This window comes from Pongo abelii, chromosome 18 (assembly GCF_028885655.2).
Source record: "Pongo abelii isolate AG06213 chromosome 18, NHGRI_mPonAbe1-v2.0_pri, whole genome shotgun sequence".
NCBI classification, from domain to species: domain Eukaryota; kingdom Metazoa; phylum Chordata; class Mammalia; order Primates; family Hominidae; genus Pongo; species Pongo abelii.
This window is the reverse complement of record NC_072003.2, coordinates 65,168,800-65,240,888: the sequence shown is the minus strand read 5'-3', so window position 1 is coordinate 65,240,888 and position 72,089 is coordinate 65,168,800. Positions and strand designations below refer to the sequence as shown.

Here is a 72,089-nt window from a genome sequence, read left to right as displayed (position 1 = left end):
TTTAACCATTAAGTGCCTACTATGTGCTTGTTACTGAGCTGGCCCTATCATATAGCACTAAGTATTACCATCCATGCCCTAAGAGAACTTGCCTTTTGTGAGTTTGTGAGTGTCCTCTTATAGACACAAGCCTGCAGCTGCAGGTGCACAGAGAAGGGAGACATGGACTTTGCCTGGAGAGATGGAAGACACTCCATGGGGAGGTGGTACAAAGTGATCTTAAAGGGTGAGTAGAAGTTTTCTAGAAAACAAAAAAGGGGAAGGACATTTCTCAATGAAGGAATAACAAAAGCAAAGGCTCAAAGGGGCAAGCAGGGAGGAAGAGGTGGGGCTCAAGGCAAAGAAATCTCATAGAGAATCCTGCTCTTTGCTGCTGTGTAAGTTTTTTTGGCCATTTGTTAGCATGACAGCATTTTTAACTGTGTGTTCCAGGCCTGGTTTCTCCCTGTGTCTAAAATCATGTGTGGGTGGTTCTGATGCTTGCTGCGTCCCATGGGGACAAAACACAATATGGAGAAAGGAGGAGATCTTGTTTAGAATTGGGCAAGCTCACTCCTCACTGGGATTCCTCCTTCTTTCTCTCCCAAAGGATACTGGTCTTCAAACTCCAGGACATCTCAAAGAATGTCCGAAACATCAATGACCATAGCTCTGTCCTAGACTGACCCATGACTTGTACACCATCTATCCCTGTGCAACACTTTTAGTTGTATTCTGGGGCTTTGGGTATCACTGTCTTTCTGCAAAACTGGTCCAGAAATTCCAGGAAAAGATTTCTAAATATGGGTGTGTCTAAAATGGTCCTAGCCTGAGTGGGCTTGCCTAGGACAGGCAGGAGCTTTCAGGAGCTCCATCCACTCATCCTAGCAAATGGTATAAACAAAGAGACCCACAGCTGGAACCCAGGTACTTTCCTCCTGGTTGAGGTCGAGGCTCTGCCTTCCTCCAGGAATGGGATCTGAAGGGATAATGGCCTTTCTGTCACTGTCCACCATCCATGCATTGGCCCTAGACCCATGGTCACAGGATTCAGGTTTTGCCCACCATGCTCTCCACCATTGGCCCCTCTTGAACCATGACAGCAACCAATATTCATTTATTTCTGAATTCAACAAATGTTTATGAAAATTCCTGTTATGTTGCAGACTATCTTTTGGCATCGGGGACACAGTTGTTGCCCTTGCCTTCATGAGGCTTATTCATATTCCATTCTCTCCTGGTTTCTCCCTCAAGTACACACACTGCTTTCTTCTGTCTCTCTGCAAACTTCCCATGGTGTCTGGCCAGGCTGGTGGATCTTTTTTCTCATTTGTCTTAGAAAGTACTTGCTATGTGCCAGATATATCATTTCCTTTAGTTTTCACCCTAAGCCTGCAGGAAAGGAATTACTATTTGACTTTATGGGAAATGAAGTGTTTGAGAGGTGACATAACCTCTGTAAAGCCAGAGAGTGTCAGGGTAAGTACTTGAACCCTAGAATTATACTCTAAGCCCCCGGTCCAGTCTACCCAACATGCCCAACTGACTTCTGGCCATCCCTGCTCTGGTCTAGTACTGCTGTCAAAGAAATGACTGTGAGCTAGTGTGCTCTGCTGGGTCATTTCTCTCAGGTTTGGGAGCATTTCTCTCAGGTTTGTTGCAAAATTGTTTTTAGTGATCCTGTAATTACCTTCACCCTTGGAAAGAGAATAATGCCAAGATGAGACAGATTTTTCCAGGGCATGGGTTCCTCCTTGGACCCGGCCCCAGCTACGCAGTATGTCGTGTCTGGTTAGGACACACCAGGCCAGCTTCAGATCAAAGCCCAGCCCTGCGGGAACACTGGCTTCTCCTAGTGGCCTGCTTTGTTTATGGGCACAGTGCCTGGCACCAGGTCATTCTATAATAAATATCTGTTGAAGGGTGAATAAAAATGAATGAATAAACTATTCAAATTTTTGTTTTATCACTTTTTACATGGAGGGGTCTTGGGCAAATAACTTTATTTCCTTGAGTCTCAGATTTGTCAGCTACAAAGTGACATATGTACTACACAAAGTTGTTGTGAAGATTAAATGAAATGTGAAAGTACCCAGTTTGGTTCCTAGTATAATGTAGGTACTAGGTGCAGCTTCCCAAAGTCAGGTTCTTGTAGATCTGGACAAAGTCCTTTAGATTAGTTCTGTGCTCATCGATTCACAGGTGTCTGATCCTCTTTGTTTAGCTGTGCTGAAAATGGAGAAATGCAGATGCAACCAGGTGTTCCTGCCATCCCAGCAACTCTGGAAACATGTGCCTTGTCTGTTCTCAGTCTTTCCATCCACAAAATGGAGACATGGGCCTTTTATCTAGAGAGCTCCACAGGCAGCATGGTAACCCATGGCACCACTCAAGACCCTGGGAAGAATGAGCAAAGTTTGTTTTCAGTGTGCTGGGCAGGAGGAAGATGGAAGTGAGAAGGGATTAATTGTATTACCTGTTTATCTCTAAGATTTGACCTATGAATGTTTCTGTTCAAACAATGGTGCTTAGCAATGCTCAGCTAGGCATAAAACTCCATCTGCTACTTGGGTTTTCAGTGGACAGAGCCTGGTGGGGAGGGGAAAATCACCTTTCAGCCTCAAAAATGTGCTTTGCTTTTTTGCTACCTTGAGTGGTTCACCTTGCAGAAACACCAGTGGTGGCTCAAGGACCAACTAATTTGTCTTCTGTTTTTTAATGGAAGAGTAGTGAGGCATTTCTTGCAAAACATTTCTGGATAGAAACTTGAGTAGGGACAGAGTGGATCCTAAAGATGATAACAATTTTTAAAAATCATTGCTGTGTTGGAGGAAAGGTAGCTGATTTGCTTTGGGGCTGCTGCACTAAGGTGAAATATGAAAAGGAACAAATTTTTAAAGTAGGATCAACTCAAAGCATCTAAGTAGCAAAGATTTAGCGCTGATCTACACTGGGAAAGATATTCTGGAAGGAGTGGAAGTGGCAATGGGAAAGTAAAGGATAGTTGAGATGGAATCATCCTTCAAGAGCTCAAGGTCAAGTGAGAGAGACCCATCATGGACAAAACAGAAATACCAGTTGATATGAAATGACCAAAACTGATCTGCACAAGAGGAAGGACAAGAAGTCAAATGGGCTCCTTGGGGAGGCGGGAGAGGTACTTCCTAGGGGCAGCATGGGTTTTAATAGAGAAAAAAGATATAAACATTTGTAGGGGCATGAAAAGCTTGTTTTGGCATGAAAGGCACTATTCAGAGAGGGCTCTGGTCATGGGGACTGGTGGGCTTACAGTCAGACTTGCTCAGGGGTCAGCAGGGTAGAAAGTCCCAGACTCCAGTTTTCTGCTTTGTCAACTAGTAGCTGGGTCATCTGGGGCTAGTTGCTCTCCCTTTCAGGACATCAGTGTCCTACTTAAAACCTGAATCTCACATCTAATTAAAGACCTGCAGTGCTAAAGTGAATGTGAAGACTGGCCCTGGCTCAACAAATGCTCTTCTCCCTCTTTCTTCTGAAATGTCTGAAAATCAATTCCACCTGGCCAAAGGCCAATGAATAAGATGAGAAACTTTCCAGAGCACTCCAGATAGCCACTGGGTATGACTGGCCAGTGTTACCTGCCTCCTTCCCCCAGAGGGATGCCTGGGAGTCTTCAGGAAAGGATGACAGCATGAGATGCTGTGGCCACAGCATCCTGTGCATGCAGCATCCCGCCATACTGGAAAATGGGCTAAATAGGTCTTGTCTTCCTGTAACCTTTGAACTGAGATCTGACACCCTGCTGTGGAGTGAGGGACGTGCTGAAACTGCTTCTATTGTAAAAATGTTTTTGTAAATGACAAACAAGCTTCTGCAGAAATATAGAGTGGTAGGCAGAATAATGCCCCCCAAAGATGTCCACGTCTTAAACTCTGGAACTTGCAAATCCCTTACCTTTCATGGCAAAAGGAAGATAAAAATTGTGGATGGAATTAAGGCTGCTAATCAGCTGTCCTTAAGAAAGGGAGGTCATCCTGAATTATTTGGGGGGGCCCAGTGTAATCTCACGGTCCTTCAAAGGGGAAGAGACCACAGACACTGGGTAGTAAAGCAGCATGAGAAAGACTTGGCCTGACCTTGCTGCTGTGAAGATGGAGGAAGGGGTCATGAGCAGAGGAATGGAACATGGGTGGCCTCTAGAAGCTGGAAAAGACAAGGAAACAAATTCTCCCTTACAGCCTCCAGAAAAAAATCCAGCCCTTCTGACACCTTGATTTTAGCCCAGTGAGACCCATGTTGAGCTTCTAACCTATTGAACTGTAAGATGATACATTTGTGTTATTTGAAGCTACCAAGTTTAGCGTAATTTGGTATAGTAGTAATAGAAAACCAATATCCCTACCCTTTACCCCTAATTCTCCTTGAATTCCAATAGGCCCTGTGGTTCATGCACTGACTCATTCACTCATGCCTACGTATATTTATTCATGTATTTTGTACCATAGGTTCCTAATTTTAAAATAGAAATTAATAATAGTAAAACAAAATTTAATAGGATTGAATTAAACAGAACAAATAAAGGCCTTAGTGTATTGACAGGCAATGTACAAGCCCATAAGTGTTCACTGTTTCTATTTTTAGTTTTTGGGTTATTTAGGCAGCAAACATCTTCCTGGCACTAGGCTTGTGCCAGCTCCATTTGAGCTCAGGCATGGTTCTTGGATAGGAGAAGGAGAGGCAAGAAATGAAAGATGCTTTCTCCCAAACCCCACTCAGTACCTTCTGCTTATGTCTCATTGGCCACCCCTCTCTGCAAGGCAGGCTGGTAGACGTCATTGTTCAGCTGGGCTCATGGCAGCCTCCAAATTAAGTCAGGGTTCTGCTTCTAGGGAGAAAGGGGGCTGGTATTTTAGTAAGGAGTCACCCAGAGTTGGATAAGGCTTTGGAACCAAAAGAATGGAAGTTAGAGAGAAAGGGAAAGAACAATTTAGGAAGTACCATTATGTACCCTATTTGTATATTGTTCCATTTACCTTCACGGCCACCATATGAGGTCAGTAGTCTTGTTCCCATTTCACTTTGGTAAAACAGGGACCCAAGATCACACTTGGGTAGAATAGGAGGCAGAGGTGAAATTGAACCACCGGACACTGGATGATGAGTCCATGCCCCATCCTTCCACCGCTGCCTCATCTTGAATGTGTGGGGGCACTGCAGACCAACCCAGCAGATAGAAAATCTCACTTCTCCCTGTTTTTCTACTCTCCAGCTTGATCGTAAGAAGTTGTGTTTAACCCAGCAGGACGTAGACTGTTTTCCTCTGGCTTCTTCACCTCTTCCCTTTCAGAGCTGTGGGAACAATATTGCCCTCAGACCTCACACTATCCTGGTACCTGGGCAAGTACACCCAACAGGAAGCATCTTGTGCAGAGCAAGAGAAAACACAGCAGGCTCTGCTGGAGCAAGTCTTTCAAAAGAAAAGCCCTCTCCATTTTTGGTTCTTAAGAAACCACATGCCTTGCTAACCTTTACTTTGCAGCTTCTCGGGGATACGGGGGAGCTACCCCCGGTGCTGCCTGGCATGACCCTATTTGCTTTTGCCAGAGCTTTCTTGCATCACTGATGCCCATTGAGCTTTTCTGTTCACACTTCAAGACAACCTTTTGCTTCCCGAATGCTCCCTGGACAGCTGACCCCATCTTGCTTGAGCAAATTGTCATGGAAAAACCCTTCAGGTGGCTGAGACACAGGCAAGAGGATCCCCACTGGTGAGTCCACCTGTCTGAGCCAAGATCTGTCATCAGTTGACCTAACTGGAATTGAGGCACATTAATAATTAGACAAACAATGGGCCAGCAAGTAAAATGGGGCCTTTAGCTATCATTGAGAAATAGCCAAATAAAAGCTGGTTCAGTGATTAGGCTCCGTATCTGAGGCAAAATCTCTTACAGACAGTTGATACCCAAGGGTGACTGATGACAGAGAAAAGCCATTGTGTGTATCTCTGGGATCACATAAGGAGGCACAGGCAAGAACTTTATAATGCCTTTTTCCTAACTCGCTGCAGAAATGCAATTTGGGGCTGAACTGCAAGAACTTTAACCAAAGCACTGGTGATGCACCTCTGACTTTGCAACCATAAGAATCTTTCATCCAAACAGCTGTTTTACTAAACATGCACATCAGAAATTTTACTCACAAGTAAACCTGGCATCCTAAACCATCCTCTCCAATCAGGCTGTGTTCACAACCACAGGATGGCCATGATGATTAGCTGAAATGGCTGTGTGTAGTATGCACTGCAGAAATGCAAAATTTCTCATGCCCTGATGTCCTTGCCCTATCAACATTTTCTATATGAGAAGAGTTAGGTGGTCTGCAGTGTTTCCTGACACTTTCTCTGCACGTTTATTTTCCATGTAGCTGGAGTAGAACCCAAAAGAAGAGAATGGACAAAACAAAGTTGACTTGATTAAGTATTTACTATGAGTCAGGCATTGTGCAAAGGGCTTTGTAATCACGGTCTCATTACTTCCTTAAAGCAATGCCATTATATCAAATTTACAGATTAAAAAACTAAGGCTTATGGAGATTAACAGCCAGCAGCTCATACATTTAGAACTAGGACTCAACCCAGATCTGCTTAACTATGAAGGAAATCCATGTCATTTTTACTAAATCAGTGAGAAACCTCTAATAATCCACATGTTCACCTGTATAAATCTTGAAAAATGGATGTTTCTTGTTATGCCTTGGAGGCAATACAGAAACCATGCCTTACAAACTCTCTGATAAATATTAAGTTATGTTTGATTAAAATTTTTTTTAAAAAAACCTGTTGCCATGTTTCAATGTTGAAAACTATGCAATATCTGGTGCCTTCCAGTTAAATAGAACATTCAATTAATCAGGACATCAAGTTCCTGAGCATTCCAGATAAAAAAGTTTTCTTTACAAATCTGTAATAAATACAATACAGAGAAGAACTCACAGACTATGTTTTGAGAAACTCTTTGGAAGTAGTGGAACTATACCAAATAATGGATGACAATTGACTTCTTTGCTCTTTTCTGTCCAATTTCCATCACCTGTCTGGGAGATTGGGAGTGGAATGAAGGAGGATCACAGCCTCTGCTTCATTTTTGCCCTTTATGTGTCTGCTACCTTGATGGGTGGGAGAGGAGGTGGCCCAAGATCCACAAGTCATGGTGGTAACACAATGTGCTCCAGCCCTCTGGTACCTTTCACTCTTACACTCGTTGTCCTGCCTGGCAAAGAGAAGACTTGAGTTAATTGGCCCATGACCTTCTCTTGGTTGTATCTATTATCTACTGCGGATCCCTCCTTTCTCAAGAGGGGACAGTGAAGGAACCAAATGTGCATGAATTATTTCATTTCCTCAACACAAATCCCACGGAGTAGGAGTCATTTCACCCAAGTTATAGATAAAGACACTGGGGCTCCAGAAATTTAAGTGAGGCATCAATAGCAATATAGCTAGTGAGCAGCAGAGAGGAGCTTTAAATCCAGGCATTTCATGCTCCAACAGAAAATGGAGTCTCATAACTGCCTACAGGAGGCTATAATAGGTAGCACTGGTGTGGACCTCCCTTGAAAGAACTGCCCTGGTGAGCAGGGGAGCGATGTCCTTGCTCCACCTATGATCTATGACCTCTGCATCTCTAATAGAAGGAGGCTGTTATTATATCATTCAGAACAGAACTTTATGTATTTAAAAAAAAGTGTTATTTCCCTCAAACTTGATAAATAAGGCAAAGAGGATTGAGTGATTGAATGTTAACAAAATAAACCCCTCAGAAATAAATGAACATTTCATATTGCGCTTCATTTCAGTTTCATGAGCTCCAAAACAGCACTTCAAGTGATTAATGTTTTCTTTATTAACCGTAACTAAGCCTGAGCAAAGCCTTTCTCTTTTCTCTAACACGTTTTTGCAGGAGATTGAGGGTAGTTCATTTCTAAAAGTAACCCTTTGGAACCTGCTGTAGGTGGCTGAAGGTAGCAGGGGCAGTATAGATTTTGCTGTCAGGCAGACCTGGGCTCCAATCTTGGTCCTGTGACTTTCTGCATGGCCTTGAAAGAATGAGCCTTAGTTCGACGTTAGAAAATGGGGATATAAATACTAACCTCATAGAACTATGGTAGTCTGCGACATTGGTGGCCCCAATGAGCTGTGTGTCCTGGTATTCATGTGCTTTGAAACTGGGCTGTGTCTATGGCTTGCTTTAGTTAATAGGATGTGGTGGAACTTCTAAGAGTGCTGAAGTGCAAGTCCTTCTAAAGCCCTAATTCTCAATGGAGAATGATTTTTCCCCACAAGGGGACATTTGGCAATGTTGAGAGACACATTTTTAATATCACAATTGGGGAAGTACTACTGGCATCCAGTGAATGAAGGCCAGGAATATTGCTAAATATTCTACAGTGCACAACCTGGGTATCTACCCCCTCCTCCCTCCAAGAAATAAGTATGCAGCCCAAAATTTCAACATCATGGAGGTAAGAAACCCTGTTCTAAATATTAGGCTGGGTCCTGGTCCTAATTCTCCATGTAGGAAAACAGTTAGTTTGCAGGAGAGATGTGTGAAGGGGCTGCCTGTAGGTGACAAGGTCACGTTGAGAGAAAGAGGCCCTGAAACTCCTTGGAGAGAACAACAGAAGCCCAGCCATCCCACTGTCCCAGCTAAGCCCAGCCCACAGCTGTCTCACCAGATGAATGCAGCCAGTAAGTGATCAGCAGCAAGACCTGCAGAAGAACTGTTCAGCTAAGCCCAGCCCAGTTTTCAGAAACGTGAACTGAATTTAAATGTTTGTTGTTGTTGTTGTCTTAAACCAACTTTGGAGTGGTTCATTACACATCAGTAGATAACTAAAAGAACGTACATTAAAGAAACTGTGAGATCTCAATAAACATTAGATTTCTTCTGCAGGGAATGCTGTGGTGTATCACTGAGATGCACTCTTCAGGACTGAGGCTCTCATCCCACCAGCAGCCGATAATATTAGCAGCTGACATTTCACAGCTGAGTGCCTTGCTAAGGTTTGCTTTTAGCTGAAGAGAGTTGCTTCACCTATACTCACAGTCCTTTCCCTGGGGCAGCCACCTCCAATGACTGGTCCATGTAGTTGAGAAGAAAGGCCCTTGCCTCAAAACAGGACAATAATAAAGAGCCATCACAGTTCTAGAGTTCCCCAGGGCCATTGGTGAGTTGGCAACTGTTAAACACCTCTCTCTTTCAGCTCCAGAGTTCTTTACCACCTCCGGGTCTTCATCTTGAGGGAACTGCCCCAAGAATCTCCTGTATGCAAATCTTATTTCCCGGGGAACCTGACTTGGAATGCTTTCTTCCTCCTTGTCTTCCATCTAGAAGTTTTGGTCTTAGGACCCTCAAGACACAAGGTAGTTTGGCCAAGAGCTCTGTCCTTGGATGCTCAATCAAGCTGCAGTCTCTTCTCCATCCCTAGCTTTCAGTCTTTGTCAGGTACCAGTTGCCTGGACAATAAAGAAAGAAGTAATAAGTCTTGCCCTAAGCTCAAAGAGAGATTCAGAAGTTTAACTGTATCTCTGGGAAACTTTTAAATAGAAAAGAAACACAAGGAAACATATTAATCTTTACCAGAAATGCAAGAAGAGTGAATTAAGTCCACCTTGAGATACCATTTTGCACTGACTAAATTAGCAGAACAAAGTAAAAATATATTCAAATACACATTACTGGTGACATTATGGTGAATATTGGGCCCTCTTAATCTGCTGATTTAAATATAAATTTCTTAACATTAGGAGAAAGCAACATGGCAACACAGTTGAAGCCACAAATGTGTTCTTGCCCTTTGGCTCATTGATGGTGTTATGAGAATCTATCTGAATAAATTTGTATAAGAGAAGATTCAGGATTCGAATTATGATATCTTAAATTCCACCAGGCTGAAAACCATGTATGTACTGCCCATAAATATGTAGTGGATAACAAAAAGCTGGAGCATAGAACTGGAAGATTGAGAGCTACGTATTGCATTAGAAAAGCAGCTGGAATTGAACATTTCTACCATAGTCTCCATTGTCCTCGGTTTCACATTCTCTGGTTTCAGTTACCCATGGTCAACCTTGGTCTGGAAATATTAGGAAAATTCCAGAAATGAACAATTCATAAGTTTTAATTTGCACACCATTCTGAGTCGTGTGATGAGAACCACATGGGACCACACGAGAACCGTGCTGTCCTGCTCTGTCCTGCCTAGGATGTGCATCAGTCCTTTGTCCAGTATATCCACACTATGGACACCACTGTCCAGCCTATCCATGCTATAGATGCCACCCACATGTGGCACATAGGAGCTGTTGAGGTAATCAGGCCAACAGCCACCATATCACTTTTACTTAATATTGGCCCCAAAGTGCAAGAGTAGTGATGTTGGCATATTGTTATACATATTCGCTTTTATTATGAGTTAGTGTTAATCTCTTACTGTGCCTAATTTCTAAATTACACTTTTTCCTAGGCCATGTATGTATAGAAAAAAAACATCATGTAGATGTGGTTCAGTACTACCTGTGGTTTCAAGCATCTACTGGGGGTCTTAGAATGTGTGCCCTTCTGCTAAGGGGGACTATTCTTTCTCGATGCTTCTGAAAGCTTGGTCTTCTAACAACATTCAGATAGCCTGGGGCATTATTAACAAGTGTAATCCTGACCCTGACCTCAAATCTCAAGAAATAGTTTATGTGAGTTGGGCCTGGGAACCTGCATTTTAGATACATTCTCCAGGTGTCCCTGTGCTCCCAAGTGTGACTGCCCTATATTGAAACTGTTGCTTTACGCCTTTCTGAGGGGCATAGAATTAGTAGGGATATTATCTTTTCAAATTTGCTGTAGTTATTTTGTTATAATGTTTTCACAACTGTTAGGAGGAAAAAAAGTGTAATTTTCCTTGAGCATTCCGAAGAAAAGTCATTTTAATTATAGACATCTTAATAGTCCCCCATTAAGGTGCAGAGCTTAACCTCATCTACGTGGGTAGGTTAAGTATCAAGAGAGAAAAGTCTTGCACTAAGTAAAGGACACTCTTATCATTATTAATCTTCCTGGTAATAGATATTTATGATACATTTAAGGATCTTTTGTTATTAACCATTCCAAAGCCCCATTGGTTCTGTTTCGAGCACTCTTCTGGCTCCTGCCTTGCGGAGGCTGGGATGCCTAGTATACGGCTGGAGCTCTGTCATTGGTTTAGGGAGAGTTTTTCTGAAGGCTAAAGCAAAGACATTAAATCCCAAAGCTTAAAAATATTGTCCTCTTAATCTGGAGAGAGGAACACACATGTGAGACAAATGCCCACTTCAGGGTGGAACTGGGAAGACAGATGGAAACATTAGATTTTGAGTAGCCCACGGCACCCTCTCCTTGCCTGGTGGAGCCATTAGCACAACTAAAATAGCTGTAATAAAAGTAATGCATATCTCTGTCTTAAGAATTTATTCCAATGATTATTTAACCATGTGCTAGCCTAGTAGACTTCCTGGTCTTTAAAGAAAAAAAATCTTCTGGCTTTAGCAAAAACATCTTTAACTCCAAATTCTGTATCAGAGGAATATTTGAAAGGGAGACTTTTCAAAGGTGAGCTCTTGATGCCAATTTGTGTTCACCTGATAACCAGCCCAATTACTGATTGGAAGAAGCAAGAGAGAGGATTAGAATGCAGGTATGTGTGCATATTTGTGCATGTGTGCATGCGTACACACACAGACACACATGCACACCCAAAAGCCTCAAATAGGCAAATAATTCATATAGTGAAGAAATATTACAGGGTTGTAGAAGGCACATATTGATGCTAATGAAGCCAAATGACAGAGGTAGAAATTCCTCTTTTATTCCTTGTCATGACTGAAGAAGATGAAACAAAAATCTGTCCTTGGTTTCATGTGAGCTGGGACCAGGTCATGGGGGAATTGAATGCCTATAGTGGCTTTGACTTAAAATGAAATTGTACAAACCTTGGAGACCAGAGAAGTCTTAAACATTTTGGTTTTCTCAATGAAAGAAATATATAAAGATTATGAAAGGACATTCCAAGTAAGATTGATTCCTAAAATCGAGATTTCACCAAGTGGTTTAAGGTTAAAAAGAAATGGAAAAAGGTACTCAACTCAATCTCAGGTTTTTTTCTTTAAATCTTGCCCTGTTTTATTAGTGTTTAAGTAGTACCTCTAAGTATTGGCGGTTAAGATAATTATAACTAAATTTCATAACTGAAAATTACACTTTTAAATTAAACCACGTAGTTGATTAAAAAACTCATGCTTATTTCTGAATATCTGGTAAAATGTGTGTTTTGCAATTTAGACTATGCATCTCATAAGTAACACCTTGCTACTTATCTGAAAAATCAGAAACTGGAACACCAAAATCAAGTGAGGACAATCATGCTACAGTAGTGTTGAACTTTTCAGGTCATTTACATATATGCCTATGCATGTAGGCATGTCTGTCTTTTCCTCCTTATTCTAAGAGAAATCAAGATTCTTTATAAATATGGATTCCTATGGTATAGTGTTTCACAAACATGCAATCTGACTGAATATTAATAATATCTGTTAAACCTAGAGGGCTATAAATATCATTCATTGAATTTGGTTCTGCATTTAGCTATATGTTTGAAACATTTTCCTACTAAAAGCAAATACAGAAGCAGCAACATTACATGGTCCAGGATATATATTAATATGTGGTAGGAGTATGTGTGTGTGTGTGTGTGTCTGTGTGTATCTCAGAGGTAGTAGATAGACTGTTCTTTTATAGAGATGAGCAAACATTTCTGTAAAGGGCCAGATAGTGGATATGCTCAGCTTGGTGGGGCATAAGGTGGTCTCTGTTGCATCTACCCAACTCTGCCATTATGGCATGAAAGCAACCCTAGACAATATATTAAAGACTGGGTGTGGCTGTGTTCCAATAAAACTTTATTTACAAACACAGGTGGTGGGCCAGAGTTGGTCCTTAGTTTGCCAATCTTAGTTTAGAGTAGATTACTTAGTTTAGAGAGTAAATCAGGTAGTGTATCATTAGAATTATTTTTTCACACTCAGCATTTTGCCTATGGAGATGTGAGACCAAAAAGGTAAAATGACTTGCCCCAAGACACACAGCAAAGCCAGGGCCAGAGTCCATGTTTCCATGATGTCCCTTGATCCGCTTAACACAGAATAGAAGCCAAAGTGATGGCTCACTCCTCAGGAAGAGGGAAGGGCACCACAAGAGAGAATGAAGACCGTCTCCTCCTGACAGTATTCAGGGTGTGCCTGTGTTTTGCCCATGGTTTCTTGTTTGGTTGGTTTTTAATGGCAGAAGAACCACCAAGCAGGGAGGCTCTTGGATCTGCCACTCCACTTAGCTCTGTAGCCTTGAAGCAAATTATTTCTCTACCCTGGGCTTCATTTTCTTTAATCTGTAAAATGAGGCCTTTAACTTGATAATCTGAATTCCATTTTGTTCTCACATTTTATGATTTTTTTAGTGTATTTCTTCCAGTTTAGCATTTTCCCTATCAATTCACATTGATTCACTGGTGGGCTAAAACTTAGCCAGGTCTTGGGTACAGAGAGGCCTGAAGTTGGTGGCCCTGGATGCAGAGAGGCCTGAAGTTGGTAGCCCCACTTGAGTGCTGTACGCCAGGTCACAGATTTCTGTGCTTACCAGGACACCCACTACTACCACCTTTCTGGAGCATCCCAGGAACTCTGATGGCCTCATTGTTTCTTGGGCCTAGAGTTGATTACCATAATAAAGATACCTACCTGCTCACAAAGCCTTTCTGTTTTTGGCTCTGAACTGCTGAGCTGGGTGTTTTACCAACTCACTGGTCTTGCTCATAGATTTATCTGTCCCCTTAGAATCCCTACCTCTCACTGAACTTCTGCACAGTAAGCATTTTTATAGGAAACCATGCCTTGGTTTCAACATACGCAAGGCGAGGAGGGATAAGGCCCTCCTGTGGAGTTATTCTGGGTGAATGTATTATTGCCACCCATTGGTACATTTCTTCCAAGGGGACTTAACATTGTCCTTTCTCTATTCCAGGACCTCCTCCATTTTAGTTCAATTTTATCCCTAGAGAATGCAGTGTAGGAAACACAGCACTGGACTGGGTCAAGAGACCTGGATTCAAATCCTGATGGCAGCCCTTTAACCTTTCTCCCAGCTTCCCAGCTGAACACTAGAGAAGCAGCCTCTGCCTTATCTTCCACAGCCCATTGCAACAGATCTGATCTCTGGTTTTACATGGGAATAACCAGGGATGTAAAAAAAATTCAGACCCCTGAGCTCCTCCCCAGATCCATTGAATCAGAGCCTCTGGGGTTGGTGCCCAGGCACTGACTATTACTAAATGCTCCCCATGTAATTTTAGTGAGCCACGAGGCTCAAGAGTCACAAGATGTAATAGACTAAATGATATCATCAATGTGAATACACCTTTAAAAAGGGCCATATCAATGTGTTGTCCTATTATTTTTGTTGGCATTTCTATTTAAAAGAAAAATATCAAAATTCTATACAAATAAATCCCAAGTAAAATAAAAAAACAAGAGAACAAAATCAAGCAGCCTATTCTCCAGCACATTTTGGTTCTTTGAGGTTTCCCTTGAGATATACAACCTTCTTAGATTGAAATTAGGGTCCAGGCTGGACGCAGTGGCTCATGCCTATAATCCCAGCACTTTGGGAGGCCAAGGTGAGAGGATTGCTTGAATCCAGGAGTTCAAAACCAGCCTGTGCAACAGAGTGAGACCTTGTCTCTACAAATAATAAACAAAATTAGCTGAGCATGGTGGTGCATGCCTATAGCCCCAGCTACTTGTGAGGCTGAGGAGGGAGGATTACTTGAGCCCGGGGAAGTTGAGGCTGCAGTGAGCCAAGATCATAGCACTGCACTCCAGCCTGAGTGACAGAGCAAGACCCTGTCTCAGAAAAAAAAAAAAAAAAAAAAAAAAGAAAAAGAAAAAAAGAAAGAAAGAAAGAAAAGAAATTAGGGTTTGGTAACACCTACCCAATAGCCCAAGGGACTGGATTCAATGTGCTGCCATTTATCTAATCCTGTGGAAACCCTGAGAAATGATGTTGGTGGCCCCATTTTGTAAGGGAAGCATCTAATGCTTGGGGAGGCAAATCACTTTGCAGAAATTCCCATAACTAGGAAGTGGAAGTGATGGGAACAAACATCAGAGTCAAGGGCTCTTTGAATTAGATCTTAGCTGTTCCCTGATCCTACCAGACAAAGCTGAAATCACCATCACTTTAAGTCTCAGATGACAAGTGAGTAACCCTAATCATGGCAGTAATATCACATTATCATTTTTCATGTTGTCAACTCTCCAAGATACTTTCTCATCTTTTGTATTTTAGAGGATCATCTTATTGAAATCACAACCTCAGGTAGCGACTAAAAGGCTGTCCTCCATTTAAAGGTGGGTGGAATTTCAAACGTTTTAATAAGAAATCTCCCAAGGAACGAATGATGTAGACATGTAGCAGGTAGGTTCTTGCTATCCCATTATAACCCTGTCCAATGCTGAGGAGGAGGCCGGATCTGTGGCTGGTCAAGACCCCACTAGTGGAAACAAATTTACCAAGTGATCTAGCAATTCCACTCCTAGGTATCTACCCAAGATAAATAAAAACATTTGTTCATATGGCTTTGCATCCTTACAGCTTAGCTCCCACTTTTGAGTGAGAACATACAATGTTTGTTTTTCCATTCCTGAGTTACTTCACATAGAATAATAGTCTTCTGTCCATTCAGGTTGCTGCAATGTCATTAATTCACTCCTTTTTATGGCTGAGTATTATTCCATTGTATGTATATATACCACAATTTCTTTATCCACTTGTTGATTGATGGACATTTGGGCTGATACAATGGACTTTGGGGACTTTGGGGAAAGGGTGGTAGGGGGGTGAGGAGTAAAAGACTACAAATTGGGTTCAGTGCATACTGCTTAGGTGATGTGTGCACCAAAATCTCACAAATCACCACTAAAGAACTTACTCATGTAACCAAATACCACCTGTCTCCAAAAAACTATGGAAATAAAAAATTAAAAAAGAAAAAACCCCAAAAACATATGTTCAAAATGCTTGTACATAAAAGTTCATAGCAGCATTATTTACTATAGCCAAAAAGGGTAAACAACACAAATATCCTTCAACAAGTGAATAGGCAAACAAAATGTGGTGTATTTGTACAATGGAATATTATTTGGGCATATAAAGAAATGAAGTACTGATGTATGTTACAACATGGATGAATCTCTAAAAACATTATGCTAACTGAGAAAAACCAGATGCAGAAGACTACATAATATATCATTCCATTTATACAAAATGTTCAGAAAAGGCAAATCTATAGAGACAGAAAAGACATCAGTGATTCTCTGCAACTTCCAGAGGATGGAAACGGATATTAATTACACAAACGAGCACAGTATCTTAAACTGAGAAATGTTCTAAGATGGAATTGTGATTATTTTTATTTTTATTTTTATTTTTTTGTGAATTTTGAGGGTCCCCCTATAGGGGTATGACAGCAAGGTCATTATGATTCAGAATTCATCTTCTCCTTTTGTCACCAAGATATTTTGGCAGAACATCCAGAGAAGATCGAGCCCATGAGGGACTGCATCAGAAACCAGATTCAAGACACTGAAAAGTAAACCAAATTCCACCTCATAAATTGCTATAAAGAAACCTACCTTCCCAGGAACAAAAATGCTCCAGCCATCCTACCAGGACCCCCACTTTCTGCACTGAGTATTTGGGAGATGGTTGTTCATCTGTGGCTAACTTTCTGGGTATGGAGGAAGAGCACAGAGTAAGGGATGTTTCACACTAGACACCCAAGAAGCCTGTGAACAAACCAGCCTTTTACCAGAGATGGCCCTTTATGGACCACTTAGCTGCTTCCCGGATTCAGTGAGTCTTGACGTGGACACTGCAGGTGAATGACTGCCAAGTCTGTTTCTTTCCTTCCGCCTTCACCATGCTCCATTCAGACAACCTGCCTTCTGTTTGAGCAGTTATTGCGGGATCTGGCCAGCAGCCCGCAATGCAACGGGGCTCTCTCTCTGCTCCTAGGTGGATCGGCAGGTTGAGAAATAATAGACACACACAAGATAGTGAAAGCTGGGTCCGGAGGGGTCACCGCCTTCTGGTCCTGCGGTGCCAACAATGCACTGGATATACCAGCATTTATTATTAAGTTTAGTGAGGGCGGGGGTAGGTTAGTGAGGGATTTAGGGTCATTTGATTATGAGGTGAGATGGTCACATGGGGATGAAGTAATTCTTTAACATAACATTTGTATGTAGAAGTACAGTACATTTGTATGTAGAAGTACAGTATACAGAGATAAGAATTTACAATATAGTGTGTGCGTCAGTAATTTCTAACAGAGCCTTAGAACAGAAGCACAGTCTTTCCATAACCTATGATTAGCAAGATATTAATCAGCAGTAACAATTGCAACAAAAGTTGGTTACAAACAATCCATGGAAACAGGATGTGAAGCTAGACAACTGGTTAGACCAGAAATTCTCAGAAGGGAGTATATTTTAACCCTAAAGAGGCCTAGAAGAGCTGCGGCAAGATGACGGTGTTTATAGCCCTATCTTATCCATATGGACAGGCGCCCCCCATGCATCCGTTTATAGGCTTTCCACAAGGGTCGCATTCCATTCCCAGAGCTATAAACATCTGCTTTTCTGGGATAGGAATCTTGGTGATGCGAAACCTCCCTGACTGCACGTCCATTCATAGGCTCTCTGCAGGGGGAAGCACATCACGCGCTGTTGGCTCATTCTGGCAGTACAACCTGGCATTGTCTTTACACAATCCTGCATGCAACTTTGTATTTACAGTAATCAGGAGCATTTCATCTTTTATTCTGTAGCAATAGTTTCAGGAGGTCTCCCTACAAGCAGTCTTTCTCCAGCCAGGATACCATGCAATGTTTTAGGTTTCTTTATTCTTACGTACTATGACATTACAGATCTGTCTTGAAATTTTGGTGTGATTATGCTGACCTACCTTCTGAGAATAAGATGCGATCAGACAGCTGACACTCCCAATACTGGTTCAAAGATCCTGTTCTCTTGGATTCTGAAGATGCTTGCCACTCCTGTGGACTGATGCAGGGTAGAGGCATTATCTTGAGCCTCATAAACTTCCTATTCTCTTCAATACAAAGTAAACAAACAGCTGTCTTTTCTCAAAATTTGTTCAGTACTAGAATGCACGGCATTCTCCCTTCACATAAAACTCAAATCATTCCAGTTTACTTCTGCTTCATCCTCTGGGAAATGGATATAAACATGGGATGGACCTTGGTCATCGACGTGCTCCAGATGTCTCAGTCACAAACGCCTGGGTAAGTGGGCAATTGTAGAGTGGGCCTTCCTCACTTGTAAATGTCACATGAATTCTGTCCCCTCCTTGAGCTGCAGGAACTCGGACCGGATGGTGGCTGGGTTGTTTGCATCTGTCCATACAATTGCTGGGCTTTGGTTGCTCTTCGGAAAAAAAATCTACTGACAGGGTTGTCTCACAGCTCTACCCTTAATCCCCACCTTAGCCCGAACCATAGATCTATCACAAATCCTAGCCTTAGACTTGAATGAACACCAATCTACAATGTTATAAGAATACACAGCACTTAGCATGATGGCTGGCACAATTTCACTTCTAAGATTATTATTTCACCTTTAGCAACTTCCTTTATTTTATCCCAGCCCTCATGGTATTAATCCTGTCTTTAGGTTTAATTTTAAAATCACTTCCATTTGTTGATGCCTAGCGTGTCTCATGTAAGAATTATCTCTCATCTACCTAGCAATCAATTAACGTCCATGATAAATATACACACACACACACACACACATATATGATGGAAGCATAAATATGATGGAGATATAAGACATAAATAATCAATTTCTCCATTTGCTATTTATGTATCTTGTGTCATCTACCTACCTATATCTAATCTAGAGTTTTTCAGTATCAGTATCAGGTGTCAGTACTACTGGCATTTTGAACTGAATAATTCTAGGGGTGGGGGATACCGTCCTGTGAATTTTAGGGTATATAGCAGCATCCTGGGCCTCTATCTACTAGATTTTGGGAGAAATATTCCCCCCCTTCCAAGTTGTGACAATCACAAATATCTCTAAACAATGCCAAATGTCCCTGTGAGGTGGGGAGGGACTGGTCTAATTTATCATCTGTCTATTTATTTTTCCTGGATAAATGTAAAAATGTTCAGAAAGCACAGAGTAGACACTATTATTCCCATTTTGCAGATGAAGAAACTGACACTGAGAGTTTTGGTGACTGGCACATGGTTACATAAGTATTAAGAGATGGCACAGAACTGCAAAAGTAGATTTGCCTTATTAAAAAAAAATCCATGTTCTTTCTATGATACTAGGCTATTTTAAATAATGCTATATTTTATCCTCAATGCCATCATTCTCCTTTATTCTCAATTTAAAATCATCCTCACACTTAATTCTGACTCTCAAAAAACATATGTCTTCCAGCCAAAACATATGTAAATGTATTTAAACCCCAAACCTTCTTTGTAAAAAAATTTATTTTAGATTTGGAAGCACACATGCAGGTTACATGATATATTGCACAATGGTGGAGTTTGAGCTTTAAGTACTCATCACTCAAATAGGGACTATTTTATAAAATTCTATCATCCACTCAAGACTTAACCCTATTTCCAATCCCAATTCTTACTGACACAATTGCTTTCTCAATCTTGTTTCCTATGATCCCAGACAATGAGGATGTTAGCTGAGAAGAGGGAGTTCTGAAATGCCAGTTAACCCAGCAGAAGTTGATAAGCTCACTCACAGCCAGGGACATGGTTTCCCAGGTATACAGTTCCATTGTAAAGGAGGCGATGGGTTTCTTCTCCTCTGCCGACCCACTGAGTAAGTATGCATATAGACGCTGGCCTGCCACAAACCCCCTGAAGTTGGGTTATCTGGAAATTCTAATAATAGAATGTATCTATTTTCACTTTCCCATGATGGGCTGGAGCTTATAAATTTAACTTCTGAGAAACTGAGCGCTATGGTCTGAGTGTGTCCCCCAAATTTTGTATATGGAAACTCAACTGCCAGTGTGGTAGCATTAAGAGGCGGGCCTTTAGGAGGCAGTGAAATCATGAGAGCAGAACTCCAAGATAGGATTAGGGCCCTTATAAAGGAGACTGAAGGAGTGGGTTCATCTTCTTCTATTTCTTCTATCACATGAGGACATGGTGCTCAAGGCCCCATCTTGGAAGCAGAGTCCTGGCCCTCACCAGACATGAAACCTGTCAGCACCTTGATCTTCAACTTAGTCATAGAAATAAATAAGACATTTCTATTATTCCATTTTTTCTATTATTGCTGTGTTAGAAATAAGTGCATTTAGATTATTATAAATTACCCAGTCTTGGGTATTTTGTTACAGTGGCACATCCAGATTAAGACACTCAACACATGAAAAAAGGGACTTTTAACTGATCCGTTGGCTTCTCAGAGTCTGACATTCTGATTCAGCTTTTACACAGTAATTTTGATTTCTGCTCCAATACCCTGATGTCCATTAGATGGCTGACAGCTTCAGGTCTTCATGTCCCGAATTCAAACAGGGGGAGACATTGTTTTATAGCGATTAACAGTGATGCTTTGAAGGGATGGCAACAAGCTGAAAAAAAAAATTAATTGAAAATTTAACCTTTAAATAAAAATACTCAGACCTTAGGCTTCCATTTGTAAGCAGCTTATGCTGTCTGTGCACAACCTGTTGTATTATTTAAGTATTTTCTAGACCATTTCTGATTAATACAGCAGTGCTATTTTCCAGTCCAGTCTCCTTAATAAATATATGTGTCAAATATCTGTTTCCTCCCCCGAATGCAAAGACTTTTAATTCCCCTTGTTTGCATGTGCTAACTGGTTGCATAACGAGATTAACAGCTCTGTCTTTTTTTCCTGCTGCAGATTTTATAAGAAAAGCCAGTGGGCTCCCAGACAAAGTTAAAAAGGTACCTTCTTTAATTTTGCATATTGTTAGCTGCAATCCGGTTGCTAATGTTTGTTTTATTTCCATCTGTCAAAAGCAATGCCAAAATACGTTGTGTTTGCCTTGAGTTGGCTCAATTAATCCTCCGCTGGAAACAGTTCTGTCGTTTCATGTTTGGTTAAGGACCTGATTCAGTAGCTCTCAAACTGAGAGCTCATCTCTGCCAACGGCAGCCAGTGTATGTTTTACTACAAATTTATAGGGAATATCCACTTGACAAAGACAAAAGAGAAAGGTGGGGTGGAGCCCTTAGAGGAATGTCGATTTGGGGCCAGTCCCGTGTCTGCCTTGGGTACAGATAACACCATCCTGGGCTTGGCCCTGTTGACTTGCTCTTGCGGCACTAAAAGAACAGCTAGGCTGGGCGAGGGGGCTCACGCCTGTAATCCCAGCACTTTGGCAGGCCGACGTGGGCAGATCACCTGAGGTCAGCAATTTGAGACCAGCCTGGCCAACATGGTGAAACCCAATCTGTACTAAAAATACAAAAATTAGCCAGGCGTGGTGGTGCATTCCTGTAATCCCAGCTACTCAGGGGGCTGAGGCAGGAGAATTGCTTGAACCGGGGAGGCGGAGGTTGCATTGAGCTGAGATCGCGCCGTTGCACTCCAGCCTGAGCAACAAGAGCGAAACTCTGTCTGAAAAAACAAACAAACAAACAGACAAACAAACAACTAATGGGTTACCCTGGGTGAGTGACTTTGAAAGGTCTCAGTGTGGGGCAGACCCCAAGAAGTGCAGCCTCTGTGTAAGTCTAATGATGGTGGATTAATTTCTTAGGGCTGCAATAACAAAATACCACAGACTGGGTGGCTTAAACAGCAGATTTATTTTCTCAAAGTGCTGGAGGCAGGAAGTTTGAGATCAAGGCGTCAGCAATGCTGGTTTCTTCTGAGGCCTCTCCCCTCGGCGTGTAGATGGCTTCCTTCTCCCTGTGTCCTCATATGGTCTTCCTTCTGCACTATCTGTGTCCAAATTTCCTCTTCTTACAGAAACATCAGTCATATCGGATTAGGGCCCAGCCATATGGCCTCATTTTACCTTAATTACCTCTTTAAAGGCCTTATCTCCAAATACAGTTATCCTCTGAGGTACTGGGGGTTAGGGCTTCAGCATAGGAATTTTGGGAGGACACAACTCAGCTCATAACAGATGGTAGCCAAAATAACATAATATAAAATAAATGCATAATGAGATATGAAGGGAAAGATCTCAGAACAAAAAATGTAAAAGCAGCCACTCTGTAGTTTTCCCTATATATATAACCTCTGATTCTTATTGCTTCTCCTCTTTTTCTCTTCGAATAAAAGCTCTATTGCCATCTTTATGGAGCTAACATATTTGGCAGAATGTAGGCTTTTGAATTAGTATGTTCTGAGTTCAAATCCTGAATTGACCTCTCATTAGCTGTATGGCTAAGGGCAAGTCATTTAAATTCTGTCTCATGTTCCTCGTTCTTACAATGACTTTAGTAACAACTACCCCAGCTGATTTTGTTTTGTAGGGATCAGGTACTATATGTGGGAGCCAGTGGCATACGAGAGTTGGATAAATGGAAGTGGTCTGTCCTGAATGAAGGCCATAGTGGGTGTGTTGTCTACAGAGAAGGTGAAAGTAATAACACAACTGACTTTTACAATGATGTCAGTGATGAAATACTCCTTGTCAGAGCAGGTGGCTCTCACTGCCAGCACCTCCTCCCTTGCGTGGAACTACAGAACACACCATATTGTGTTCTCTCTTTCTCGCTTTCTTTCTGTTTCCCTGTCTCTCTTTCTACCACTGTCTGTCTCTCTTTCTCTCTTTCTTCCTCTCTCGTCCACTCTCTTTCTCTTCCTGTCTCCTTTCTTCCCCTCCATCTCTGTCGTGCACACAGTCACACATACTCACGTTTGTATCTTGAATTTAGTCATTCTCAAAAAAGCCAAAAAGGTATTTCACATGGCTGCACATCTTTTTTCTTTATTCATTTTTTCCCAGAAATTGCCAAACTTCACATAAATCATATATGATTGAGAATAATCATCATTTATTTTTGTTTTGGAAAGAGGAGACCTAGTGGTCTCTGGTTAGAGCCTTCCTCTTCTATCCCAAATGTCCTCAATCTCTCCAGCCAGCTCCTAGGCCCAAAAAGCATTCTTACCATGAGTTAGGAATCAAAATGTGCAACAACTAGTAACAGGAAAAGCATGCTTGACTGGGCTCATAGTTTTTATTATTCCCCACTCCTTTCTGAAGTGGTACTCAATCCCTGGCATCTTTATATAAAGTAGCTGCCTATATAACTAGGTAGCTATACTTTATAAGTAACTACTTTATATAAACAGAAGAATAGAAAGTTGGTTAGTTGCGCTAAAAACAAAAACAAGAAGAGCAACAAGAAACAGAACTCTGAATGGCACATTTCCTTTCTCAATGGGAAACATCTGTTTTTATGCATTATCAAAAAGTCTAAACCCTGGGCCTGAATCATTAAACTTTTCCAGAGAAATATTTCACCTTGGGATTTTGCAAAGTAACTTTCTCATTCTAGATCTCTGGTGATGGAAGAAATAGATGATGGTGTATGCATTGTGTGAGGTGTCATACAGCTATTTAAATGATGGCTTATCATGGTCATGTAATATGGAGATATTTGCAAGCTATATCACATTAAGTGAAAAAATGCAAAATGTTATATGTTATAAACCTCATATTAATATGTTTCAAAAATAAAAAGGCTTTCCTAATTATGTCTAATAATGTTTAAAATTTAGCACTCTCATCCCAGAATGCGTATGCAAAGAGGCCTCTTCTGTGAGGTGGGTGGTAGGTCTTTTATCTACTCTGTCCTTGTTGGGTCTCAGAATCCCATTGGTTTAGGCTTGATTCGGATATCTGTAATTAACAGAACAGGTGGCATGTGAGCTGTGAGTGAAAGGTAGGATCTAATTTGGGATTTAATGAAGGTAATCAAAAGATGGGGTTAGTATGGTTGAACCTAATCTGAAATGACAACTTTATATATAGAGAGATTTTTTTAAACAGTTGGCTTACCCATAATTTATGTAACCTTTGAATATTACAAAGCAGAACTATAATGACAGCCTCCACTTTTTTCTAACTTGGACATGGTAAAATGTTCAGCTTATAGAGGATTGTTTGTTTTCACTTAGGTGGGTGTGTGTTTTTTTGTTGTTGTTTTGGGTTTTTTTTTTTTTTTTTTTTTTTTGCCAGCCAAGTTCTTTCTATACAATTCTGGATGCATATAGATTTGCCACGATAACAATTCCATGGGTCAGGCCCATGATTGTGAGCTGCAGGATTTTCTAGGTTTCTGTTCCTAGAAATTGTTTAATTTTAAAAATGTGAATGATTGAGTTGTTATAAAGTCATGTTTAAAGGGCATTCTGCTTTCCCCCAACATGTTCCACCACACCTCTCTGGTTTGCTGTGAGCTGTTCATTCTTATTTCTGTCCCCTTGAATGGTTGGAATGTTTCTTTGATTGCCTTTGGGTGTGGTGCTGTGAAGGGTTTTTAGGAGGAAGTGATTATTTTTCAAAATGGGAAGTTAACAAAGAATAAAAGTAAAAAGTAATGTCTTAGCAGCAGAACTACAAATTCCACTCCTTTTCCAAAGAAGAGGAAGAGGAAGAAGGAAGAAAGAAGAAGAGGAGGAGGAGGAGAAGAAGAAGAAGAAGAGAAGGAAGAAGAAGAGGAGGAGGAGGAGAAGAAGAAGAAGAGCAGCAGGAAGAGGAGGAGGAAGATGAAGAGGAGGAAGAGGAGGAGGAGGAGGAGGCAGTAGTGGCTAGGCGAGGTGGCTTATGCCTATAATCCCAGCACTTTGGGAGGCCAAGGCAGGAGGAAGAGCACAGGAGTTTGAGACCAGCCTGGACAACATGGTGAGAACCCCATCTCTAGAAAAATAAATACAAAAAATAGCTGTGTGTGGTGGTGTGCACCTGTAGTCCCAGCTACTTGGGAAGAGGCTTGAACCTGGGAGGTTGAGGATGCAGTGAGTTGTGACTGTGCTACTGCACTCCAGTCTGAGTTAGAGTGAAATCCCATCTCAAAAAAAAAAAAAAAAAAAGAAAAGAAAGAAAGAAAGAAAAAAGAAAAACAATAGACGACAGAACAATATTTTTCACTCATGAGAGAATGTAGGATGAAAATGTGTTCCCCTCTTCATCTCATACCCATACATGCACACACATAGACTGTCACACTGTCTTCATCTGTCCCAGAGACTTGGGTTTTATACCAATCATAAAAGTAGTTAGTTATTTATTTAAAGCATCTCTTGTTCTTGAAAGGGGCAGTTGACTCCTGCATCTTGTTCTGTCTCGCTGACATTCACTCATAGGAAATAAAAGCATGCAGTGAGAGTGGGGAGGACCCCCTGTATCTCCAAGGCCAGAACTCATAACAGGGAGAGGGCTGTGTTGGGGCTGGGACAGGAAGGTCCCTGGAAACAGTGCATACAACAAAGGCTATTTCTATGTTAACATTGAGTCATTGGTTTAAAGTGTCAGAGAACTAAACAGATAGATAGGAGATGATTCCCACCTTGCTCTAGCAGTGCCTGAGCAGAGGCACCTGTTACAACAATTTCATGTATTATCACCTGGGAGTGTCTATCAAAAAATAGAAGTCAATGGGGGTGACTGGGAAATACTATAGAACAAAAATAAAAACAACATTACACTGAAAATGATTTATTGTGTACGTTGGGTGTGGGAAGAGCATGTAGAATGCTTGGTAAGATACCAAAAGTTGAGGCCCTAAAACACTGTTTAAAAACCATTTTGAAAACAACAGCCACAGCACAGATGGATATAAAAAAATAACTGGAGCTGCCTGGTACAAAAAAAGGTTGCACGAAACTTACTATTCGGCCATAGGAGGCAAAACGCTAACTGTCCACAGTTAAGACAGAAATGATCAGAAAGTTAAATCAAAGCTGAGTAGGATAAACTTGAAAACGTGTCCCCAGATTCCTGCCTTCCTTCCTTCCTTCCTTTCTTCTTTCTCTCCTTCATTCTTTTCTGTCGTACTAAAAGAAATATTTATTGAGCATCAGACATCAGAGGAATACAAAGTAAAAGATGATAAAAGGAATAGGGAGATGGAGAACTGATACAATATACATAAATTGTAGATGTTTCTAAAGATTAAAAGACAGCGAGTGAAAGAAAACAATCATCAACTGTATAATTAGATACAATTTTCTGAAGCTGAAAAGATCTAAATATGGAGATCAAAAATTCCTACCGTATTTTAAGAAAAGATAAGGAAAAAAGGATTCACACCTAGAAGAAAGTAGTAAATGCCAGAAAATGGGGCAACTTGTACAGTATTTTCAGGGAAAAGTGTGCAACCCAAGAACATTGTCATCAGCAAAATGGCCACTCGTGGGTAAAGGTTAAAAAAAAAAAAGCAAATAAAGGACACGAAAACAAAATAAAACAAAAAAATACTTAAACTCTTATTTGAGGGAGAAAGAACTTGAATGTGATCTACATACTCCTAGGACTGACTGGGATGAATGACTCAAGAATGGGGGAAACCATGGTATTGAAAGTGATTTTGAGAAAACAATTGATCTTAAGTCAAAAACTGTAAATACTCTTCCAGTTTGAATGCAAATGTCAATATAATTCTCAAGAGATAGTTCTCAATTATGCAGTGCTAATAGAATAGAGAATGGGTTTAGAGAGAGGCATGAAAAACATAAACACAATAAATTGCTCATCTTATAAAGGGGAGGAGAGTTGACATCAAATCTTGAAAACCAGAGAAAAAGCGATTCAAAGATGTAAAATGAAGCCAAAGTAAAATTTTGAAAAGATTCCTTCCCAACTACTGGGAAAAAAATGAGCAAAAGCAAAATGCAGACCAAATAATAAATAAACAAAATATTTAAGAGAAGAAATAGCAAATCAGTATGCAAAGCAGATATGAAACAAGATGGTCAAGTCGGTAATAATGTTAGCTAACCCCCGCCTGTCAGTTACTGCATACCAAGAGATTTGCTCTAAGCACTTTATGCACACTCTATTGCTTCATGTAATCTTATTTTACAGATGAGGACATTGAGGTACAGAGATTTTAAGTACATGCAAAGAGCTTAGAGCACATCTCTTCACATATAGCATTGATGCCTGACACCTCCCATGGCACTGTAGACAAGGTCCCTGTCTAAGCCTGCCTTGGCAGAGAGGATAACACCTAAAATCTATAATATGGGTTTCTCCACTTTTCTGCAATTTTATTCCCCATACAACACAACTCTGATATCACTCTACTGTTATTTTGAGCGTACGGGAGAAAATGGCAGTGGGTATCTATCAGGTACACATGGAAAAGTACCTGATACTATCACTACTGTAAACATCTAGATTTTACCTAGTAGTTACATCTTATTTACCTGTCTTGTTTTACTTGTATTCTGAGTACCAAAACTGACTCTCTAGCCTAGAGGCTTGGTTTAGCCAAGGCACGTAGCCAGGAGTGAGATGAGGCCAGGGGCTCACAATTCACACCTCTGCCTCCCCGAGGAAACCACACAGAGATGGTGCAGTGTCTGCCAACAAAAGGTTTCCACTGGGCACTTTTCAGATAATTTTTAAAGATTCTGTATAATTAATGATATTTCCCAACAATCAAAAAGGCCAAATTTTTCTTATTGTGTTCAACACTACATCTCTACCTCAATGTCATAAATGCCACACAAAACGAAAAGACAGTTGAAAAACTGGTTAAAAATATTAACGGGGAAATGAAAGCAGGGCTGGCAACGTTAGTTCAGACAAATTTTACTCCAGACCAAATACTATTAAAGGAGACAAAGAGTGCCACTTTACAATCCACAGTGAAGATAAAATGTCATGAAAATTTATTTGCTGAATAACATAACATCAAAATATATAAAGCTAAAAATGTTAGAAATAAAGTGGGAAATTTATAGAAACACGTTTGCTTTGGGAGAAAGTAACACACCTCTCTTACTCTTGGCAGTTAAAATAGACTAAAATACATAAATGTATCATACCTACATTTAAATAAAATAATTAATAAGAATATGAATATTTTAAAATAAAATATGTTCTTTAAGCTTTCATGAACGATATAAAAATTTTTCCCTTATTCTAGGCCACAAAAATAAGCCCAATAAAGTTTTATTTTTTTCTTCTTTTAAGTATATATTTTATTTTTAAACTTTTATTTTATTTTATTTCAAATAGCTTTTGGGGAACAGGTAGTTTTTGGGTACATAGATATAAGTTCTTTAGTGGTGATTTCTGAGATTTTGGCGTACAGGTCACCTGAGCAGTGTATACTGTACCCAACGTGTAGTCTTCTATCCCTCAGCCCCTCCTACCCTTCCCCCCTTAGTACCCAAAATCCAGTACATAATTTTTATGAGTTTGCATTCTCATAGCTTGGCTTCTATTTATAATTGAGAACGTACAACATTTGGTTTTCCATTCCTGTGTCACTTCATGTACAATAATGATCTCCAGTTAAAAAAAAAAAAAAAGAAAAATGGTCTCCAACTCCATCTAAGTTGCTGCAAATACCATTATTTCATTCCTTTTTATGGCTGAGTAGTATTCCGTGGTGTATATATACCGCATTTTCTTTATGCATTCGTTGATTGATGGGCATTTAGGTTGGTTTCATATTTTTGCAATTGCAAGTTAGCACAATGAAGTTTTAAATCTTTTAAAATAAAGACTATAAGACAAACTCTTCAAATTTAATGTCAATTAAATACAAATTAAGAATCCAAGTAAAAACAAATAATAATGTAAATTAAAATTTCTAAATAATTAGAATAATAGGCTCTAAATTACTGATTATTTAGAAATAAACCTAAGAAAATTTCATCATAAACTTATGTTATACTGACAAAGCTATATTCCTAGGCAAGCACATAACAGTAAGTCAATTCTTTATTAAACAAGAAATAATAATAACACTAAATTATTCAATCCATTTAAGATACTAGACTGAGACTCCAAACCTGGGGAACTAGGTAAATGCAAATTATGAAGATAAGAACAGAAATAAATTGAAATAGAAAATAATTAGAAAATGGAATAGATAAATTATTCCAGGAAGTTATGTCCAAACTAACCCCTCCCCATGTCTCAAAAGTAGATAAAGTAGATCAACTAGATCAACTTCTGGTAATCTAATAAAAAAAAAAAAAGAGGGAATCACCATTTACCCTTAAGAAAAATGAGAAATAAGAGAGACCAAATAATTCCAGATTTACAGATAATTTATAAAGAAGATAATATAGTTACAATGGCCAACTCTAGGTTAATACATTGACAAAATCATTGATAGAGTTAATTATTTAAGGGAGAAATAGAAATAATTGAAATGGACTCAAAACAATGCAAAGCAAAACAACTAATTAATTGAACAGACCAGTAACCACAGAAGAAAATTAAAATGTACTGTCTCATATGGCAGGCAATTTCATTGAAAGGTTATCTTAAGCTATTGAAAATCAGATACTTTCTATAATTAATACATTCTTCCAGGTACGTGAAATATGAATAAGTTAGTAATACCACAGACTATTTATGTCTGATATGCCTTTGAAGATGCAAAAAGACAAACTAGGAAAGCAGCATAAAGTTAAGACAAGAGCGTAGGACCTTGTGCTGCCAGGTTGATGGAATGGATTGAGAAGCATGTTCTCAAAACCAGACAGGCCATATAGCTTAGCAAACCTAGAGGAAAAACAGTCTCTGCATTTAACAAGCACCCTGTTTCTTTCTCTTTTACGCACAGGGCTTCATGTGCTCATGTATATGTACGTGTGCATGAATATATACATTTTCATATTCTCTCTCCATCTTTCTCTCGTGTGCACATGCCTGCGTGTGCGTGCGTGCGTGCGCGCGCACACACACACACAACTGAGAAGTTCACCGTCTAACCTTAACTCGAAGTCCCTGTAGTTTCAGCTGATGAGAATAATAGGTAACCATCCACAAACACTGTGAGAAATTCATGAGAAACCCAACAGTTCCAGAGCCCTGCTCATTGCTTGGGTTTCAATTAACTTTCTTATTTACTACTTACTTCCAAAGGTGTGCAAATAATAACCCAGAGAGATGCGGAAATAAAAGTAATGGCAAAAGGTGTTTTATTCTGGATTATTTTCTTGCATGAAAAGAAATGGCAGATAATCCATTCATTGGAGCAGGAGAAGCTTAAACCCAAGCCCGTCGGGTGAAAAACTGTGACCAGTATTCCAGGGAAACTGGGTGATGACTACGGACGGACACTATTTATCCTGGCTCTTACAAAGCACAGAGCTTAGTTTTATTCCTTGTAATTTTGAATGAGTTAAATACATAACTCAATAGCACCAAAATGGGAATCTGTACTTAATAGAAAAACAAAACAAAACAAACCATTGCTCTGGAGATTTAAAGAAAAAATTAAAGTTCTGGAAATTATATTTTCTAAATATAAGACTTCCCACTTGCATGTCAAAAACAGTTTGAAACAAAATCATGGGTGGTACAGGAGAGGCAAGAAACTAAGGTGAATGCAGAGATACAAAGAGAGCCTGTTGGGATAAGAACAGAAGATAAGAGTTTTCAAAAAGTCATGGTGAAATTTCAGATTTGCATTAGAGGTAACAAAGAATAGAACCAATATCACAGAAACTGGAATTGATATGGAGGGGGGGAATATGATAAAGACATATTGTAGTCTTCTATACTTTCTTACTAGAGGATCTGGAACATATTCATTTTATTCTTTTTTTGGTAATTTGGGATTCTCCTTTTAATTTCCAATTTTTCACTCTTCTCCAATGTATAGGAAAGCAATATGTTTCTTTGGAAATTTGGAACATATTTATTTTATTTTTGATAATTTGGGATTCTTGTTTTAATTTCCCATTTTTTACCCTGCTCCAATATATAGGAAAGGAATATATTTCTTTAGAAACTTCGGAGTATATGTAGACTTTTGCTTCTTTGCATAAGTGCTCCAGCCTGCTGCACAGTTTTTGAGTCATTCTTAAAAATTCTCTTACCTACTCTCACCTACTCTCCTAACCCCCATAATTTCTTTCTGAGCTAGGTCTGCCCCTCTTTTTTCCCTTCAAGCTTTACCCACTAAATGTACATCTTCTAGTCAGCTATGCACTAGAAAAGCAACCAACTAATTTTATTTGATGTATGTGAAAAATAATTGCCAACAGACACTGAATCTTTAAAATGATGCTGCATAAGGCCATGAACAATTTTTCTTTGAGAGTCAGTTAAGAGACATTATGATCCTCATTTTAACTCCTCCCCTGATTTTTCTTGATTTCTCCATCATGATGCCCTCTCCTTCTACACAGTAGATTGATTTAGTTATTTAGGTGTTCCTGTGTGTAAAATCATCTTAATGAGTATTGACTGAGGCACATGTTTGCTTGAGAGCTTTGCAGGTGTTCTGTAGAATACCAATACGGTAAGGCCATTGAGTTTCTTTTGGAATGGTTCACAAAGATAGGGGTGACTGTTGTTGTGACAGCCCTAGTAACTAATGTCTCAGTTTGTAGGAATAGTTGGAAGGACTAGATATTAAAGTAGTGACGTGGGAGGAGTTTTCCCTAATCCTCCTCACAGGGCACGGGACAGGGGTGTGGCTGGGTTATCGGGTGCCCCGCTGCTCAAACCCCTAGGGGGAGCATGCAGATGGGCAGATCATGGGGAATGTGGGCTGCAACCCCACAGCAGTGTCTACAGTTAAGTGTTTACAGCTCCCAAAGCCCCACTGGGCATGTGTTACAGTGTGCTCTTTCAGTTTTGCCATCTGTAAGCGGTTTGTGTAAATCAGTTAAATTAGACCCTCTGCCTTATCGCAAGGACAGAGGGCTTTCTGTACCCGGGGTGCTTGCCCTGGTGTACTGGAAAAACCGGATCACATGTGGGCACGGAGAATAAGTGCAATGTTTCATTGAATGGTGGAAGTAGCTCTCAGCAGATGGATGGGGAGCCAGAAGGGGGATGGAATGGGAAGGTGGCCTTCCCCTGGAGTCAGGCCGCTCAGCAGCCAGACTCTCTTCTGACCATCCCCAGCTGAATTTACTTGGCATTCATGTTGTTCCACCATCGATGGCCAGCTGGCATATGTCTGTGTGTTCTTCTGCTGGTGTGTTCCTCTTGATGCCCAGCCACTTGTGTGTGTCCAATTAAGGTCTTGGGCTTATATGGGCACAGGATGGGGGATGTGGTGGGTCAAAAGGCAACTTTTTGGGTGCAAAAACAGAAATGCTCATCCTCATGTAGGTCCGTGGGCACAGGCCTGAGGGTGGAGCCCTCGCCAAGGACCCCACCCTTCTCTACCCAGCACTTCCCTGCCCCGCCTCCCATATCAGTAGGACATTTTAAAAAACATTCCTGGAAGCTGAAATGACCCCTCCAACCCAAGTCCTAATTGTTCTTGAATCCAGGGAAAACCTGGGCTTACTGCCTTCCAAGCTTCCTTTGCTTCAGCCAAAAGCAGTTTTAGGGATGCTGGTGGCACATCACTTTTCAGTTGTTACCATGCCTTGAAATGTAGTTTATATAGAATAGCCACAGTGGGAAGAGGAGTAGGAGGACTTCTGCAGAGGACATGTTGGTTACTGCAGTGGAACAGCCTCCTGAAGCCAGGCTGCTTGATTCTGTTTATGTGGGGGACTTCCCAACTGTGTTTTAATCGGCTTGCTCTCTAAAACTGCACAGTGTGGGCTGAGGATCTGCTTGTGGGATAATCACTTGCTCTCTGACAACCCAAGAATTGGCTCGTCCCTTTATGGACAGTTTTTTTTTGGTAGCTCAAATTCAGATGCATGAGAGTTATACGTTTTAAATAAAATAGCCTGATCTATTGAATAGCAGGAGAGACTGAAGTTGCTCCTGGACTCATGCATTTTATTGCTTTGATTTAGTGGCTTATTGGGTAGTAGGGTATCATTGGGGTCATTGACTTTCTTTGCACAATGAAGAAAGAGGAGAAGGAGGAGGAGGAGGAAAGAGAGGAGAAAAAGAAAGACGATGAGAAGGAGGAGAGACAGTGCAAGAGGAGGAGGAAAGGGAAGGGGTGGAGAAGTGGGAGGAGGAATAGGAGAGGGATAAGGAGGAGGAGAGGGAGCAGGGGGAGGAGGAGAGGGAGGGAGATGGGGGGAAAAAAAAGAACCAAAATACATGCATTACTTCTTTCTTGAGAGAAATTTGGATATAAGGTTCCACCATGATTCAGCATCTGCCCTAAGTAAAAGAGAAAAAGCTTTTGTTTTCATGCCTCAGCCAAAGACTGAAGAGAAAATAAAACAAAACAGACAGACACATAAACATAACTAGTTAGTTTGTCTCTCTGGGGACTGAGAGATGGAAAGTCAACTTAACTCTGAGCCATGAATCCTGGCTCAAGGGATATCGTGCACGGAGTTCGGATTTTAAATTAGTGGGGAGTTTGGAGAGCTTTGCATTCAACTCCCAACTCCATGAGAAAGACACATTGAAGAAACCCTTTGACAAATAACTCACTCTTTGCATGAATTTGTCTCAATCTGACACAGAGCAGGGAGTCAAAATTCACTGTCTCACTCAGGTCTACTTTGTTTTTCTCCACTCTCTCAGCTGCCACATGAACAACGTGGGTTATGTTCTAGCTTCTCTTTCCCCTAGTTTGTAGTTCCCTTTCCCACTGCAGAGAGAAGGCTGGGACAATGACTTTAGATAATGCATCCAACCTGAGTGCACTTTGGGAGTGGAAAGGCTTTCGAAGTGAAATTGCTTGCAAGGTGCTCCAAGACTAAGGCCAAGCAAACCCACTCGATAACATCAAGTTGAGAAAGACGTGGGAAAACCAGTCTGGCTCTAGTGGGAAGTGGATGGCACACTCAAATTGTACACCTGGAGGAATGTTTATAAAACAGCGAGTAGGGTGTAGGGCACTCACAAGGGGCAGTGCCGCACCCAGAGACTAGGAATAGTGGAGGAGGCATTATTATGTCTAGGCCAATAAGGGCAGAGAGAAGCAGGTCACAAGCACCTGGAAGGAGAGAATGGTGCTGGAAGGAGAGGGATGCCATGGCAGGAGTCCTGTCAGGTTTTAGCCAGCACACAGAAACCTGCAGGGAAGAAGTTGAGGGCTAAGTACCCTGATCTCATTCTTCTTCCTCTCTAGAGTCTCTGGCTGGAGCTCTGCATTGGCCACATGCAAAGAGATATGATGAGCCAAGGGAGTCCTTTGATGCAGTCCATGCAGGTCAAGCTTCCAGAATAGAGGCAGGAGAGAGGAGAGCGAGGGGTGGACTTGGGCAGGGGCATGAAGTGATGAACAGCTCTAAGGAAGAGGACTGTGAAAGTCTGGAGAAGCCCTGACTTTGACCCAACTGCTATCTCTCTTGCATCATTGTGCCTATAAGTTACAGGGATGGTAAGGAGAAAGAGGGGGGAACAGAGAATTCCCTTTCCTATTTTATCCATTAGCCAAAGAGGGAAAACAAGGGTTGGCCCCAGTACCATGCAGCCTGCCCTGGGACAAGACACCAATCCCCAAGAGGAAGTACTTTCTGGGTACACACCAATCCACTGACTAACAGATGTGGCAGACTCAGTAAAGCACAGATGCACTTTTTACAGGACCACTGATAGCATGTTCCCCTCACTGGGGTAAAAGAGTAGCAGCAACTCATGAAACCCCATCTGGTTATGGTGCACATACCAGAAAACATCGTGATCTCTTCCATCATTTGGTGTTAGTGGTGACTGTTTTCAAATGGAAGCAATCTGTCTTTCCCATGTCTGGGAACACTGGCTATTAACTATGGGGAAACTGTCTCCAACAGTAGGTCAATCAATTACTGCATTTTAAAGCAGCTTCTTGAAAAACAACAATTTCCCTGCATTTCTGTGTGTGTCTTCTCCATGCCTTATCTATTTAAAATCACTGTTATTCTTGGCAGATATGGAGACTTTATTATTTCTGAGAGCTTTATAGGAAATCATATTCCTTTTTTAAATGTATGCAGGGATAGAATTAGATTTTAATTATCACTGGCACCTTTTCACTAATAGATATAGACTTGAAAAGACAGAAAACGTGAAGAATTTATAGTGAGAGTTAATAAATACTCAGAAAAATGACTTAGCCAAACACATCTTCAAGTCAAAATGCTATCTGATCAGAAAAAAAAAGATAGGATCCAAATGCAAAATTGGCTATTTCTGTTTACTTATTAATATTCTTCATACTTTCCTGATGTAATGGGCTGGGACTTCCATAAGCTTTTCCCTGGATGAGAAAAATCAAAGAGGATGTTTTCAGCTGTTCTTTAACCTTCACATTGGCATCAGCTGCATTATCTTTTACTCGGTTGGACTCTGCTAGTTGGGCTCTCCTATTCGGTTTCCCAAGAAGCTACAGAAAAAGCTTGACCGACTTTTGTCCAAAGGGCAGTGAGCAATAATTCATTGTCATATATTATCTGGTTGTGGGAGCTAGCTAAATCTGGGTTCAGAGACAAAACAGAAGTTGGGCATTTTACACTGACCTTGCCAGCCTATCTTGAAAGTGTCTAATTTTAAGCAATTCTTATAGGTATTGACCAGGGCTCCTCAACCTTGGCAGTTTTAACATTTGGGGCTGAATAACTGTTGTGAGGAGCTGTCTGGTGCATTGTAGAATGTTTAACAGCATCCCTGGCCTCTACCCACTAGATGCCAGTAGTACCCCTCTCTCTTCAGTTGTGATGTTTAAAAATGTCTCCAGATTTTGCTAAATGTCCCTTGGGGGGCAAAATCACCATTAATTAGGAACCACTAGTATAAACACAACTGCTTATGATTATAAAATTAGATAGATGGATAGATGATAAATAGGAAGGTATGGTAAGTAGGTAGATAAATTATAGATAAATATACATGGGCACCTGTACATAGCTCAACAATATGAGGGTTGTGGTTTTGGAAAGACCATGTGATGTACCTTCAAGCACATCTGGATTTCAGACTGGGCTCTGTCCAAAACAAGCTCTGGGATACTTCCTTATCTACAGAGCCTAGCAATGTTGACCTCATAAGATTTTGGTGAAGACTTGGTGAGCAAATTCTTGCAAAGGGCTCTCCACCGAGCTTGGTGCAGAGCAGGTGCTCTAGGAAAGCCATTTTTTTCCCACATGCAGAAGCTGTTAGTGCCAAATAGATAGACTGATAGTGGCACTAGAAACAAAAGTCATTCCATTCAGCTGGGCGCAGTAGCTCATTCCTGTAATCTCAGCACTTTGGAAGGCTGAGGTGCGTGGATCATCTGAGGTCAGGAGTTTGAGACCAGCCTGGCCAACTTGGTGAAACCCCATCTCTATCAAAAATATAAAAAATTAGCCAGGTGTGGTGGTGTGTGCCCTCCTACCTACACAGGAGGCTGAGGCAGGAGAATTGCTTGAACTTGGGAGACAGAGGTTGCAGTGAGCTGAGATCATGCCACAGCACTCCAGCCTGGGTGACAGAGTGAGACTCCATCTCAAAAAAATAAAAGTTATAAGTTATTTCATACATTGACAGATGTTTCTACCCTCTTTTCCCTGTGTCAGCTGAAAGAGATGTCTGTCTTTGTTTCATACCATGTACTTGTTCATCATTTCACATAAAATTGCTTTTATTTAAAAATTAAGGGGCCGGGCCTGGTGGTTCATGCCTGTAATCCCAGCACTTTGGGAGGCTGAGGCGTGCGGATCACCTGAGGTCAGGAGTTCAAGACCAGCCTGGACAACATGGCGAAAACCCATCTGTACTAAAAATACAAAAATTAGCCAGGCATGGTGGCAGGTGCCTGTAATCCCAGCTACTCAGGAGGCTGAGGCAGGAGAATCACTTGAACCTGGGAGGTGGAAGTTGTAGTGAGCTTTGATCATGCCATTGCACTCCAGCGTGGGGGACAAGAGCAAAACTCTGTCTCCAAAAGAAAAGAAAAGAAAAAATTAAGTATGTAAGAAACATATACACACAGTCTCATTGTAAAACTTCAAACACTACAGATAAATCTTGGATCTGCCTTGACTGACATGGTTTGGCTCTGTGTCCCTACCCAAATCTCATCTCGAATTGTAATTCCCATAAATCTCCATGTGTCAAGGAAGGGACCTGGTTGGAGGTGAATGAATCATGGGGGCAGTTTCCTCCATGCTGTTCTCATGAGAGTGAGTGAGATCTGATGATTTTATAAGTGGCAGTTCCCCCTGCTTGCTCTGTCTTTCCTGCTGCTTGTGGCTTGTGAAGAAGGTACTTGCTTCTTCTTCACCTTCTGTCATGATTGTAAGTTTCCTGAGGCTTCCCCAGCCATGCAGAACTGTGAGTCAATTAAACCTCTTTCAGTTATAAATTACCCAGTCTCAAGTACTACTTTATAGGAGTGTGAAAATGGACTAATACATTGACCTTCTATGCCAAGTCTGCCCCTATCCCCAGAGACACCTGCTGACATCAGTTTGAGATATTTCCTCTCAGATCTTTCCTCTTGTTTTTATGTAATTATCATTTTGTGTGGATAAACATACATGTTTTGGCTTTATACATGATGATGTGTTACCTTTTTATGGCATATACTGTTAGTGCATACAGACCTAGATCATTGTTTTTTTGTTTTTGTTTTTGTTTCTGAGATGAAGTTTCACTTTTGTTGTCCAGGCAGGAGTGCAATGGCTTGATCTCGGCTTACTGCAAACTCCGCCTCCCGGGTTCAAGCAATTCTCCTGCTTCAGCCTCCTGAGTAGCTGGGATTACACATGCCCATCACCATACCTGGCTAGTTTTTGTATTTTTAGTAGAGACGGGGTTTCATCATGTTGGTCAGGCTGGTCTCGAACTCCTGACCTTAGGTGATCCACCTGTCTCGGCCTCCCAAAGTGCTGGGATTACAAGTGTGAGCCACCACACCCTACCAGATCAACTTTTTTCTTTTTTTGAGACAGAGTCTCACTCTGTTGCCCAGGCTAGAGTGCAGTAATACGATCTCAGCTCACTGCAAGCTCGGCCTCCTGGGCTCCCGCCATTCTCCTGCCTCAGCCTCCTGAGTAGCTGGGACTACAGGTGCCTGCCACTATGCCCGGCTAATTTTTTGTATTTTTAGTAGAGACGGGGTCAGATCAATATTTTTAATGGCTACTTGGCATTCCACAGTATGAGGACTTTGGTTATTTCAAAGCTGGGGTTATTGCAAACAATATTGCAGTGAACAGCCTTACATCTCACCATGCATTTATCTGCAATAGATAGTAAGAAATGAAATTGCTGGAACAGAGGGTATGCACATTTTAAATTTTAGTAGAAAATACCAGGTTGCTCTCCAATGTGGCCAGAACACTTTACATTATTACAAAATTCTGTAACATCAAATTTAAAATTTCTTGCAATCTGATGAAAAGCAAAAAAAAAAAAAAAAAAAAATAGATATCTTGCTTTAATTTGCATTCTACTGACACTGTCAAGATGAGTATATTTTCTTATATTTATTGACCTTCTTTCATTTTCTTCTGAGATTTGCTAGTTCCTTTCTTATACCTCTTCCAGTATTGGGCATTTGTCTTCCCCTTATTGATTTGTATGATTTTTAAATATGTTCTGCATATTAATTCTGTGCCAGTTTTACACATTGCATAAGAAGAAACTTGAAGATGCCACAAAGTAAGCATTTCAAAGGGCATCAGGTTAAATATCTGCTGTCTGAGATAATTAGTGAGCTTTTCCAAGCTGTACTTCCTGTCTCCTTGTCTCTGCTTTCCCCATTAGAGAGCTGGGCATCTACTCCCAATTACACTTTTGACATTAGCTGAAGTTGTCTCCCTGTAAACTCCTGGGTCTCCAGCACTTCAGACAGGACTCCTCCTCCTCCCTGTATCTAGGCTCAGAGGCCATGGCCTATGTCCGCTCAAGAGAAGTACAACAGTGCCTTATTTCGTCATATTCCTATTGCCCCATAAAAGCCCCTCATTCCTCACAGCAGCATCCCCAAGTGCTCAATACAAAACACTGTTTCCATGGAATATTAATAAATTTTGTGTGCAAACCAGACTTATGACGTCAGTTAGCCAGACACTTGGTTGAACCAAATCTTTTCTTATTACAGCTTATTTCTTTTTATTTCAGAGATTTTGTTATGCCACCCTGCATGGTGACCTTCCAAGAGAGGATTGAGTTAGCAGCATTTTTCCAAACACACTTGATGAGACAAGGCTTTTTCCCTAGAGCATCTCTTTAGACCACCACACCATGGAAGATGGTGCATGCAACAGTGATGCAGTTTGTCAGCTGTCTCATGCTCTCCCTGGAATGGGTTTTTTTGGGGGACCACTCTGTGTCTTATTTCCCTCATGCTCTGGGCATATCCCCCACATATAGGGCATTAGGGCATTGCAAGTGGTGGAAGCTCCATGATAACTGCTAAATGGCGAATACTGGACAACCAACCTACTCATCCTCCGTAGGTAGTGGACTGCCCACTCTACAGTGGAAATAATAATACCTGATTTTCAGGAACTTTGACGAAAACTGAATGAGATAATGGATGTGCTAGCATAGATAAGATGCCTACAAATTAAAACAATATTAATTTATGGTTTGAGTCTTGGTACAGTGTAAAGTATCTGAGAAAACCAAAACTTCCTGTGTTTTCTGATGCTCTAATTCATTCATTTGTTAGGGAGATAGGTAAGACTTGAGATGGGAATATTTTTGGAGGAAGAAATACAGCGGCTCTCTTCCATTTAGTTGGCATGGCGGCTCACACCTGAAGTCCCATCTACTCTAGAGGCTGAGGTCGGAGGATCACATGAACCCAGGAGTTTAAGGCTGTAGTGAACAATGATTATACATGTAAATAGCCACTGTGCTTTAGCCCCGGTGACAGAGCAAAACCCTGTTTCTCTAAAAAAAACCAAAAAACAAAACAAAACAAAACAACAAACAAACAATAATAAATAAATGCACATATATAGTAGCAGCCTTCTTCCTTCATGATTGCTTTCTCCGGGCTTCTTGTCAGTTCTCAGTCCTGTGGGAGGACCTGTGGGTGGCACCCTGGCCTCGCTTCTCCCTGGCAGGAGCAGTTTCTTCATGCACAATTGATTGCACTTTGCAGTTTTTCCAACACTTGCAGAACTGGTCCCATCCCACCCCCTCCAGATGCCTGCTGGAGCTGGTGGGCATTTCTTCCTCAGAAGTCTGAGTCCCAGCTCCATGGGGCCATTCCCTGAGAGTGTCATAATTCCAACCTCTCCTCTTTGTTTTCCCAACCCTAGGAGCAGTAGCTGTTTCTTGCAGTTGATTGAACTATGATACCGCGGGGTTCTCTTTTTACCCTTTTCCAATGATCTGGTTATCAACTTTATTTCTAGTGAACAATTCTTCATATTAAATTCTCCCTGTTCAAATAACTGGGTTGGTTTCTGTCTTCTGAGTGAACCCTGACTGATTAAGGAATGAAAGGAGAATGGATGTAAGACAGGAAGGAGTGAATTAGAAGGGAGGACTGACACAGTTGATCTTCTAAATCCATGTCTGATGTTCATTTCTGAAACTCTCAGCTGCCAGCCAGTTAAGGGCTCAGCTGACTTGCACCAGGTCTTTTGATAGAAATCTGAACATTCAGTGTGTGAGGCCTCCCCCCAAGCACAGTAACCCATTTACCACAGATTAGTTTATTAATCATTATGTGTCTCTTTTGTTTTCTTATGGGATTGGCTGCTCAAATGTGTTTTTCTTTAAGGTGATGGAAAGTTATCAGTAATTCATTAAAGTGTTCTGGTGATGTTGATTGCTGTTATAATGATTACTACATTGTTGTATTATGTTATAGGTATTAACATTGTCTCTTTATGGGAAACCGTTAATGAGCTACACACACTTCTGGAAGACACCAAGCCCATGAGTTTGGTATTTGGGGCCTGCTTGTTTCGTGAGCTTAGATGGGGACAAAGGACTTTCCTAGTCTAGGGCTCAAGAGTGTGTGCTCTGAAATCAGACAGCTGCACTCCTGACCATTTGGCTGTTGTCCCACATGATCCTCATCCAAGTGCCTGCCAGTGGGTTTATGAAGGTCCTCATCCCAAACTGGAAGCATCATGAATGCAGGAATGTTTGGCCATTGCATTCACTAGAGTATCCCCAACACCTACAACCTAGCAGATAGGCAGCCATGTTTTCTCTCATTGGAAGGGAATTAATTCTGCTGGAAATGAAGGCCCTGATAATACCTGCAACCTACCAAAGCTTACATAGCCTGGAAATGGCAGAGCAGGAGCCCAGCTCCAGCTTACCTGGTTCTGCAACCTGATTTGTACACACTTATCCATGTGACTGGCCCAGCTCTCCCATCAGGGGCAGGCTGGGTGTCACTCAATGTCCAGAATGCACATGGACCTGGGTGCTGAGGGACCACCCTTCTCTTCCTTTGCTCTTCTGTTCTCCTTCCTCTTCCTCTCTCTCTCAGACTTTTCCATCGCCTCATTAAAATGCAATTGCGTGATTCATCAACACTATTGGAGAAAGCTGTTAGATAAAATAAAGGGGGAGAAATTAGTATTTGCAAAGACAAGTAGTATTGAGCTTTCTACCTCATCAAAGGGCTAAATGCATACGTGTTAGCTGTATCACTCTGACTGCTAGAAATCCCCTGAGTGTGGGTTTGGTTTTTCTTTTTCTTTAATGTTTCCCTCTTTCTCTCCTCAGTCTCTTATATGATCCGTGATCTTTACATTTTGCCCACAGTCATGAAAGCTAATGGCATCATTTTCATGCATGGACATGGGCCTACCAGCTGACAGTGGTTAGCAATTCTTATTACAAATATATCTTCTAATTCCCGAGCTGGAATTGTAAAGCTTTTCTATAGTGACACTGAACCAAAATATCGAGATTGCTGAAGCCTTTAAAGAAAGCAGCGGCAAAAGGTTGTGGAATGCCTTTTAAGTAATGCCGCAGCGAGGCTCTCTGGAATACAGATGGGATGCCTGCCTGAGTCTTCCTGTCACCTCGGATCACCCGGGAATGCAGACTCCAAACTCCCAATGGCTTTAGCAGAAATTGAGCAGAGATAAAGAGAGAGAGGGGGTAAAAGAGAGAGAGAGAGGGGTCTCTTTTAAGAAGTAACTTCTGCATGGTTTTGATGGCTGCCACTATCTGAACACAGAGAAGCCTCTTTGCTTTGGAAATGGAAATGATAAACCAGAATATGTATGTCAGACACAACCTGTAGGCCTCTCTCAAAAGCATTCTCCTCCCGTTCCCTAGCCCCATTCACTTTGGCTCATTCTTGAAGACACAGTTGAAGAGCTTGCTGCCTGTATTCCTAATAAGGGCAAACTTTCCCCTCATCCTTCCAGCCCTGGGCTGGGGAAGTTTACCCTCTTTGGGTTTCCAGTGACACCCATCCTGTACTTCTCTCTATCACAGAAAAGTAAATGTGGAAAAGTGGGCAACATCCTGGCTTTGAAGTTGGTCTGGGCGTTCATCTTGAGTACATGACTTATGATTTAGGACAAGACATTTCAGTTCTCAAAGGCTTAATTATTTCACCTGTCAAGTGGACTTAACCATACTCGCTTCATGGAATTGTTTTATGGGTTAAATGAGGTAATGTCAGCATCAGAATGAAAGACAGGTGCTGTTTTTCTTTTTGCGGCTTTGCTGTATGCAATTTTTGGTGGCTTTCTTCCCTAGAAGATGGGGCTCCTTGAGGAGCCAGCTGGATCCACAGCTCCAGTGTTGCTGCCAGGACTCTGTCTTTCTTCTGGACTCCTGGCTCTGCCAGCCCCTGTGTGCTGGCTTTCTGCTTCAGGCAGGCTCTCTCTCAGTGGTTAGAAAGAAAGAAGTTGGCAATTCCAAAGCAGAATCACATCCTCATAGCTTAGCATTCCAGTGGGAGCAGCTGGAAGGGTACTGACGATTCTTTCTCCCCTGCTAAGGCTTCCTTGAGCCTTAGTCTCCAGGGAGGCTCTTTAGCATGCCTGGGTCACATTTCTACCTGTGGATCATGTAAGGGAGATGGTATAGTATTAATACCTGCCAGAGCATCAACTTCCATTGCCTCTCATCCTAGCTTTCTGGAGTGAGGGTGGACAGTGGAGGTGCTTATTCTCCCAGGACCACATGAGATGGGGCAGGGACAGTTTTATCCGATGGAAAGGGACTGTTGGCACCAGGAGAAAGGGGAGGATCTGTGAGAAGTCAAAACCAAGAGATGTGTATTGTAAGTCCAGACACTTATTAATAAATGAATTAATCAGCAAACAAATGAAATATAGTGGTTTTATGCAAAAAGCCTTGGCTTGGGAATTAGGAGAACTAAGTTCAAGTTGCAATGTGTCTATTCAGTTGGGTTACTTTGTTCTTGTCACCTTGCCTCTCTGGGCCTGGTGTCCTGGGCTATAGAATTTTCTGGTTGGATTAGAAGATCTCCAAGGTCCCATTCCAACTTTACATGTGTATTATCTCATGTTACTGCTCATTAAGAGAGAATTTTAAGTTAATTGAAACAGGGCTGTTTTGGCAGGTTCTGGAGAAACCATATAGATATCTATAGGTTAAACAGAAGGGAGGGTAATGGCAGGCTGTCCCTGGCTAAGGGAAAATGAAAAATAAGTAAGACTGGTTGCCCTACTTGGGTCAGTGCTGTGCTTTCTTCAGGGAAGACTACAGACAGGAATGAACATTCTGCGAGCTGCCCACCAAGGGTCAGCTTGTCCGGCAGGAAGGACGAGCTGGAGCCATGTGGATGCGGGTAGGTGGGGAAACCATCCCCACAGGCTTGACAAGAATTGCATGCTGGGTTCTGGACAGATATATAGTTATAATTAAGCATTCATCAGACTGCTCTCTGGCCCACTTCCTTGTTGCTAAAGTTCAGGCAGCACCAGATACTGACCATTTCCATCCTCGTTTCTAGAGACAGAATTTCTGACATCGAAATCATAAGGCTTCTGTTTAAGAATTGCTTGGGATGTTTTACAGACCCCGAATTCCAGCAACCAGTTTGAAGACCCCCATAGAGGAACAGGATGAGTATGAGAACACGGCTTTTTCTCTCCATTCCATGACTTCACGCTTCACCCTGCGCTCTTCAACCAATCGATAATCGCCACACTTTGGCCCGCTCCAAAACCCTTAAAAACCCTAGCCCCAAACTCCTTGGGGAGATATATTTGAGGTTCCCTCCCATCTCCTTGTTCAGTGACCCTCTGATTAAACCTCTGACTCTGCTGCATCCCAGTGTCTCAGCGTATTGACTCACTGTGTGCTTTGGGCAGCGGACTTACTATGCCTACACATTCATGACTGCTTTTACCATTAAACACCATTTGTTAGATGATTACTTAGTATTCCATTGTGTAGTTGAGGAAGCAGAGGTTCAGAATAATGAAGGAGCTTGGCCCTGACACCCAGCCAGGGCTGGGGTTAAAGAGCCCCCAGGATCCCTTCCTCAGGCCCCATGGAAAGGTCTGAGTGGTACCTGCCACGTGCTCTCCTTGGGCCAGTCATGGGTTAGTCAGGCTGCTTGACGTTCAAAGGTCAGGCGGGAACAAGCCGAGGGGTCGGTAGCCCATCCTTATGGCACCTGACGTGGGGCTGCACACAGCCCTGGGGTCTCACCCCTCCTTCCTACATCTCACCTTCTTTTCATCGTCCTATCTTCCAACACACCCCACACAGGACCTGGGATGTCACAGGGGAGCTAGATGTCTCAGAATTAGAATGGAATCAAGTTCAATACTAGACAGGCAGCTATTGATAGCCTGGAGGAGAGCAGGAGGGCTGAGGAGCTAAGACCCCAGGGGAGGGCTGGGCCGTGTTCCCATAGGGGCTGGAGGCATTGCCTGGCTTTCCCAGACTGCCCTTCATGACCGCAGGTCATTTTCTCCTGCCTTTGTCTCCATTTCTCCCCTACTCTATGCCGGCCTCTCTGACATTTTTTCCTTCGGTCCATTTTTCCCTTGTGATTCCATTTGCTTTTGAGTTTCTTGTTCTCTTCCCTCTGGTCTACACATTGCCCATCCCACCTGACTCCCCTTCCTTGCTCCCCTCTCTGGCCATGCCTCTCTCCATCCTGGCTGTCTCTCCCTGATTCTCCCTGTTGCCCTCATTGGCCCCTTTCCACTATGCTTCTGCCTTTACAGGCTTGGCTGGGTCCACTCAGCCTCTGTCAGAAGCCACCACCCCCCCTAGCTTGGGTCTGTCTTGCCTTGGATGTCTAAATCCCTGGGTGCTGCTGCCTGATGGCTTGGTCCCTGGCCCCAGTGAGGGCCTCTCCCTCCCTCTCTCAGCTGGGCCATTTGCCCCCGACCCCTCTAGGAGGTCCTCTCAGCCTGGACATGCTGATGAAGTCCCCTCACCCCACAAGATGGGGGGCTGTCACTCTGAGAGTGGAGGGAGTCAAGGAGCAAGAAGCCAAGCTGTGTGAGCTTGACCTTGCCTCTGCCCTTGGCCGTCTGTAGGCCTCCCTTCCAGAGGATCCACCCAAATCCAGCTACCTCCTGCATAGTGTGTGTGAGGAGCCTTGGGGGACCTGCCATCCACACAACGGGTCCTCCACAAATGCCATTCTTCTGTGTCCTCATCTTCTGTCCTGGGGGCAGCCCTTTATAGTCTCATCTATTCACTCAGTCTGCATTCAGTGAGCATCCATGGAGCACCCATGAAGTTCCTGGCATCATGCCAGGTGCCATCCAACCCCAAGTTCCTGGCATCATTCCAGGTGCCATCCAACCCCTATACAGTGGGGAACAAGCCGGGATGGCTCCTCTCATCGCAGGACTCCTGTTCTATGGGCAAAATCAGACAGACAGATGATAGCTGATGATGTCGGGGTGCAGGCTCTGTGATCACGGCATCTCCCTGCCAGGAAAGTATAAGGGGTGCAGGCTCTGGGGAGAGTGCACAAGACCCCTGGCCTGGGTCAGTGGGAGGCACAGCCAAGTCAGCACAGCTTAGGAATGCCTGCCCTGGGCACATGCTCTCTCAAGCTGTGATGCTGGAGGATGTATACTATTAGATTTTCCTGGTAAAGGGGTGGTGTATTTATTGTGGAGGCCGGGAGAGAGGAAGGAGAGTTGGAAATTGTCCAAGCAAAAGGAACAGTTGCTGTGAAACCTTAGAGGTCAAGGAGAACATTTCTCCTTGTTCCCCAGGAGAATATACCTTTATCCTTCCAGACTCAGCCCAGCCTTGAACCTTGGTCCTTCAAGTCCCTATAGCTCCTTCTCCTAGTCCTCCAGAAAGAGCCTCCATCACTGCCTCTCAGTGGGTCTAGGATCTAGTCTCTTCAAGGAACAGGAGCCATCTCATCTCTGATATCCCAGAACCTGACACTAAACCTGGAACATAATCCACTCTCAGTCAGTAAGTTCTGATAGATAGAGATGCATGGGTGGAAGGATGAGCGGATAAATAAAAATAAATAAATAAATAAATAAATAAATAAATAAATAAATAAAATAAAGGAGCTCCAGGCATAATCTGAACTCTGAGGCCACCAAAGCTTATTCCATCTTTCCCAGGTTCCTTCAGGACACACCAGTTCTTTCCAGTGTCCTGGGAATCTGGAAAATGCTGATCTGTCATTATCTCAGGCTGCAAAGAACTCCTTTTTCTCCCAAGAAATCAAATGAACCCTCACATGTTGGGTGTGTTTGCGCGTGTTTCCTGCAAGCTGAGGCATGGATTTCGAGAAGTAATCAATTCCAATTGATTGGCGTTGTCTCGGCCAACTTTGGATGGGAAAGTTCATTAAAAGCGGGCCTCTGGCAAGCCCGACACCCCTCAGTGCTGCGGTAATCAGGGCTTCATTATGCCGAGCAGCAGGATCTGCCCTAAAGAGTCCCTGGCACGGTTTTGTGGGGACTTGCCCATCTGCAGCAGCATTTTTTGTAAATGAGTAATTTGACCATGATAAAAATCCACAAGGAGCTTTTCTCAGCTTGGCCAGTGAAGGGCTTGGAGAGAACTCAAGAGAGAGGAGAGCGAGCTCTTTGCTGGTGGAGCAGACACCCCATCCCCTTCCTTCTCCCTGCCCCACCACACGCTCCCCTGGACAGAAAGAGATTTCTTGGCGTCACCATTGGGAAAGTTTAAGTGCCCCTGCAGACAAGGGGCCTCCTGTGGAGCCCGGTGGCCCTTCTGAGGGGCAAGACAGGTCTCTTTCCTGTTGTTTACTTTCAGAGGCTCCAGCCAGGAAGGTGTAAATTTCTTTCTGAATTTGCACAGGGCAGCAACTTCTGGAAGTCATCAACTCTGGAAGCAACTGGCGCAGGGCTCCCTGAATGAGTGCTCCAATCCCAGTGCAGGAGTCTGCTTCTAACCCATATTTATAGGTGCCTGTCATGTGCCAAGCTCTGTGCTGGGCTTGTCAGTGTGCATAGCCAGGCTCTCCTTTACAGCAACCACCAGAGCTGGAGGTCCTTGAAACTGTGATTTTAAAACAAAACTTACTTATTAAAAAAAAAAAAAAAAGGGAAAATGCTTATGTGGAAGTACTAAAAGTTTATGCAAAACAAATGTTACAATTTTCTTAAGACATGGAGCTTGGGAGGAGGCTTTGAAATTTTACTCTACACTCTAAACATATCATTCATAATTCTAAGGAGTGGTTACTAAAAATGCTTATTATAGAAATTTTGGAAAATAAAGAAAGGTGAAAAAGAAAAAAAAACCACTAGTTAGAGATGATAAACATTTCCATTTTCATCCAGTAAACTAAGTCTGAAATGTACCCATGTTAACATAGATAAATGGTGAGCTAGGATTTGGCTCAGATTTTATAGTGATTTCTGCCCTACCAGGGTTTCTGAAGGTGTGTTCTACATGATACTTGGTCCTAGGAAAATTTCTGTTAGAGGGAATAAAAAGATGCACACTCAGATAAGACTGGAATATGGTGAGATCCATGTCTTATAATTGACAATTCACAGTTTGCTTGCAGTATTTATTTGCTTACTGAAGGCTATGAGAAGTCCTGCAAACTTACATGAAACAAAAAAAGAAAAAACCCTCACTACCCCCAGTTCCTATTAACCTACCTACATCCTGCCAAACTCATTTTGGAAAGTGCATGGTACCTCTTGCCCATCCAGTCTCATCCTTCCTTCCACTTGAGTCTCTGAAGCCTTTGTGGGCAGGTAGGGGTTCCATGGTCAGGGTCAAGGGAGAAGTGCCCTCCAGAAAGTCACTGCTAGGAGGAACTGTGGGAATCTTACTGGCTGTTTCTTTTCTTTTCTTTCTTTTCTTTTCTCCTCTTTTGTTTTCTTTTTTTTCTTTTCTTTTTAATAGAGAAGGAAACTAAGGAAGAGAAATGAGAGTGACTCACCCAGCGTAACAGAAGAAGTAAAAAATAAGACTGGAATTTGAACCCAAGCCTCATGAGCAGGACCTGGGCTTCCTACCAGATGCAGCTTCCTGCTCAGGCCAAAGGCTCAGGTGACATTCTGACATGAGGTGGGGCCTGGCTGGCCTGGCTAGGATCTCTCACTGGCTTTGGCATGTGTAGGTCTTCAGCAGAACCAGCTCATGAACGCTAATGTTCAGCAGCAAAAATACAAAAAAAAAAAAAAAAAAAAAAAAACTGGCTGGCTGGTTTTGCTTTTTGTCACATAGTAGAAGTTATTTCTGGACCTGGAGGATGGATGGGGCCGCTTCCGCTCAGTTTCTACTAGCCCACACTTTTCCCCATGGCACATCATGTTGGGTCACAGCAGAGACTGGCTTGTCCTGGAGCATCCTGTGTGCTGTGCTCAGGGTGAGGGGCTCCTGCCCTCATTCTGCTCCATGATTCAAGGGGCAGATAATCCCATCTCTTTAACACTCTGGAGAGGGGCTGCATTTTTGAGAGGCCCAGGCGCCAGAATCCATCCCCGTCTTCTATGAAATCCCATCTACAAACCATCACTGACCAATATCTTTGAATTTCCAACTCTTTTAGCTGCCTGCAGGCATTAGAGATCCCACAGCCATGAATTCACTAATTTGTTTTCCCCTCTTCCACTGAGCATGATCTAGAAGCCAGGAAGCATCTAGACATAGAAATCCAAAAGCAATGTAACATCTAGTTGGGGACGGGTGTATAAACAGCTCAGTGAGGTAGGGCCACTGACAGTGCAAAATTGGAGGTACTGGAAGGCTCAGTAGGACCCTCCAGAAAAGGAACAACGGGATGGATTTGTGAAGCAAGTTATTTTGAGGAAGACAAGAGGCTAGGCTTTCAGTGGAAACAGATTAGCTAAAGGGGTAGAAGGGTCAAACAGCACATCTGGAGCCCAATAGTAGCTTGGATCTGGGGTAATGGGCCGGTTTTGGAGCAGAGGCAGTAGATGCATCCTGAGTGGTGGGAAGGGGTCAGATATTGAAAGAAGGGTGTGAATAAATGCACGTGCAGAAAATCCTCTGCCTCTGCAGTGTAGGAGGATGGATTGGAGGGCCCCCCAGGGAATGAGGGAGAACCAGACAGAAGATCCCTGCCCTAGACCAGGGGATGCCTGGGACAGTGACAGAGCAGAACTGAGACTGTTGTGGAAAGGGCCGTGCACCTGAGGAGTAGAAGTGAGAGAGGGTGTGGCCAGATACAGGGAGGATTGTAGGGAAGGCCGAGGTCAACTTTAGTGTCTCCAGCCTGCTTGGCTGCAGAACGCAGATCATGGTCTCAATTTCACATAATTTTCTTCTTTCCACCAAGAATGAGCCACTAAATGCACAACTAAAAATGATTTGATAGCTACATCTTTGAAGTCTTTTTCCATACCTTAAATAAGCAGTCAGGCTGGGTGCAGTGGCTCACACCTGTAATCCTAGCACTTTGGAAGGCCAAGGCGGGTGAATCCCCTGAGGTCAGGAGTTGAAGACTAGCCTGGCCAACATGGTGAAAACCCCTCTCTACTAAAAATACAAAAATTAGCCAGACATGGTGGCAGGTGCTGGAAATCCCAGCTACTTGGGAGGCCGAGGCAGGAGAATCACTTGAACCCAGGAGGTGGAGGTTGCAGTGAGCCGAGATGATGCCGCTGCACTCCAGCCTGGGTGATAAGAGCAAGACTCCATCTCAAAAAATAAAATAAAATAAAATAAAATAAAATAGGCAGTCATTTCTTAAATACCAGGTCTCAAACGGCAGCATAACAGAGGCAGGGTGGTGAGGACAGTGCACACTGGGTGTAGACCATAACGGAGAGTGGTGTCTGCAGAGCATTTAAACCCAGTAACACAACAGAATGCTCTCTCTGCCAAAATGTCCTTGGTTTTGGGTTTGAATATCCAGCTACCAAGCTTACTGACTAATTTAAGCTAACGCCATTTAGAAGGTCTTGTACTTTACTAGTCGAAGCCCTGGAAACACCCCCGTTTAGCAGGCTACAAAGTCTGGATTTTTGGGCTTTTATGCTATTTCCTCAAGAATATTTTTTAGGTCCTCACTCCTCACTTGTACAGCCCTCTCCCACCCCACACCTGCCCCTGATCTTTAGACTCCAGAACAAATTGCCTTGCCAAGCGGGGAGAGCATAACAGCTTCTCACCAGCACATTTTCAGGCATATTATTGACATGGCCTCTGGCCAGGAGGAGGCCCAGCCTCTCTCCATCTCAAGGGAGGCATTCCTAGGCCCTAAATAAACCTCGTAAGTCATGCAAATGCTCCCAGAAAGAGCCTGAAATGTTTGGCCTTTCTCTAGGGCAGCAAAAATGGTTCACGAGGAACATAGTAAATATCACCCCTGGTGGGTGTCGAGTCAAGGGCCTCTAGGTATCAAGGCTCTAAATAAAACTTCATAGAGAAGGGAGGGAGTCCAGGGGAGTAAATGAGGGTGGTTCTTCTAGAAAGCATTTTTGGGGTACTTCCTGAGAAAGCAGAACCCGACAGCCAGCCCTGAGGAAGGCAGGGATGAGGCTCTCCTCCGACAGGGCTCTAAGGCCTGGTTGTAAATTGCAGGAGAGCAGGCGAGTCTGAGCGAGCAGCTAGCAGCATCCTCAGCCATCCTTGCAGCTGAGGGTCTCCTGCCTTTCTTCCTAAACCCTCATAAGAAGATTTTAGTGTGTTGATTTGGGGGTAGAGATGCCAGTGGAGTGAGGATAGGCCAGGGGCACCTGGATGCAGTGACTCAGCACCCACCAGGAACATTTTCTATGTTTCTCCTGAACTAAAGTCTGAGTTCCTACCTGGACTCTAGGCCCTGGTACTCTGGTTTGAGTATGCAGTGACATCTGGGCCATGCCCATCTCTCAGGTACCACCTAGGCCCAGATTAGAGGCTGAAAATGCAGCAATTGTTATCTGCAGATGTGGGATTTGTCTTTGATGGTTCAGGACAAATCACCCTCAGGTCAGCTTGCTCCTGCTGGCAGTTCTTCCAACAGCTCAACTCATTCAAGTCATTCAAAGCTGGATCCCCTCACCCTCACCCAAACTCCACATTTGCACACATTTGTTTAACCAGTGGCAACCCTGTGGCTGAAAATGACATCTTGTCATTGCTTCAATTTTTGTTTCCTGATTACTGTGAGGGCAAATATTCTTTAATATGCATGAACTGTGTGTACTTCTGTTTCTGTGGATTGCCAATATAAATCCTTAGGTCATTATTCTGTTGGTTTATTTAGTCTTTTACTTATTTACTTGTAGACATTTTTATGTGTTCTCATCATTAATCTTTTGTCTGCTATATATTTTGAAAATATTTTTCACCCAATTTTGTAATCCAATGTTTTACTCTTTCTTTTCACAGCATTTGTGTTTGAAAAGCCCTGATTTACCACAACATTATAAGTATATTTATTTGGGTTTTCTTTTAGTCATTTGATATTTTTACTTGTTCAATATTTGACACTTTAATAATTCTGAGACTTATTTTTGGAAATGATATTAGGTCAGGAGTAGATAGGTGTCTATTTAGTTACTTATGTCAAATGAATAGCCAGTTGTTCTCACACCATTTATTGAATTGCCCAACATTTCCCAATTGATTTGAAATGATTTCTTAGTCGTGCAACATGTACCTATAATGTGTTTTTAAAATGTGTATGTGTAGATATGCATTACACACACAGATATGTGTAATATCTGTGTATACAGATTATCTACACATAATTTTAATGTAAATATGGGCAGATGGAAAAGGCTGTGGCTTTGGTGCCACTTTTGAGGTCTTTGCATTGATCAGCAGCATAACAAACCTTTGCTAAGTCTATATTGCTTGTGCATATTTAATAAATGCATATCTTGTGGTTGTTAGCTGGAGTCTTTGCCTTTTGGGAAGTCTCATTGCCTAGTGAATAGGCACACTCTGGTAGGTTTTAAAGTTAAGAGACTTAGAAATAATTGAATTAGCATCTAAAATCCTGGATTGGATCCTGGAAGAGAAAAAGACATTAGTAACAAAACTGATGATATCCAAATACAGCCTGTAGTTTACTTAATGGTATTGTACCAATGTTACTGTCTTAGTTTTGACAAATCTACCATGACTATTATAGGACCAGTAAGTTTGTATGCCTTCTGTATAGTAACATACCAATTATACTGAAACAGCAGAGTCTGCGGCAGAGAAAGAGTTTAATGATTGCAAGGTGCTGAGTGAGGAGATGGAAGGAGATCCTCAAATCCTTCTCCCTGAGGAGTTCTGGGATGGAATTTTTGAGGGGATAGTGGAGGATGAGGGACTGGAAAACTGGGATTGTTGATTTGTTGGGGCAAGGGGGATGAAATCATCAGGAGGCAGAAATTGAGTTATTTGCTGAATAAGCTCCTGTGGGTCCTTCAGACCAGCTGACATCAGTAGTTTCACTAGTACACAGGACCTGAAAGAATGTCTAAAAGGGAAAACAATGTTTTATAATGTTCAAGTTGTTATCTATAGAGCAGTTAAGGGGGACAATAACCTTGTAGCAGGGTCTATGTGATTCTAGGACAATAGGCACCAAACAACTATTAGGAAGCAGATCAGGGAGCAGGCTTAGGACTAATGCTGAGTAAGCTGCAAGCTTGGCTTATTTTCATTTCTCTCTCTCCCTTCTTCCCTGATTAATTTATTAATTGTATAGTTCATAGGGACAGTTTCATGACTATGGAAGGTGTTAACATTGGGGGAAGCTGGATAAAGAACCTATGGGAACTCCTCATACTATTTTTGGAAATTTCAGTTAATGTAACATTACTTAGAGATAAAAAGTTTATTTAAACTCAAAAAATTAACATGCAAAGTTAATGTTACAAAGAATATGCAATTATGAGTTCCTCTGGGACAACAGTGAATATGTCCCAGAAGAGAGGGGCCGTTTGAAGTGTGTGACTTCACCAAGTCTCCTCACCAATTTGGTTCTTGCTCCACAAAACAGAGGAACAGGTACATGATGATCTTTGAAGCTCCTTCCACATTTTGGAGATAGAGTTATTTGCTCTATTAGAAAGTCCTCTGGCTCAAAATTCCTTGTGCATCTGTGAATTTTACACTCAGTAGATGCTTAATGAGTTTTGGCTCCAAGCAAGCATAAGTCATTAAGTTATAATGCTGAAAGAACCAGGAGTTTGGATCAGAAGAAAATAGTTTAATTGCAGGTCAACAAGCTGACCAGCTGCTGCCCTTTGGTGGGACACTTAGCCTCAGTTTGCTCACCTGTAAAATGGGGATTAAAAATGTTTTGCCTCCAGGGCTACTGTGACAATTGAACATGGTAATGTGTATGAAAAACCTTCCTGTCACCACCTGGCATGTCCTTGCTCAAGAGACACAGTTCCTTTCTTTTCTTCCCCCACTCTTGCTGCATTTTAACTCCTATTCCGATTAATACAGCTGTGCAGTAACCCTGGTTAACAGCCAAAATCTCATTTAGAGTTTCTCATCATCCTTTTCCAAACTGTCATATCACTCAGTGCTTACATTTCTTTCCGGTTGCTGGGGACAATAAAGCCGGCAAGACGTTTTCACAGTAATTCAAAATGTGATTTTTCCAGGATCATATTGCATGGGGAGGCCATCTGAGTTGAAAGGAATTTTTAGTTGGTTCACTGTCACAAATAGAATAACAGGAAATAAAACAAATGAGACTCAGGCAGTATACCAGCAGTGTCAAATTTCTTAAAAGCCAGCTAGTCTGTCCTGGCAGAGGTTTAAATATCAGCCCCACTCTGGATGTAAAGTGAAGAGGTAAAAGCATGAGATTTGGCAGGACCCCAACATCACACAGCCCCCAAGAGAAGGCACCAGTCCCATATACTGCCTGCGAAAGGCACCTCCTGGATTTGTGCAATGTACTGCATCTAGGGGGCATTAGGCAGTTTCAGGGATACATCTTGGCTCCATGGGGCACCAGTTGAGCGACTAAGTTACTGAATCCCTCTACATTTGACATTGCTATTTGTAAAATGGGGACAGGATTAAATGAACCAACAGGATCTATAGCACCCACTGCAAGAGAATTTTTTTCATGAGCTCTTGTTAAAATTAGTTACATAGAATATATTTCTAGGGGCCAAATTCTGAGAGAGAAGCCTTCAGGTGACCTTAGCACTTTAGTGACATTCTACTTCTCAGGCCAAGTGTTCTGCACACGGGTATGACTTTTATGATTTTGCTTTATAACTTCTATATACCTAATATATACTTCATTGTATATAAAATATTACATAATTTAAAGAATCCCAAGGCAACCACTCTGAAAGCAAGTTTATGTTAAGAGGTTTATTGAATGGTATAAAACAAAACAAAACAAAAAAAATCCAAGACAGATATCAATCATCAGATGTGGAGACAGCAAAAAGACACAGAAATTCTATGCACCATTAAGCTTCAAAACCCATTCCATTCACACTGAGCATGTGCGGTTTTCTTCCCTTCCTCCCCAGGTGTGGCGGGCCATGGGATTGGACTTCTGTGTCCACCTCTCCCACCTGTGCACAGCTTAGCACTCAGCTTGTTGCTCCCAGCAATGCTGGCCCTGGGGCAGGGGGAGTATGCGAATGGGGAGTGTTTTCCTTTGGCAGTAAGGTCATTATCGGTCTTTCCTTCTTCTTGCTTTTTTCATCTAAGGAGGAAGAACAGCAAATCTCCTCAGAGGGTCTTTTAGCACGTGGAACTCCCAGGCCACCCCTCTCTCTGCTACCTGTTTCTATGTCATGCGGTCTTTATATCTGTGTAACACCCCCAGCACAAGGCACTCAACGAAGACTCACAAGGATTCATTTCTTTTTCCCATTTTTGACAGGCTCACTCTCAGTTTCTCCAGCCCTGAAATGGGAGCCCCACCACCTACTTCAGAAGGACATTGTGACAATTCCAGAAAGCTAATGTGGTCACCCCCAGCATGGGAACTGGTACAGAGGAGACAATGCAGAGACAGATTCATTTCCCAGGCTACCCTAGCTCTCCCGCATGAGTGGGCCATTTTGCCTCAGTATTCCCATCTGTCAAGTGGGCATACCCATTTCTACCTATTTGTAGGCCTCAGAGCTAGAGATGGAAGGGGAAGTGTTGGGACAGGTGGAAAGCATCCTCCTGAAGTTCCAGTGGTGGGGTGTAAATGTCCCCAGAGTTTTGAAGCATCAGTCCATGCAGCTTTCTGATGGCCCACGTGTCCCTCCTAGGTTATAGAGTCATTGGTCATGATAGCAGCAGCTTCACAAGCCCCCCTCCCCGTCAGCCCAGTCATCCTTTTTTGTTTGTTTTTTGAGATGGAGTCTCGCTCTGTCACCCAGGGTGGAGTGCATTGGTGTGATCTCAGCTCACTGCAACCTCTGCCTCCTGGGTTCAAGCAATTCCCTTGCCTCAGCCTCCCGAGTAGCTGGGATTACAGGTACCCACCACCACACTTGGCTAATTTTTTTTTGTATTTTTAATAGAGACAGGTTTTCACAATGTTGGCCAGGCTGGTCTGGAACTCCTGACCTCAAGTGATCCACCTGCCTTGGCCTCCCAAAGTGCTGGGATTATAGGCGTGAGCCGCCATGCCCAGCCCCAGTCATTCTTTTACCTTCCCTTCTGCTCAGCTGCTTGGCTTCCAGGTGAAGGCTGAGCTCACATGCGTGGAATCTGACAAGATGAAAGTGCTCTGGGGGAATCTGTCATTCGTGGGCCAAGGGTCACAAGGAGGTCATGGCCTCTTTCTCCTTCTTTGTCTCGGAGCCAAAGGCAGCTCCTCCGACTCCCATCGCCTGTCCCTGGTCGCCACAGCTGGGAGTTCTCCTTGCATCTTGGCTGTGACACTTGACACGATTTGCAACATATGGAAATCAGCCTCTGTCTGCCTGCGGAGTGGTTTTCGGTTTTCAGGCCCCAGAAGGTGTTGGAATGCAGACCAGTCTCTCTACTGCCCTAGAGAGCAGGCTGTGTTCACAACACAGGTCTCTAATAACTTGTCAAAACTGGGAAATGGGGACAGCAGGGAGCCACCTGGGACTTGTGGCCTTAGGAAAGGGAAAATCCACAAGGTGTCTTCAGGGTGAGACAGAGGCAGGCACCTTTTCAACCCTTCTGTTACTGCCTGCAGGACTCCTCGCTAATTAAGCTGCCTTCCCTGTGGCTGGTCACATTCCTTTGATCTGTTGGTCCCACCTGGGCCAAGTTTTAGCTGAATGACCTTGGCCAAGTGACCTAACTGCCCTAAATCACAATGTCGTCATCTGTATAAAAGAAGGAAACCGTGCCCTGCTGAGTTATTTTGAAGATGAGTTAATGCATGCTGTAGGGGAGGAAAAATAATTCTCTTCTCTGCCCTTCATGAGTTCTTAGCTGGGACTCCTTCTACCAAAAGACATATTAGCAAGAGAAAACCAAACAGAAGTTTAACAGGAACATGTATACATCCTGTATCCATGGGCGTTAACAAAGTGAAATGAATACACCTCTAGATTAGATCTCCAAGAGTTGTCTTAGACTTCAGGCTTAAATACTTTCTGAAACAAGGCCAGGCACGGTGGCTCATGCCTGTAATCCCAGCACTTTGGGAGGCCAAGGCAGGCGGATCGCGAGGTCAGGAGTTCGAGACCAGCCTGGCTAGCATGGTGAAACCCTGTCTCTACTAAAAATACAGAAAATTAACCGAGCATGATGGAGCGCGCCTGTAGTCCCAGCTACTCGGGAGGCTGAGGCAGGAGAATTGCTTGAGCCTGGCAGGCAGAGGTTGCAGTGAGCCGAGATCACACCACTGCACTCCAGTCTGGGCGACAGACAGAGATTCCGTCTCAAAAAAAAAACAACAAAAAACAAAAAACTTTCTGAAACAAAGAAAGTTGTGGGAAGGGTAGAGGGAAGCCTGATTAAGACAAGGTGGCTAGGAATTCACCAAATCACGGTAAAACAAAGGTAAGATTTGTTATGCAGATTTAAGTAAGTCATTGCCTTCTCGATTGATTAAGTCTTTAGTGATTAGTTTTCCCTCTCTCCCTGGTACAGAGAGGGAGACACCCTTACAAATGGAGGTTTCCTTTCTAAAGGTAAATTTCTCTGACAAAAGAGTTAACTTTCTCAGGGCTTCTCCTGTGTCTGCAGTTTCTCAAAGTAACAGGTCGAAATTATCCTTATACCAAAGAGGCATGTTTTGAGGTGGCATGTACTGGTCTCCTACAGTCATATTTTGGGATGGTGTGTCCTGAACCCCATCAAAGTGGAATTCCTGGCAGCTGGCCAAAGACCCAGAATGTTGGAGTTACTGTCGTTGGTGCTTTGTAGAGTTGTCATATCTCCAGCAAATATAGCTTGAATTTTGGGGGACATTGTGGGTATTTGATGACTGTTTGATTATTGCCTGTATAAATTCTGAAATCTGAAAATTGGAAGCTGGAAGAAATTTTGAGCTGAACTCTCTTTGCTCTTTTTCAATTTGAGATACATTTTCTGATTTTTAAGATTCATGGTATTAAAGAAATTAATTTCCTACCTCTCTTATCATTGAAGTAATACCACATGTGTTTGCTGAGCAGCCTCTTGAAGGCTGCATCTCCTTTCTTTGTTCATCTCCCCATTGGTGATTCACTGCAAACTCACCCACCTGCTCCTTAGACCTGGTTCTTTGGACAAGTGTGATGCATATAACCTAATAACCACACATCATCAAGGCTGTGATCTCGCCTCTGATAGATGAGGTCAGGCCATACTTTGCATATTTAAAACGTGTCTTTCCTAACTTGCTACCTCATAACAAAGGAAGAGCCAAATCACACCCTCATTAGCTTCAAAGAGAAATACTGATTTTTTTTTTCTTTTTCTTGCATTGGCAAGAGATTTCGTTTTGCTTAAAGGAAACACAGATGACACTAATGAGACCACAGTGTCTTAATTTGCATATTAGATGAGATAAATATTGAGCTAATTAACACCTCAGATGAATTTTCATTGCTTGGTACAATTGTTCTATGGTGATAGTAGTTCTCTGCTTCTTACCCAGGAGCAGAACAACTTGAAGGCAGAATCACTTCCCCACAAATAATTCAGGCCAATGAAGAACCCTCCCAGGAAATGCTCTCCAGGATTCTTATTTTAATTTATAGTCAATCTTGGAAGCACCACAATGTAGCAGTCTCTCATTGCCCAAGGTGGTACCCGGAGTCCTTTGTCTCATGACCAAGAAAGTTGAGGAGCATGGACACAAAGGGTAAGGTTGGAGGAAAAGTTTAATAAGCAAAAGAAGAAAATTCTCTGCTGTGGAGAGGGGACCGAGAGGGGAGTTGCCATTTTTACAGCTGAATGCAAAGGCTTTTATAAGAAACTGATGAGGGCTGGGTATCTCATTTGCATAAAGTGTGAATTTCTGGTAGCTCCACCTTGTCCTCCTAGTGCTTATGTCCTCCTAGTGCAATGTGGAGTAGCTCGAGTTACTCCATATTGCTTTGTTCCCCTTACTGCGCATGTGTCATGGTACAGAATTTTCCATTTTGAGCATGTCTGAACAACTCACCTTTGTAGCCTTTCTTATCTGTGTGGCTGTGGGCATGTCTTATGCAAGCCTCCCTGTGCAAGTTCCCTTACCTGTGCCTTCAGGCTATTCTTTTGTTTGAAAGAATTCAACTGAGGACTTACCTTAACTGCCTACCTGACTGGTTTCTTCCTTCCTCCTCTCTCAAAGTGATACCAACAGATCTGCTGGACAGACCACAGAAGAACAGAACAGAAAGGCAGGGCAGAGAGGGAGCTGTGGGAAAGGGAAGTTTTCCTTTCCAGGGTTCTGGAATAGGGTTTAGAAAGGATTTAACCTTTGTTGGACAATAATTTATTCTACAAGCAGGACTGGCTACATAATGTTAAAAAAAAAATTCAATGCTTGTTAACTCTTGGTAAAGTAGACTTTACTCAGGATCATGTCAGTAGGCATAGGGACTACTGTAATGGGATTTTGCAGTCAGGGAGAGAGATTAGATTCAACTCAAAACATATATGGACAAGTCAAAATCTACAGCCAAGGTGCAGGGTTGGGGCCAGTGGATGGAAAATTACTGAGAGGAAACATCAGAGATAAGGGGAAGGATTTCTGGCTAAACCAACCTAACAAGATTCTTGCTGAAGAAAGTCCAGGATGATCAGGCACCAGATGGGGAATGGTGGAGGGTGAGGAACCTGATTAGGTATAGAGGGTGATCAGATATCAAGAGTAGGGATTTCTGGCTAACCTGATTTTTCTGGGCTCCTTGCAAAATCTGTCAAGGGCACAGATGAGCCTAGGGGAAGGCTCAGGAGCCTGACCAAAGTTTGGGCAAACAAAGAATCTTTGTCAACAATTTGTTGGGTCCAGTACAAGATGAAAATGTAGAGTTCCTTGTTCGAAAATCAATTTCAAGAGTCACCTCAAGAATGGCGAGCTTCATAAATTTGGAAAGGAGAGCTTTATTTCTCATAAAGTATTTCCCCTGCAGGGTGGCCATTCTGACCGTCTGGAAAGCCTAGCCATCAGTCAGAAGCCAGAAACAAGTGCTTTGAGGGTGGGAAGAATTAGACTGGAATTCATGTGGTCAAACCCTTATCTGTGCCTGCAGGCTGTTCTTTTGTTTGAATGACCTCAACTGAGGACCCACCCTAACTGCCTGCCTGACCGGTTTCTTCCTTCCTCTTCTCTCAGTTTCAACACTGCAACCACCCAGTATTCCTTCCTGATAAGAGACCACCAACAACAGAGTGATTCTGGCCAATGAATGGAGGATGTGCAGTGAGTGTTTTCATTTCCACTGATTCTCTTTTTGACATCAGAGGGCCAAAAACTCCATCCTTGGATATACCAATGGAGTGGTCAAATACACATATTCAATAGGTTACAGGAGGATCTATGAATATTCATGAAAGGACAAAAATGCGCATGGGAAATTGAGCTTTATTCTTCTTCAAGAGTTCCATGTTCAAAAAATAGTGGAATAGTATGATCCAGGGATGGAGTTTTTGGCTCTCTGATGTCAAAAAGAGAATCAGAGGAAATGAAAACACTCACTGCACATCCTCCATTCATTGGCTAGAACCACTCTGTTGTCGGTGGTCTCTTATCAGGAAGGAATACTGGGTGGTTGCTGTGTTGAAACTCAGAGAGGAGGAAGGAAGAAACCAGTCAGGCAGGCAGTAGGTCCTCAGTTGAGTTCTTTCAAACAAAAGAATAGCCTGCAGACACAGATAAGGGAACTTGCACAGGAGGGGGCTTGCCTAAGAAATGCCTACAGCCACACAGATAAGAACGGCTACACAGGAGACTTGCCCAGACATGCTCACAATGGAAAATTCTGTCACCTGACACATGCACAGTAAGGGGAACAAAGCAATATGGAGTAACTCAAGCTAAGGGCCCATATGCGCACTAGGAGGAAGGGGTGGAGCTACCAGAAATTCACACCTTATGCAAATAAGATGCCCAGCCCGCATCAGTTTCTTATAAAAGCCTCTGTATTCAACTGTGAAATGCAACTCTTTTTTGGGACCCCTCTCTGCGGCAGAGAGCTCTCTCTCTTTCTTTCACTTATTAAACTTTTGCTCCTACCTCACCCTTGGTGCCCATGCTCCTTAACTTTCTCGGTTGTGAGACAAAGAACTTCGGGTGATACCTCAGGCTATGAGAGACTGCTATATTATGGTGCATTGGCGAGACCATAACAAAACCACAAAAGGGAGGGGCAGTCACAAGGTTGGTTGAAATCAGAACTGGAACAAGTCTTTCCATAGGGTTGGTTTCTGGTTAGCCCTTAGGAAACAAAGCCTAATGATGATTAGCGAGGGAAAGGGCATAATGAGGCATGTCCAACCTCCCAGCCCATATGGCCAGCAGTTCAGTTTTCAAGGTTTTTCTGGGGTCCCATTGGTTGAGAGGGGGTCCATTAAGTTGGTTGGGGAAGCTTAGGATTTTATTTTTACTTCTCTCACAAGACAACAATAGAACATTAAACCCCATGTGGAGCCCTTCTAAGTGTGGCTTCTGTTTTTCTGCACACATGCTCACGAAGCTGGCTCTGTCTAGTAGTGGAATGTGAGCCTTATAGAGAAAAAAGAAAGGAGAAAAAATTAGAAAAAAAAATTATATCTTGTCTAGCTCATTTCAATGAACAAAATTAGTATAATTGAATTTAAATAAAATTAAATGAAAACACTGAATGCTTAGCACCAGGCCTGCTGGGGCTGTGCTGCCTGCTCTCTTTCTTCTCCAGGGCCAGGAAGGCTGTGTCTGTTGCACTTGTGATTTTACTGACTTCACTGAGTACAGACCTCAATCCTCTCTCCTCCTCCCGCCTGGTCCAGAACTCATTCCACACCTTCCACAATGCTTGCTCAGCTTTCAACTTCGGAGCGCTAAGCTTTGCTCTGCCTTTTGTATTTTAATTGCTTTCTCTCCTGCTTTTAATGAGCAATCAGGGCTATTTCTTTATTGAGGACCTGCTGGCAAATTTCAAGCAGTGTGTGTGCATGTGAAAGGAATAGGTGAAATCGCATCCTCTAGCACGATTAGCCACAAGGAGGGGTTAAATAGACATCCATCTAAGGGAAAATGTCCACTTAACGTGCAGCCCTTAATTCAAAGGAAATGTCAAGTACTCAACTAGATGCTTTGTGGCAATTGAAGAAAAGATTGGAAGGAGGGGTGGTGGAAATATCTGAGACCACAGCCAATGTGGGGAAATTAGCTTAGGTAGGTGTGTGCAACTGTGTGCTGTTGCACTTCTGTGTTTCATGCCCCACATGCTCCATCGGAATTAACTAGGTAGGAAGTAAGCAGCAGGCAGGAAATAAAGGCCAAAATATTGTGGGCTAAGTTAGGAGAGAACATGAGCTCGTCGTTACAGAGTAAGGTGCTGTGTTAGTGCAGGGAATATTACATTTTAGGATTCCCTGGAAGGAATGATCGCTTTTGCCCCACATCTTGTTATTTTGGGGAGGTGATTTGTAATAATGTTGCCAGTGGGGTATTTATTTCTTCAAATTTCTATATTTTCTACAACCACCCTGGTGCCCCACACTCAGCTGGCTGACAATACATGCAAGCTGATTGACAGGCAGAGTTGAAGAAAGCCATGAAATGAGTTTCCTCCCTGAAGGAATGGAAACCTTGGGCCTTCAATTAGTCCCTTTCCTCCTGGCTGGAACTCTTCAGTATGACAAAGGCATCAGGTTACAAAGGGATGCGGGGAATTGTCCTAGCAGGACCACAGATGTCACACATGTCCCGAACTCTCAGAGACAGCTGAGCTCAGTGATAGCAAACGTGGCTCTGTGTCTGTGTGGTTTTTTATGAGACTCCCCTGTGCCCTGAAGGACAAACTTCATGGTTTAGAGCTACAACAGCCATTGCCTCAAATGGGCAATTTGACCACTTAGCTCAAAGTGAGCTAATATTTTCTATGATTAAAAAAATTTTTTTGTTAAACTAACCCAACAAAATGGCAAATGACATTTTAAAAAGGAAAGTTCTGCAATCTCACCATCCCAAAGCTATTGAAAAAGGATTTGCAGGCTGGGTGTGATGGCTCATGCCTGCACTTTGGGAGGCCGAGTCTCCCAGCACTTTGGGAGGCCGAGGCGGGCAGATCACCTGAGGTTGGGAGTTTGAAACCAGCCTGACCAACATGGAGAAACCCTGTCTCTACTAAAAATACAAAATTAGCCAGGATTGGTGGCACATGCTTGTAATCCCAGCTACTGGGGAGGCTGAGGCAGGAGAATTGCTTGAACCTGTGAGGCAGAGGTTGTGGTGAGCCGAGATTGCGCCATTGCACTCCAGCCCGGGCAACAAGAGCAAACCTCCGTCTCAAAAAAAAAAAAAAGAAAAAGAAAAAAGAAAAAGGATTTGCTTCTTTCAAAAGAGAAGACTGGACATTTGCAAGTTCTGTGTATTCCATTATATCAACCACAAACAGGGTGAGTGAACATGTCGTGTGTGTTTGTGTGTGTGCGTGTGTGGGCTTGGTCCTTTCCGGCCCTGTATACCCCTTGTCAGTCTGAGCGTGCCATATTTAAAGCTGTCTATGTCAGATGTAACTGTAGACTCTGTCTTAGTCAGCTCAGGCTGCCATCACAAAGGACTGTAGAGTGAATGGCTTAAACAGCAGACTTATTTTCTCATAGTCCTGTTACTGGAAAGGGGTACTGATCGAGACTCCATGAGAGGGTTCTTGGATCGCATGCAACAAAGAATTTGGGGCACGTCCATAAAGTGAAAGCAAGTTTATTAAGAAAGTAAAGAAATAAGCTCGGTGCGGTGGCTCATGCCTGTAATCTCAGCACTTTGGGAGGCCAAGGCAGGTGGATCACCTGAGGTCAGGAGTTCAAGACCAGCCTAGCCAACATGGTGAAACCCTATCTCTACTCAAAATACAACAATTAGCCGGGCGTGGTGGCAGGTGGCTGTAATCCCAGCTACTTGGGAGCTGAGGCAGGAGAAATGCTTGAGTCCGGGAGGCAGAGGTTGCAGTGAGCTAAGATCATGCTACTATACACTCCAGCCTTGGCAACGGAGCGAGACTCTGTCTCAAAAAAGAAAAAAAAAAAGTAAAGGAATAAAAGAATGGCTACTCTGGCAGGGTACGGAGGCTCATGCCTGTAATCCCAACACTTTGGGAGGCAGAGGCAGGCAGATCACCTGAGGTTGGGAGTTTGAGACCAGACTGATCAACATGGAGAAACCCTGTCTCTACTAAAAATACAAAATTAGCCAGGTGTGGTGGTGCATGCCTGTAATCCCAGCTACTCGGGAGGCTGAGGCAGGAGAATTGCTTGAACCCAGGAGGCAGAGGTTGTGGTGAGCTGAGATAGGGCCATTGCACTCCAGCCTGGGTAACAACAGCGAAACTCCGTCTCAAAAAAAAAAAAAAAGAAAACAGGGAGAGGAACATCACACACTGGAGCCTGTCAGGGGGTGGGGGGCTAGAGGAGGGATAGCATTAGGAGAAATGTCTAATGTACATGATGGGTTGATGGGTGCAGCAAACTACCATGGCACATGTATACCTATGTAACCTGCATGTTCTGCACATGTATCCCAGAACTTAAAGTATAATAAAATAAATAAAAAATAATGGCTACTCTCTAGGCAGACAAACAGCATGGGCTGCTGCTTGGTTATTTTTATGGTTATTTCTTGATTGTATGCTAAATAAGGGATGGGTTATTCATGAGTTTTCCAGGAAAGGGGTGGGCAATTCCCAGACCTAAGGGTTCACCTCCCTTTTTAGACCATATAGGGTAACTTCCTGACATTGCCAAGGCATTTGTAAACTGTCGTGGCGCTGGTGGGAGTGTCTTTTAGCATGCTAATGCATTATAATTAGCATATAATGATCAGTGAGGACGACTAGAGGTCACTTTCATCGCCATCTTGGTTTTGGTGGGATTTCACCAGCTTCTTTACCACATGCTGTTTTATCAGCAAGGTCTTCGTGACCTGTATCTTGTGCTGACCTCCTAGCTCATCCTGTGACTAAGAATGCCTAACCTCCTGGGAATGCAGCCCAGTAGGTGTCAGCCTCATTTTACCCAGGTCCTATTCAAGATGGAGTCACTCTGGTTCAAATGCCTCTGACAGTCCTGGAGGCTGGAAATGTGAGATCAAGGTGTCAGTAGGGTGGCTTTCTTCTGAGGCTTCTCTTCTTGATGGCAGGTGGCTGCCTTCTCCCTGTGTCCTTACATGGTAGACCCTCAATCTGTGCGTGTCTATGTCCTAATCTCCTCTTCTTATAAGGATACCAGTCAGATTAAATTTGGGCCTACCCAAATGACTTTCATTTGACTTAATCACCTCTTTGAAGTCCCCATCTACAAGGGTCTTCAAGATCCATGTTCTGAGGTCCTGGGGATTAGAGCTTCAATCCACTAATTTTGAGGACACAATTCAGCCCATAACAATGATCAAGTAATTTCCTTTCACGTGACCAAGTGCAGGTTGCCCAAAGTTGGAGAGTAATTGAAAGCATTTGAAGAGACTGGGGCAAAAATGCTCCAGGAGGAGAGGGATGGACACCTGGTTTTTCCTTTTCTGCAGGCCTCAGGTCCTTTAACCCACCTTATGTGCCCCTTTGGTGAGTGTCATTCCCACAGGGCCAGACATTAGAGGAAACTCCCTGTACCAGCTCAGGCTTTCTCTGTTTCTCCTGGCAGCACAGAGGCTCACAAGACTGTCAGCTGCTGAATTTCACTCTATTGTTGATAATGTGTGCATCAAGATTTTATTAGTGAGACCTGACAGAAACAATGAGGAAGGAGGAGAAAAATATAAGGGCTCTGGAGGAGGTTAGGGCTATTCAATGTTCTGTCTTGCAATTTTGATCCTCCATCCATCACTCCTTCTGCCTGGCTTTTGTCATCTTTCTTAAACGTGCAGCTCTTGTGAGTGGAAAGGACTTTGACCAGTAGAGAAAGGCAGAAAGCAGCCGAACTTTAGCCTAGGTCTGGATTGCTCGCTTTGCTTAGCTCAGCACTGACTGTTGGTGGTGGGCAGGCAGTTTGTAATTCATAGACTCAGGCAAGAAAAGACAGCCAGGAACCACCACCGTCTGCGCCTCCCACCAGCTCTAGGGCCACACAGGGCCTCTCTCAGCTTCTCTTTGCTGGGGAAGTTTGAGGTCTGCCCTCTTGTGTAACCCACTCCCCCAGTGACCGCAGACCAGGCGGTCTGGCATCTGTTTTCTGCCCAGTGTGAAGTGATACACTTTGAAGATACTGAGATGCCCTTTGAAGTCAAAAATAATTGTTCTCAGTGGCGATTTTTCTCTTTGGCTCATTCTTCCACAGAGGGTGATGGTTCATGCTTGAAGAAGTCATGCCTAAGAGAAAAATGCCAGAAGAGGAAATGCAGGAAATGCGGCCCGCATTTGAGGGTGTGTCCCCTCCCACTTTGCTTCAACGCTGCTCTCTCTTTAGGGTTCACGTGCCCCTCTTCCAAGGAGCCCTCCCTGACTACTTCAGGGCAGACCAATCTCTGAGCACCACAGGGCTCCTCACCAGCTCCTCTGGGAAAGATCTACTTCCTCTGCAGACACTTTGGGTCAGAGCCTTAAACTTGACCTTTAGAAGCCAGCATGGGGTTGGACACACAGAGCTATTCAATAAGTATCTATCAGATGAGTAGGGTGCAGCTGAATATCTAGTAACAAAACTTCCCTGCCCTGACTACTCCAGCCTGGTCAGATGTGATCACTTCAGGGAGGCCACCTCTAACCTGAACATTCACTCCTTCCTCTGTATAGCCTTGTATATTGGTCTTTCATGTGCATATTCCATGGTTTTTATATTTATTTGTTTACATCTCACTTTCCTCCCATCACAGCAGAATATGACCTATTCCTTTTGGTATTCCCCAAACCAATAGGTTTGACTCCGTGAAGACACATGCCATGACAATTGAACTGAATTACACCTAATTAGGAGGAGAAATAATCATGTTGCTTAAAGTATGCTAAATCTGGCTTTGGCTAATTTAGAAGCAATTACTTAATTTATTTTCTCATTATTTATGGAGCAGGTATTATGTCAAAGCATAGTTCTGGGCATTACAAATGAAATAAGTGTATATTTGTTGAGTTATTCCTATAGACTACCAACTTTCAAAGAGGCTACCTCTCTGCATCTCACCAGAATAGGATCAGGAATAGTGTCTATTCTGCTCACTGCAGAATTCCCAGTGCCTATATCAGTGTCTGGAAAATAAGGCACTCCATAAATATTTGTAGAATGAACGAATAGCTCACGAGACAAATTTTATTATACCATTTTGTGGAGAAGTTAAATCACTTGCTGAAGGCCATTCAGATATTACCTGGTAGAGTCATGATTCCAGTCTGGTCTGTTTGACTCCAGTGGACATGGTATCTCCATGTATCCCCATCCTTTCCCAGCATTGGAAGATGGCAATGCCTCCATCATCATCAGTTGAGGACACAGATGCTGTCAGATGAAATGGGTGTGATCCAGAAAATGTTCTAGGTGGGACTGGAGGTAATGCAGGTTCTTATAGTTATAATAATAATTATTAGCAATGATATAGGAGTTAAGAAAATCCTTGGGCAGATAGTGAGGAAATGGAAGTCCTTAGTAAGGTTTTCCTTTCAATGAAAACCAGCCCCCAAATCATTTTCTTTTCTAACAAAGAGCAGCCCGTAAAATTGGGCTGCAGACATAAACAAGTGAGCCGGATGGTTGCACAGGTGAATGCCAGCAGTCGTGCCCGTCTTCTCTTTTTGCTAGCCAAGTGTACAGTATGGAGCCAACAAGATGGTGCTGGCCAAGTGGAAAGCTCTTTTGCATAATAAGATTAGGGTGGGGTGACCAGCCTTCCCCACATGCTATGTAAATGTCACAGCTGGTCAAACCAATCTCTGAGCCCTAGGTAAATCAGACACTGCCTTCCCAAGCCTTCTTACAAAATCTGCAGCCATCAGTTGCCTTTCCCCTTTTCAGATGCCTCTCTCTGTCAAGGAGCTGCTCTTCTATCTCTTTTCTTCTGCCTATTAAACTTTCAGCTCCTTAACCCACCCACATGTGTCTGTGTCCTTAATTTTTGTGGCGCGAGATGACGAACCCCAGGTATTTACCCCAGAGATGCTGCTTCAGCAAGTTATTCTGCAAAATATTAGGGGAGGACTCAAAGAGAAAGCGGTAATTAGCAGGGCCTGGTAGAATTAGAGATTTGTAACCTTCACATGATGGTAACAAAGGAACGTTGATGGTGGATCCCAGGCCTGCAGGAGAGGCAGACATTGGTTTGACAACCACTTTTTTGTCCTAGGAAATTCATTAAGCAAACTTTTACCTGATACCTAGGCTGGGCCTGGATTCTGGAACAGACAAGTCCTGTACCCTCAAATACCTAATGGTTTAGTCAGAGAAAAAGAGTCAGTCACACAACACAGCAGTGGGATGATGGTCACCGTACAACCCTGTCGTGTGGGGGTCATTTAGCCATGTTATGGTGCTGTTCATTATCTGGATATGTCTCTGGGAGAGTCCCAGGTTTGAATGTATTTGTTGGCCAAGGTCTGTTGAATGGAGCCTTTGTTTTTCAGCAAAGTAATCATCTCTAAAAGAGTGGGAACTTGGCGCCTGCTGTCAACCCAAAGCTGAGGAGAAATTAAAGCTCTTGATCTGCAATTGATCAACTATTAAAGTCACAGCATGGGGTGTTTCTGTGCTTTGTCTGTTTTTGTTTTGTTTAATATTTACCTTATTGGATGGAATGGCATTCCTTCATTTAAGACACATGGGAAGTGCGTCTTGATGATTTATGCCACAGAGCATCCAATTTGTGGCATAGATAACAGGTGCTCTTTTGGGAGCATTAAAATGACATCGTTGTGGAATATTTATGATGAATAGCTCAAGTGATCACTCCTGTGCTGATGGCTCAGGAGTCACTGTCTCTGCTTGAGGAGCAGGCTGTGATGTCGCCTCCTCTGTGTTGACAGTCCCTGACCCTTTTGGAAAAGACAACAGAGATGACAGACTCTTATTTATCTCTAGGAGTGGATCTGTTGTTTTCAATGTTTTAACACATTTATTTAATCCCACAGCCTGCTCTGCATGGAGCCATGACTATCCCCATTCTACGAATGAGGAAATGGGAGCTCAGAAAGCTCAAGTGAGTTGCCTGAGGTCACACAGCTTGTCAGAGGCGGAGTTCAATTGCCAGTGTCTCGAAAATCCGTGTCTTTTTTCTCTATAACACATTTTTTATTCTACGCTTTCAAATTCCACTCACTGGTTTTCAAGATGTCTTGTTTTTGTGCGTTTTCTGTGACAGTTGGAGAGATAAAAGATTGGGTCTAATCTCACATATGAGGTGATGTGGGCTTCTGGAATCCTCTCATCTCCGCTCTAGGCTGGCCTGATTTGTAGACTCCTCAGGAACCCACAAATAAGTGAAATAGGTGGCAGTCAATTTAGAAAGTTTATTTTTCCAAGGTTAAGGACATGCCCCTGACGTAGCCTAGGGAGGTTCTGACAACATGTGCCCAAGGTGGTCGGGGTACAGCTCACTTTTTTACATTTCAGGGAGACATGAGACATCAGTCATTACATGTAACATTTACACTGGTTCGATGGAGGGGGGACTTTCAGAACATAGGTGGGTTTAAAAATTTTCGGATTGGCAATTGATTGAAAGAGTTTGTATTAGTAGAAAGGAATGTCTAGGTTTCCATAAGGGGTTGTAGAGGCCAAGGTTTTATCATGCAGACGAAGCCTCCAGGTAGCAGGCTCCAGAGAGAACAGATCGTAAATATTTCTTATAGGACTTAAGGTCTGTTTCTTATAGGACTTAACATCTGTGTTGATGTTAATGCTGGAGGGGTATAAGGAGTCATGTCCAATCCCCTCTTCCATCATGATCTAAACTAGATTTTCAGGTTAACTCCAGAATGCCTTTGGCCAACAGGAGGGGTCCGGTCCATTCCGATGGTTGGGGGGCCTTAGAATTTTATTTTTGGTTTACGAGAGCATGGTAAATAAAGTGGGAGAAGTTATTGGGGACTAACCATTTTCCTATGTATCTATGTATCTTTTTTTTTGAGACAGAGTCCCTCTCTGTCTTCCAGGCTGGGGTGCAGTGGCACGATCTTGGTTCACTGCAACTTCTATCTCTCAGCTTCAAGCGATTCTTGTGCCTCAGCCTCCCAAGTAGCTGGGACTACAGACACCTGCCACCATGTCCTGCTAATTTTTGTATTTTTAGTAGAGGTGAGATTTCACCATGTTGGCCAGGCTGGTCCCCAACTCCTGACCTCAGGTGATCCTCCTGCTTTGGCCTCCCAAACTGCTGGGATTACAGGTGTGAACCAACACACCCATCCTGTCCTATGTATCTTATATGAGCTAACTTTCTAAACCTGAAAAACAACACTATGTGGTTCTTCGCTATGCTATTATTTCCATTCTACAGAAGATGAAGTGGAGTTATAAAGATGCTCAATGAATTACTGGAAGTCATTAGACAATCAAGAGTTAGGGCTGGGATTTTAAATCACTGCTATCATACTCCAAAGTCCACACTTTTTCTATTGGGTTACCATGTCTCCTAGCTGGGGACAAATGGGAAAGTAAAGACACATTTTGATGGAATATGAAGAAGTGAGGGTGATGGTAAATAAGTGCTTGTACTTGGGAGGAGACAGTATGTGAAGGTGAAAAGCCTGTGTGAAGGGTGTCAGGGACACAGGAAATGGGCCTTCAGGAGGGCAGGGCTGGCCAATACTGGGGGAGGCTGAACTCCAGATCTGGACAGGAGGTTAGGTAAAGAGGCCTCTCACCCTGTAGGTGGGGCAGTAGAGAAGGTTGAGCTAAAAGTAATGACTGTCCTGTTTACGAGATTCCCATGCATCCTGAACATTAAATAAAGATGGTGAAACGACCATTAAAGTTGCCCTGAATATTTTTCACTTTTCACATCCCCAGCCTTCCTTTCAATATTGTTTTTGTTTTGTTTTATGATTGCTTGCAATAAAGCTAAGTCAGACTAAAAAGAGACACATCCACTCTACTTTGAAAAGTGTGACTGAGGAAGCAAAAGAGTCTATTTTGTATTCTGTTTTCAATGATATTTGGGACAAAGCAGTCACAGTCAAGATTGGAGTTAATGCTGGCTGGGGGATGTTTAATACTGTTACATCGGCTGGGTCATGGCTCTACTGGGAGGAAGTTCAACAGTGTTACACAGGCTGGGTCACGGCTCTGTCAGGGGGAAGTTCAATAGTGTTACGCAGGCTGGATCATGGCTCTGTCAGGGGGAAATTCAAAAAATATTAAACAGTATCTGTGCTGGCTCTGCATTTTGGGCTTCTGATAGCAAACTGGAAGTGATTCTTGCTAGTAACAGTGGTTTAAAAATGCACAGGGCAAAGGCAAAAGCAAAGGTTTGTCCCAGAGTTCACATCCGAGCTATAAAATGCTGCTAATCTTGAGGTTAGCCTAAAAACATTAGAACTTAGAGGCTAGACTTAGAAGAAGCTGACAACTTGTAAGCAAACTTTAGGACTTAGAAACATAGTTCCTGAAGCCAGGAGTGGACAGTCCAGTGCATATAGACCTCGGGGGACAAGAGTCTCAGGAATACCCATTTATTCACTCCAAACGTATTTATTGAGGGGTTACTAGAGTAAAGAAAAACCATTACCTCATAGAGCCACATTCTAGGGGCTGAAATGTGAGCCAGAAGTGACCTGTAGCCTCCCCTACCTGGGTCACAGATGATTAGCAATGCTTTCTGAATGGAGGTCTTGATAAAAATGCAGATTCTGATTCAGTAAGTCTGGGGTGGATCCCAAGAGTGTGCACTGCTGCAGAATCCCAGGTGAAGCTGAAGTTGGTGGTTCCTGTCTTCACTGTTAGCAGTGAAGCTTGGACTCAAAGCCCACTGCTATTCTCTATTTTGCTTATTTATTTCAGTTTGTGGAGTAACATGAATCAAATTCTCCTTCCAGAGCATGAACTTCAGCATACTCAATAAATGCACTCACCATCTTGAGGAAGGAGCTGGAGATAAAGATCCTCTCTTAGTGTAGACAGAGACCTCGATGGGGCACA

At 42.7% G+C, this 72,089-nt stretch overlaps 1 long non-coding RNA gene across 1 annotated transcript; it reads left to right on the top strand.

Annotated features, from left to right (window-relative positions):
• The first annotated feature begins 17,124 nt into the window (after positions 1–17,124).
• Positions 17,125–44,430, top strand: LOC129050829 (uncharacterized). Its single transcript, XR_008514656.1, has 4 exons — positions 17,125–18,399; positions 19,814–19,969; positions 21,029–21,072; positions 44,109–44,430. It is a non-coding gene; the product is annotated as an uncharacterized LOC129050829 (long non-coding RNA).
• The last annotated feature ends 27,659 nt before the right edge of the window (positions 44,431–72,089 follow it).